The sequence below is a fragment of the Lynx canadensis genome, chromosome D1 (assembly GCF_007474595.2).
Source record: "Lynx canadensis isolate LIC74 chromosome D1, mLynCan4.pri.v2, whole genome shotgun sequence".
Taxonomy (NCBI): Eukaryota; Metazoa; Chordata; class Mammalia; order Carnivora; family Felidae; genus Lynx; species Lynx canadensis.
In genome coordinates this window covers 49897919-49970007 of record NC_044312.2, presented here as the reverse complement: position 1 = coordinate 49970007, position 72089 = coordinate 49897919, and the positions used below count along the sequence as shown (strand labels likewise).

Here is a 72089-nt window from a genome sequence, read left to right as displayed (position 1 = left end):
TTCCATTTAGCCAACAGATAGCAGTGCCTCCTCTTGTCTTCTTCATACCAGCCATGAAGATTTTCAAAGGTAAGTGCAGGTTTGTGTATTTTGCTTTATATTTTATATTTATATTTTATTTCTTATTTCGTATTATATTACAGTACTGTAATCATTTTTATGTGAGTATTTTTGGGCTGTGGAACAAATCATCTGAGTTTCCGCTATTTCTTATGGGGAAATTTGCTTTGATATACAAGTGCTTTGGATTACAAGCATGTTTCCAGAATGAATTATGCTCACAAACCAAAGTTTTACTGTAACATTACCAGTTGTGTGACATTGGACAAATTACATAACCTCTCAACTCTAAAATGAAGATAACAGTAACTTCAGCATAGGTTTATGATATAAAACTAAAGTTTCTAAAGCACTTAGAACAAAGGCCAGGCATACAGAAAACATTACCTAATACAGCTAGCACTTGCCAACAAAAAATTTGGGGGCAGTGGAATTTAAACTGTTGCACATACACATATTTGTATTTGGAAAGTTTATTTGAATTCATGTGAACCTTGATGTGCAGAAACTTGATGGGGAAATCTTTTCACAATTCAAACGTAATCAAATCATAATGATGTATGTTTTAAATATATTACAATTTTATTTGTCAATTATACCACAACAAAGCGGAGGAAAAAAAAAACAAGCATGGGAACAGTACAGGTATACAAGGAGCAGAAACTAGAAGGCAGGGAACTTATTCTTAGTGTTTCCATGATTGAGTTCTGTACGTCTTCCCTGAATCCTTCTGGTTATTCTCTTTTTCTTGACCTGCTTTGAGTAATTTTTGCTTTCATTCATCCTGAAGATCCCTAAAACAGTCTCCTTGGTAAAAAGGTAGACAGAAAGTTAGGAGGGAATAGATACAGCTGAGAAGAAAGCCCGTGTCCCAGCCAGTGAGAACAGGCTCATCCATGTCTTTGGTTAGCCCACAATAGCTCCTTTGACCTCTCTAGCAGACTATTTCACATTTCTCTGGCACTGACATTCAAAATGTTAGCCCAAATTATACAGCATACTCTGAGATCAGAGCCCTTGCTGGTATGTAGACATCTTATGGAGAATATGAGTTGGAAGCCTGAACTGACATGTGGATGGAATTTTTTATTTATAACTAATTGAAGGTGAAAAGAGATAAGAAGCTACATTCACATTTAATTCAGTTTACTGGAATATGGAAGGTTGATTAGAAAATATATTACATATGATCTTTACCCCTCTAAGAATAAGACTGAAAGTCATTCCCAGGCTGCAAAGAAGTAATGAATTTCTAGAGTCCATGGGTTTCTCTCTGTTCAAAGACATATCTTTGGGGATTTTTTGTTTCTTGGGTTTCTTCCATCAGCATCAAGATTTTCTACCTACTTTATTAAAGAATTTATTCAGTCATATTTATTTGAATTCAGTTTCTCCTTGCCACAGTATTTTCTATAGGCTTCCTTATTTAAAAAAAAAAAAAAGAGGGGAGGATTCCAAAAGAGTAGCCACATCCTTCCCTATTATATGTAGTTCTTTCAAACGTAACAGAGTTTTTTCTGTTTCTATCACTAGCACCTAGAAGAGTACATAACACATCATAGGCTCTCAATGAATTTACTTGTTACTGAATCTATGTTACTATAACAATGATAAAATGGAGTTCTCTGATCACTAAATCAAAAAGGCACAGAGGAAGCTTATAGGTTTTGGAACCATAAGAGACAACCTAGCTGTGTTTCCCTAGCTGTTATGAAAAGTAGTAATAAAGTATATGGCTGCACAGTTTAAAGTCACAGCCACCTTTCAATGATTTTTTGTATAAAATTCTCCTAAATTATGTATTGAATCTTTGTCATTATTTGGGACTTTTATTGTGCTTCTTAGCATTTTAATATAACATTCAAATTTTGTTTCTCCTCTAAGAAACTGTTGCTCTGAAATATGATTGAAAGGTAGTATCCACTAAGACACACTATCTGAAGGCAGAAAGAAAAAAAGTGTATGCTGATTCTCCATAAGTCATAAACCCCCAAAATTACAAAATAGAGAGTCTGATGTCAAGAACATCTATACCAGTCTTTTAACTTCTATCATAGAAGAAAGGATCTACAGATCTGTTGACATGAAGATTTAAAATTTTTTGAGTGTCAGTGGCAAATTTTAAAAAGATTATAAAGAAAATAAAATTTTAAGAACTATAATCCAGGGAAATAAGTTTACTATATATAAAAGTCTTATAAAGTAAAATATCACTGACTGTATGTTACAGACTATGAGTCTGGAGTTCTCTCTTGTCCAGCAAGAGAGTGAACACAGAATTGAATACAAGAGAGACTAATGTCAGGAGGAGAGAAAAGCCCCAAACAGTGGTTCATCTCTGTTTTTTTGAGCTTTCAAGATCTTACACACATGGTGAATGTGAAGAAAACAAGATCTTAGAGACGTGAACACGGAGAAAACAATCAGATAGTAACCATTAACTCATGTGATTAAGAAGCAAAGGGTCTGGGTGGCAAGTGGTGTTTGTGATTAAGGTACCTTGGTGTCAGATGGAAAGTAATTTCCTGCATGTGATAAAACAAGTTATTCGTGATTCCATTATAATATCTCAATAGCTAACCTTGGGCGCTTTCACCCTGTGGTGGCAGCTTTCCACCCTAAGCTTTTTTCTAACCCATTTATGGAAGTAGAACCTATTTCCCCACAACTATAAGAGATTAAATAATCAGAGAGCACATTAAATAATTTATGAGAGAAAAAGCAACTCATAACTAATGTATAAAATATAATACTATCCAACTATAGCAATATAGTAATTAACACCTTGTAACAACAATGAGGTAACATCTCTTGTATTATATGTGTTGTTAATGATTTTACATATCACAGGCTGGCGAGCAATAAAACAGTAATTTTTCTATTTAATTGGTAAAATTGTATACCGTTTTAAACCTTTGGGAAACTTTAGATATCAAGAGCTTAAAAACTATTTTATTGACAGCAATTGCATCTCTAGGAATTTAAAATATGGACAAGTCAAATCCAAGTAGAAGTTAATCACAGAATTGCTTATACTTATTTTAAAATGGAAATAAGCAACTTAATTATCATCCCTGAGGAAATGGTGAAGGGAACACTATAAATTTAATGAAGTACTATGCTATCATTAAAATGTTTGATTTTGCAGCATCTTGAAGAGATCTTTGCAGTCCCATGTTCATGGTAGTATTATTCAAAATAGCTAAGATATGAAAACAACCTAATGTTCATCAACAGATGAGTGGATAAAAAAGATGTTGTATATAAAAAAAAAATTTTAGTGCTTATTTATTTTTGAGAGAAAGAGAGAGGGTGAACAGGGAAGGGGCAAAGAGAGACAGAATCTGAAGCAGGCTCCAGGCTCTGTGCTGGTAGCACATGGCTCGAACTAACAAGCCATGAGATCATGACCAGAGCTGAAATCGGATGCTCAACTGACTGAGCCATCCAAGCGCCACTAGATGCTGTATATATAAATAATGGAATATTATTCAGCCACAGAAAAGTAGGAAATCCTGCTGTTTTTGACAACATGGATAACTCTTGAGGGTGTTATGCTAAGTGAAGTTAAGTCAGACACAGAAAGACAATACTATAGGTATCACTTATATGTGAAATCTGAAAAAGGAAACAGAGAGTAGTGGTTACTAGGGACTCAGGGATGGGGGCAATTAAGAGATACTGGTCAATGGGAACAAATTCAGCAATACAATCCCTATCAAAATACCAACAGCATTTTTCACAGAACTAGAACAAATATACTAAAATTTGAATGGAACCACAAAAGACCCCAAATAGCCAAAGTCTTGAAAAAGGAAAACAAAACTGGAGATATCACAACCCCAGATTTTAAGATATACTACAAAGCTGTAGTAATCTAAACAGTAGGTACTGGCACAAAAATAGATCCAGAGATCAGAAAAGACCTATGGAAAAGAACACATAACACATAAACACATATCAAAATTTTCTGAAATGTAATAATAGTAATGGCAATAACAGTAACAATATGAAAATGAAGCTAAGCACATAGAGATCCATTCCATTCAAATTAACACAAGCCCACATCCAAAGAATTATGAAAATATTAACCACTGCAAATAAGATAAATAAGTAAATAAATTCTTCCTTAAACACGTAAGAATTTGAAAACATAGTAAAAGTTGGCTCAATACATCTGCAGCCACAGAAACTTTCTGTGGTAAAATCAGAAAGAATGAGGTGATAGCTCATTGAAGTTTTGATTTGCATTTCCCTGATGGCCATCTGTATGTGTTCTTTGAAATGTCTATTCATGTCTTCTGCACATTTTTAATTGGATTTTCTTTCATTTGGGGGACATTGGTTTTGTAAGTTCTTTATATATTTTAGATACTAACCCTTTACTAGATATGTCATTTGCCAATATCTTCTCCCATTCCATAGGTCACCTTTTAGTTTTGTTGATTGTTTCCTTTGTTGTGCAGAAGATTTTTATTTTGATGTAGTCCCAATAGTTTATTTTTTGCTTTTGTTTCCCTTGCCTCAGGACACAAACCTACAAAGAAGTTGCTATGGCCGATGTCAAAGAGTTTACTGTCTGTGTTCTCCTCCAGGATTTTGATAGTTTCATGTCTCACATTTATGTATGTAATCCATTTTGAATTTGTTTTTGTGTATGGTGTAAGAAAGTGGTCCAGTTTCATTCTTTGCATATTGTTGTCTAGTTCTCCCAACACCATTTGTTGAAGAAACTATCTTTTTTCCCATTGAATATTTTTTCCTGCTTTGTTGAAGATTAAATGACCTATAGTTGTGGGTTTTTTCTGGGTTTTCTATTTTGTTCCATTGATCTATGTGTCTATTTTTGTGCCAGTACCCTACTGTTTTGATACTACAGCTCTGTAATATACTTTGAAGTCCGGAATTGTGATGTCTCCAGCTTTTTCTTTTTCAAGGTTGCTTTGGCTATTCTGGGTCATTTGTAGTTCCACAAAATTTTCAGATGGTTGAAAAATGCTGGTGGTATTTTGATAGGGATTTCATTAAATGTGTAGATTGCTTTGGGTAGCATAGACATTTTAACAATATTTGATCACCTCACACCTGTCAAAATAGCTAAAACCAACAACACAAGAAACATTAGGTGTTGGCAAGAATTTGGGGGAAAAGGAACCCTCTTGCACTGTTGGTAGGAATGCAGACTGGTAGAGCCACTGCACCAGTTTCCTCAAAAACCTAAAAATAGATCTACCCTACAATCTAGCAATTGCACTACTAAGTATTTACCCAAAGAATACAAAAACTAATTCAAAGGGATATATGCACCCCAGTGTTTATAACAGCATTATCTACAATGGCCAAATCATGGAAATTGCCCAAGTGTCCATCAACCGATGAATAAATAAAGAAGTGGCGCGCGCGCACACACACACACACACACATATACACACACACACACACGCACAGGGGAATAATATTCAGCCATAAAAAAGAATGAAATCTTGCCATTTACAACAACATGAATGGAGCTAGAGAGTATTATGCTAAGCGAAATAAGTCAGTCAACAAATGACAAATAACATATGATTTTACTCATATGTGGAATTTAAGAACAAGCAAAGGGAAAAAAAGAGAGAAGGAGAGGGAGAGGGAGAGACAAAGCAGGAAACAGACTCTTAATTACAGAGAAAAATCTGATGGTTACCAGCAGGGAGGGGTGGGAAAATGGGTTAAATAGGTGATGGGAATTAAGGAAAGCACTTGCTGTAATGAGCACTGTGTGCTATATGGAAGTGCTGAATCACTATATTGTACACCTGAAACTAATATTGCACTGTATGCTAACTAACTTGAATTAAAATAGAACACTTAAAAAAATTCAGAAAGAACATGAGGACCATGAAGTAGTTGATTTATGGCAAGAAAAAAAAAGTATAACATGGACTGTCTTTTAAAAGTTTGCCAGAAAAGGATATTTATTACAAATAACCTAGGCTCTGACTCAGTAAACCCACCCAGGTTTTAGTAAGTCCCAGACTCTCATAACAAAGTTAAATTCATCTTTCTACAGTCTGTTAATCTTCATTATTGGCTCTCAGTAAAAGTTATAGTCCTTTATAAACCATAAATGCTATATCATATATAGCATTATATATACAGAAGTTCTTTAATATTATTTAAAACCAAACTTTATTCTGCCCTAAAAGTTTGGATAGGTATATAAATCTATTAATGGAGTACAAAAATACATATCTACCATGGTTCCTTCCAGTTTGATGAATAAGGTAATAAAACCTAAATTTTCTATTTTTTACTACTTCTGTATTACCAAAGATACGACCTAGGGCAGATGACACTTTTTTAGCAGAGTTCCTCAATTAGGTTTTGGTTCTGGAAGTATGCCTGGAAGCAAATAAGGGAATGGAAAATTAAAATTGCTCTCAAAAACTTTATGAAAATTAAGATGTGATTCTTGAAGAGGAAGGAGACACATCAGCCTGGCCAGAAGGCTGGAACTTCCTGAGAAATCTAGTCAGTTCCAGTGGTGGAGTGGTAGAAGAACTTTTAAAAAGGTGATGTCTAGATTTGAAATTTATGGTATTTTCAATTTCTGCAATGAAAAAAAAAATCCCTCTCTCTGCTCTGCTACACATAATGATTTGTGCATGGCTTGACAGGAAATTAGGAAAAGAATACTGTGTTCCTGATTTGATTGATGGCAAGGAAACTAGTAAATAATAAATACAGTGTTATGAAAGTTTACAGAGCTATAAGCTCTGGGATGGCAAGGACACGTCTGTCTTGTTCATCACTGTCTAGAGACTAGTCCATTGACTGAGATCTCCAATAACATGTGCTAAATGAATTAACAAATTATGGCACCAATACAAGATTAAGCACAGTAGTGTGAGAACACATAGAAGGAAGTGCTTAACTATTCCTGGAGATTTTAGGAAAAGATTTCTGGAGTTTAATTGAATGAAGTGCTATTTGAGCAAAATGTTGAGTTCATGAGAAAACAGTGAGTGCATTCTAGCCAATGGGGACAACACATACAGGAGCACAGAGGTGTGAAATGGCCTGGTGTGTCTGGGGATCTGCAGATTGCGTGGTGTGGCTCAGTCTCACCATCTATGTGAGAGAGAGCTGGGAGAAAAACCTCAAAAGGAGCAGAGGCCTAATCGTTCAGACTTGGTGTGATGTACCATAGCATAGAGTTCAGATGTTTCACTTATATGTGTATGCTAATAGGACTGGTATCCTATTTGTTCAGGACACCACACTCTTCTGAATACAAATGACTAAAATAACCTGTGTGGTAAATTTGAAGATGCCCTCTTTTGTCAGTTGAGGAAAGCAGCAATTTACACATTCAAAATGCATTCATTTAGAGGCCCAAAGTTGTGGAGGCATCTCAGCTCACACAACTTTGGACAACACAGTATACCTAATATTGAGGCTGTGAAACACCCCTCTGCCTCTCAGTGCTGTATTGACAAGATCAAATGATCCATGAGGTGAGATGGCATTCCTTCCTATTCATAAATTGATACACATACAATCATAATTGAAATTCTAACACATATGGGAGAAAACCCTAATTAGGATCATCTGAATGTATATTGAAAATAGCACCAAAATAGAAGGAGTTTGGGAAAAGAACCTCCAGGTGTTTTGATTATCATATGTATAAAATCTACATATTCATACTCATCTGGAAAGCTACCATGAGCTGTGTGGTCCTTATGCTGCACATGCAATTGCTATCTTCCTTTCCCCACCCCTTGGCTCTCTCACTAAATAATTGCTTTTTTAAAAAAGGCAAGAAATGGCAAGGATACCAAAGCAGAATTTTATCACTGTATTTTACAGCCTTAAGACAAATTGACAGTTCAAGCTTCCTTCTTCTTACAGATACTGTTAATTTATCCTGATATTAGTGACATTCCATATTTAGACAAAACTATGTGACAGTGAGGAAGATCCACAGGGCAGGTACCAGTGGCCTATTAAAGAGGACAAGCAGAGAGGACAGCTGATAAGAAGTCCTAGAACAGGGTTTTAATCTGGGGTCCACATACCACCAATAAATGACTTCTGAGGTCCATAAACTTGCAGGCAAAAGTATATTGCATATTATTTTCACTTATTTCTTTTTAAAAAAATTTTTGATGTTTATTTTTCAGAGAGAGAGATAGAGCGCAAGTGGGGGAGGGTCAAAAGAGAGAAGGAGACACAGATCTGAACCAGGCTCCAGGCTCTGAATTGTCAGCACAGAGCCTGACACAGGGCTCTAACTCACGAATGGTGAGATCATGACCTGAGCTGAAGTTGGACACTTAACCGACTGAGCCACCAGGCATTCCTATTTTCACTTATTTCTGACTGAAATTCAGTATTTCCTTAACTATGAATGTAAGTAATAAAGCACAGTAATATTAGCAGTGCCCATGACATTGTCACCAGGAGAAACGACAGATATTTTAACATAATGTTATAATTATTACAAATATATCACTTATACATATCACTAATTTGAAATTACAGTACTATTTTCACTTGCCTTAATCACACTTACTCACATCTTCCTATTTACAGATACTGGCCCACTACAGCACTATTCTGTCCTTAGTGGTCATTCAACCTCTAGCATAAAGCTATGAATTCTCACATTGGTAACCAATACAGAGTCATTGCTTTCCATGGCACTTTAAAATTGCTAATTGGTGAATATACTGAAAGGTGTGAGTTATCTAATATTTGTATTCCTTATTTCAGTATAATTGTCATCCTGTAATTTTGTATATTTTATTGTATGCATATAAAACCTTATTCTGAGAATTGGTCTATAAGCTTCACTACAAAAAATTCCATTAAAACCAAAAAGTTTTGATCCCTTGGCCTAGATCACATTGTTTGCTGGAAATTAGGCATCAATTCTTATCTTCCTTCCATTTTTCAACTTGGTGTCAAGTAAAGGGTGGACTCTGGAAAATGGCAGGGGTTGGTGGGGAGTGTAGTTGGCAATCTCCACTATTTAAAATAAAAGCAGCAGGAATCTACTCCTGAAATCATTGTTTCACTATATGCTAACTAATTTGGATGTAAATTTAAAAAATAAGAAATAAAATTTTAAAAACTAAATAAATAAAAATAAAAAATATATAAAATAAAAGCAGCAGGATTTCTAGTTTTCATGTCAGGAAGGACTCAAGTCTGGAAGCCAAACGCTAAGGAATTCCCAAGGTTCTGAACATCTGATCTTTTGCTTCAATTCCTTGCTTAAAATTATTTGCATTCTATAGTAGTAAGCAACTCCTTTAAGTCAGAAAGGCCTTGGGTTTCCCTTCCGAGGCAACTAGGAAGGAAAGCACTAAAATGAGAAAAGACCTCTCACGCCTATGAAAATAGCTAAAATAAAAACCTCAATAAGCAAAGTTGGAAAGGATGTGAAGAACAAGGAGCACAGCCCATGGGTGGGAAATGCAAGCTGGTACAGCCAGTGTGGAAAACAGTATGGAAGTTTCGTCAAAAAATTAAAAATATAAAGACCATATGATCCATAATTTCACTACTGGGTATTTCCCAAAGAAATAAAGAGAGTAATTCAAAGGATAGATGCAGCCCCATGTTTAGTGCAGCATTATTTACAATACCAGATATGGAAGCAACCCAAGTGTCCATCCAGAGATGAATGGATAAAGAACATATGCATATATACACATGGAATGTTACTCAGCCCTAAAAAAAGAAACATAGCTTGCCAGTTGCAACAACATAGATGGTTCTAGAGGGTATAAACGTTAAGTGAAATAAGTCAGAGAAAGACAAATACCATAAGATGTCACTCACATGTGAATTAAGAAACAAAACAAACAACTAAAGAAAGAGAGACAACAAAAAAAAACAAACTCTTAATTATAGAGAACAAACTGGTGGCTCCCAGAGGGAGGTGGATGGGGGTACGGGTGAAATGGTGATGGGGATTAAGAGTACAATTATGTGATGACTGAATAATGTATAGACTGTTGAATCACTAGCCGCATACCTGAAACTAATTTAAAACTATAAGTCAAATATATATATATATATATACATACATATATTATATATAATAAATATATATAATAAGTACATATGTATAATAAAGTAAATTTTATATATATATATAATAAGTACATATGTATATATAAAGTAAATTATATATATGCATCCAAAGAAGAGACTGAAGCAACAGAATAAGTAGTGGAGTACCTTGGGGGAAGAAATTTCCAAAAGGAGAGATATGCACACTGACTTCCTATTACAGGAAGAGAAGAGGGCAGATACCTTGGAGCCATTCTGTGACTAGAGAAAGGGATGCTAAAGTAGAAGCCATCTGTTACTCTCTCAACCTTCTCAAAAAATTTTAAGGACATAGAAAAATTACTGACGAACTATTGTACATAACTGTTAGGAATAAATCTATGTTCTGATGCCAAGATCTGTCAAAGACCCATGCATACAATGGCCACAGTGGCCCCCCACCTTTAATTCTGAAATATGATTATTGACCTTAGAAATCCAAAGCCCCTGGAGTCCTGCCACCACAACATCACCCACTTCCCACTAAGCCCTGTAAAAGTCACAAAGCATTTTCACCCTGGTATAAAATGTCGATTCCCTAGGAAACAGAAATAAGTAAATCCTGTTCTCAAGAATACCGAGTCTAAGAAAAAAGAAGAAGAAGAAGAAGAAGAAGAAGAAGAAGAAGAAGAAGAAGAAGAAGAAGAAAAGAATACTGAGTCTCTCAAGAAAGAAAAGTAGGAGAATCAGAATTTCTTCAGTGCCAGGCCTTGTGCTGGATATTTATTTCACTTAATCCTCAAGGCACTAATTTAAAATAAATAATACTATCCTAATTTTCCAGAAAACTGAAACTCAGAGGGATTAATTAATTTGCTGAAGTTCAAATAAAATAGTCAAGGTTACTTGACTCTAAATGATTATTCTACATCTACCACATTGTGCTATACAGAATCATAAACAAGAGCTCACATTATGGAATCAAATCCAAGCTTCTTCAACTTCATAGCATCATGATTTGGTCAGCTTTCTTTATCTCTCTATGGTACAATTTCTTCATCTATAAAATGTGGATAATAGTGCTACTTCACTCAGCACTATGCACTTGGCACATAATAAGTGGGTGATTAAGGTTATTTTCATTATGGCATAGGCAAAAAAATAAAACTCAGAAAGAGAAAATGGCAAGAAACTAAAGATAGCAAGACATGATCCAGTGTCTCACATGATTTGCACAGCATTGTGATCTCTCCGTTTTAATTCAGGAAACATTTATTGCACACCCAATATATACAAGGGGCAGTATAAAGATGACTTGGAACCATATTCTGTTTTTAAAGATTTATTCTTTTTAAAAAAATGATGGAAATGGTACCGTGAGCTTGACAGAGAAGATATACAATTAAACAAAGCCTGTATTATATTGTATTGTAACTTACTATCTCTATTTGTACTGGGAGCCTTTCAAAAGCAAAAATGTTTAGTCTCCTCTGTCTTCCCAGTATCTACTACAGTGCCTAAAAAACAGAAGTTACGTAATCAACGTTCCAAGAAAGACAGGAGGGAAAAAGAGAAGCAGAGGAACAAGTAAATGGGGGAGAAGGTGGAAGAGCAGGAGTAAATAAGGAGATAGTCTACAACAGACACAATCAGAGAATTGTGGGACTTCAGAGGAAAGTAAATTAATTGGTGGAAATACTGTGGTAGTTGAGATATACTAGGTAACTTAAGGAATTGGTTGGGGACTTAGTCTTGTCTGTTGTGACTGACATGTAGTGGGATCAGTAAGCATTTGTTCATTGAATAAGTTAATGGATGAATAGCCCAGGGAGTTGGAAAAAGTCTTGGAAACCACTGTGGGAATGTGAAACATGCTATTTTACCTTTCCTATCTCAGACTGCTTGCTGGACAAAATCAAGCATGAAATCATGCCCTTTAATTTCTCCTACTAATATTTTCATTCCCAAACTAATTTTCCAGTTTATCTTTTGAAAAATCCAAAATAGAGAACGTTATTCTCCATTCTATGGTGGCTAACCCACATTTTCATAATTCTATGCTTCCCTCTGGCTCCATGTAGAGTTTCCCAACACTAGGGGTGTAAGAGTTGAGGCTCCACAACTTTTACAATATCTGAGACTCATTAACATGTTAAATCAGAGAAATGTATCTAATGCCTTTTAAATGACATATTTTTTTATGTCTCAGGGAATGAGGAAGGTCTGTACAGTAAAAACCAAGAGGCTGACAAGGTACATGAACAAATTTCCTTGATATCTTTTCTAGACTAGTAGCTCAGATGTTCTGCCTCATTAAGTAAACTACTTTCCACTCCTTGTACTATTAAAGAGATAGGTCATAATACCTTTGAACTGAATGATATGTAGAGAGCGCTCTCGCTCTCTCTCTCCTCCTCTCTCTCTCTCCTACAAATGTTGAGCATTGAAACACAGTTTCAAACAAAGATAGTGAGCAGGGGAGAGGGAAAGTTAAGATAGGAAAGAACTATTTAAACAAATCCCTGGCAGAACATCAAGATCATCTAATAATGTTAAGATTTCTTGGGAGGAAAGAGGGTAAAGAGAGGAAGGAATTGAAGTAAGGAGGAAAAAAAAGAATGAAACAATAAGGTAGATCACAGCTTGCAGGTTTTGAAAAGGGTGTGTATATATATATATATATAGAGAGAGAGAGAGAGAGAGAAGAGAGAGAGAGAGAGAGATTCTGTGTGGAATATAGTGTCCGACATTGCAGATAATGAAATGAATGAGGCCCAATGTCTGTCTTTCAGCACCTTGCAGTAGAATTTGAAGACAGGTTTGTAAGCAGATGTTTCCAGTGTTATACAAGGGCCATATCAGAGGCATATCCACTATGGGTTAGGACCCTTTTGGAGCTCTGAGTATGTCAACAGCATGAAGAACAGAAATCATGTGAATTCCACCACTACCTCTTACTGCCTAGGCGATTTGGGGACAAGTTACATAATTTTGGTTTCCTATTTAATAGTAGTACTTAACTCTAAGCACCATTGGGGATGTTAAATGCAATGACATTTTTCTGATGTTTATTTCTTTTTGAGAGAGAGAGGGACGGAGGCAGGGAGGGAGGAGAACGAGTCAGGGAGGGGCACAGAGAGAGGGAGACACAGAATCCTAACAGGCTCCAGGCTCTGAGCTGTCAGCACAAAGCCCAATGTGGGGCTCGAACCCACGAACTGTGAGATCATGACCTGAGCTGAAGTCGGACACTCAACCGACTAAGCCACCCAGGCGCCCCAAGATGACATTTTTATCTCAGTGCAGGAGCCATAGAATGTGTGTTTGCTCTATTATTCAAGAGTATTCAATTCTACTCTAGAAGACAAGAAAAATAAATGGGATGGATGGAACCCTTTAGAAGTATTAAGAATATAAAGGAAGTAAGCAGTAGTCTGTAAAATGTAGGCAGAAGTCACATGGTATCATAAGTATCAATAGTAGAGTAAGGTAGTAACATTTGAGATGTGTTAAAGATGGATATGATAAAGGAATGTATAGAGAATAAACCAAGAGCTCCTGATAAATAGAAAGTGATAAAAGATAAATTCATAAGGTATATTATGCCACCTCTGGTGTGACAAATATGTCATCAAAAATCAGCTACCCACTATAGGCCTATTATGGCCCAGGGTATCCTCTGGCCAAGAAACACAATAAATTCCAAAACAACTCTCAGGCTAATTTTTGAGCTATAGGATATGCCATGTGTACTTGTACTTGCATCTCTATGAAAAACAGGATATGTATTTGGGCCCAGATACCTTCTGTTTATTGGGCCCTTTATTCAAACCTCAATTCTTGTCCTTGCATATACAAGATCAGTAAGGAAGGCTGATGCAACAGAGTTAAAATATATAACATCATGTATTTCAGGTACTATGGTACATGCATCTCGCTTGCATCTTAGCCCAAGTATACTAACCTGATCTCTGTCTCTTTGCATCTCTTCCCCTTTTAAATTGGTTTGATAAACTATACAATTAAAGCACTTTAATCTGCTCTGTAAGTAGGTCTGTCCCATGACCTCTGAGATGACTTACCTATTTATAGGCTGCCATAGCTTCAAAGTGACTTCCTACATGTCAGAAGTTGTGTGTATTAGTTCCTTTTTTTATCTTACAGAAAGATAACAAAAGGATGAATTGCAGTACATTATGGAAAGAGAAAGGCTTGATTATATTTTCTATTTGACCCTACTTGTACAAAATATGTCTTTCATGGCAAGTCCCACTCATAACTCCTTCTGTGTAAACATCAGCCTACACAATGCCACTTCCCTGGCAATAGTTTATTGGACAAGGGATGGATTGATACAATACCAGATAACCATTGGCTGGCCAGTGACCTGAGACTTGCAAGACATGATTCAAAAAAAAATCAGCCAGGCCAGCCAAATAATGATGTTGAGAATTTAGACCTGAGACACTGAAGCTAGCATCAGTTTAAAGAGGGACTAAAGTAGGTAGGTAACGCTATGGCTAAGGGCTGGTATGGAATGTGAGGGAACAGATGAATAGAGCTCCACTAGACACACTCAGGATGATGAGAAAGGAAGATAACACTGGTCTATGGAAAGAAGGAAGAGAAGATACACAGGAAAAAGCAGAGCTATCACTGAAGAGTGACTACAAATTCCCCCAGGAAAAAAAAGGGATGTGAAATTTGCCTTAAGTGAAGCTTTCCATTTCCAGCTTTAGTGGCGCCCAGCTGTTCTGAAGTTTCCCTCCTGGGTCCCACACACCAGTACAGTTTATAATAAACTTCCATTTATCTTGTTCCTATTTCTTGCAGCCAAATCAATAAAATATTTCATTAGAATACTACTTGTTCATTTTAATGTTCCCAAATAACCTCATTTAGAAACCACTTACACATCTTACTTTAAGAGTATATACTGATGATAAAACTATATGATTCAATTAATATGGTGTCACTCATATATTTAAGTGCCACGCTGTTAATGTGTCATAAAAGACACCAGCTGTGCAGACCCTAGTAAATTAGAGTATTTGCTGATGACATTGAAGCCACCAACAGAACACTAGTCCCCTTACACCTATCCTATCTAAAAGAATTAATCCCAGGAAGCTTCACAGTCTATGCTACTGGACAAGTTAATGATAGAGAAAAAAGTAGCATATCTCCAAACTTACCCAATTTATAGAATACCAATAAAAATTGTCATCAATTAGCAAACTGAGTGAGAGAGCAGTAATGTTGTTTCTCCAGAAAACTTACTCCACTTGATAGCTGGATCACATTTGGCCTACATGTAATTATTTCTTGGTGAAAAATTAATTAGCAAAAAACACTGATCTGCTAGTCTTCTGATTTTATGGGAAATGAACTGTCAAGACTGGACAAAGTCACATAAAAATGTTTGTAAGCACATCACAGTAAACCTAAAAATGAATTTCTCAACCAAAGTTTTATTATGCATATATTAACCACTGAACTGATTTCCAGCTCTAAAAATTATTTCTAACTCAAAATATTACCTTAAATGAGAGTTTTAATGTTGCCTTAAACTATACTGCCCCTAACTATATTCCAAGCACTCTGTCAAGGACTTTTGACAAATAGATTGCTACCCCCATATACTTTAAAAGAGGAAACTGAGATTCAGAGAAATATTATTTTTTTCCCAGGGATACAAACCAAGTAAATTACAGGGTTCATATTCTAATTAAACTGTATCTAGCTCCAAACCTAGCTTTTCTATTTCATCATGCTACTTAAACTCAATAAAAATGTGTTAAATTGATGCTATTTAAGCAATAAAATATGTTCTACTTTAATCACTTTTAGAAATTTATCTGGCTGTCTCAAACCTTATTTAAACACAATAAACACTTTAAGCTTTTTCACTCTCTTGGAGAAATCATTAATCAAAATCACTGATACTATCTAAAGTGTAAAAAGGTGCTGGTCTGAGGCTCTTCAACAAGATAGAATTCGTTATCCCTACAAGAAATGGCCTTCAGTCATCACAAAGTCTGCATTTGCTAAAGAAATAAAGGAAAATCCCTCAGGCACCTGAAACTCAGCATCTCCAAAACTAAATTCATTTTCTCTAAGCTTCCCTTTTGTAAAAATACAGTAATAATAAACTTATCTGTCTTGTACTTCTCTACATCAATGAATATGATCACCAACCATCTTGTTTCCTACAGTAGAATTGCAGAAGTCATGCTGACTCCTCCTGTTTCTGGTCCCCTTAATTCAATGTGTTACTGTGCTAGATACCTTCCAGATACCCTCGCTAGACCCACTTTATTCTCATTTCTTCCTTGCTCTGTGTCCATAGTAGTTAGCTACATATGGAGGGCATCAGTGGGCTTACAATCAGCCCATGCACAGCCCAGATGATACAAAAAAGAGGGGAAAAGGCGAGGTCAGTGTATTTATGCCCTTTGCTCCATCTTTACTAGGATCCTATGAGCTAGCTGTGACCTTTAGTCAAAGGTCACAGATCCTGTCAGCCTTTCTGTAGAGTTCTTTCTCACCAGGTTCTGGTAACTACTCTCTCATGCTATTTAAGCCTAGAGCTAGAAATAACTGCCCATTGCATTAATCTTCCTTATAACATACGTACATTCTGCCCTCACCTTAGTAAATACTAAAACTCATCTCAAAATAACTTGTCTCAGTATGCCCTCTATTTCCTGTATTCTAATACTGTAATCTAATCCTGTTTATTCTAGATATTTCTTGAATCTGTCCACTTCTCTTCTCAAAGCCTTCACCTTAATTTGGAACTTCATCTTTTATTTTATGGATTTCTGCAATGCCCTCTTGACTAATCTCTAATTTATTCTCCATATTCTAATTAGTGATACCTTCTTTAAAAAAATATCAGGTCACCATATATCATGGCTTTGTATAAGACCTTTCAATGAATGACTTCCTCATTGTACCAAGATAACTCCAGGCCCTCAGAAAGTCCAACAAGTTCCTTAATTATCTGGACCATGTTCACCTCATTGGATTTACTGTTCAACATGCCCTTGAACTCTATGTTTTATCCATGTTGGTGTGTAGTTCAGCAGGCCTCCATAATGCACTGTGCTCAATCCCCCAATTCCAATCCAATTTTCAATCTTTCCACTCAACTTCCATTGGCTAACTCCTACTTCTCCTCTTCATCACCTCTGAGAAGTCTTTGCTGAGATCTCTTCCCATTCTAGATTATTGTTCTTTGCGTTCCTACGTGCCTATCTTTGTCATGATACTGATCACACTGCTTGCCCCCACTAGACAAAAATTTCTTTCAAGTCTTTTATCTCTGTATCCCTAGCTCCGGGAAAAGTACTTGACACAGAACAGGTACTCAATAAAGTTTTGTTGAATTAATTTAGTCCCCTGAACATTCCTCCCAACAAAAATGCAAACCTTGCGAAACATACTTTTCTTTTATTCTTATCAAGGTGTCTTTGGTACAGAAGTGTTTGTGATGTGCATGTTTATCTGAAATATGAGGTGATATTGATTTGTATGTATATTTATATTTCATGCAGTCACATTATGCTATGCTTTGGTAATAGCTGCATAATTCTCCCACTGGGAGAGCAGTTTCTATAATCGCAGTTGATGATTTCTTTTTATAGACTTTATATTTTATGCACTGCTCTTTATTGTCAGAAATCAAATTAAGAAAGAGAATTCTTCTGAAATGAGGGTTCTGGCTCTGAAAACTATAAATCCAAAGGTAGGAATTTATCTATCCCAATGAAACACCAGGTAAATTACCACAGAGATTACCAACTGCTTGAGAAAACAGTTTTCAATTCACCAACATAAACTAGGATGTAAAATCCAAACAAATACGATGTGGAGAGAAAGACACAGAACCTAGAATCTTGAACTTTGTGGAGTGAATTACTGAGATACTGCAAAGAAATCACACCTACATCTATTACAGATGTCAGTGCTACAGTTAATTTTTTCTCTGCTCTTTTGTTCAGAGGCAGATTCTACAGCTATAGATTAAAGGAAGTAATATGTGGTCTTTCAGTCTTTAGGACAATAAAATACTACTTGTTATAGAGTGAGGCTCTGACATCCTCCCCTTTTCCATGGAAACCATAAACTTCCCATTTTGTGAGAATGTATCTTCCCCACTTGTCAACTACCTACTACTGCACAACATAGTGGTGCAACATACTATACCAGTGGTTGTTTCACTTATTCTATCACAATTCTGGGGGTTGGTAATGTGAGCTGGGTTCAGCTGGGTAATTCTTCTGCTGGACTCCCCCATGTGGTAAGTGGTCAGCAGGTGGGTTATCCAGGGCTAGTTAAATTATGAAGGTCTTCCCTAAGACAGTTGGCATGACTAGAGCCTCTCCTCATGTAATGCCTCATCCTCCAGCAGGCTACCTGATCTAGTTCACATAGTGATCACAGAGTTCCAAGAGCAGAAAGTCTTGAAGAGTAAGCCCCAAAGTGCAAGCACTTTCCAAGCTGCAGCTTATACCATGTTTTCTACTTTTCCCATAACCAAAACAAGGCACATGACCAAACCCAGAGTCAATGTGACAAGAGACAAAAGAAATGTATGGATATAGGAAGGCATGAACAAATTGGGAGCCATTACTACAGTATTCAACCATATCATTCCCAATGTTTCCTTCTGTGTGATGAAGACTCAATTATGTATTACTCCTGGTTTCTCTCTGGCCTTTAACTCACTCACGCCCAGAGAGTAGGAGTGATGTTTTTTTCTTGGAAATTTGGGTAGAATAAAGTAAGCATACTCAGATAGCTCTTCTCTTCTTTCCCACTTGGAGTAGGACTGCCTACAGACAGCATGCATTCTCTGCACTCTAAGAGATGCCTGTGTCTCTTGTATTTAGGGACTGAGTAATAGAAAATTCACTTGTCTACAAATAAAAGTTATATTCTCCAATATCTAGATTTTGCCAATAAACAAAATTAAGACTTGTCAATATACTCTTCTTATTTTTCAATTAGTTCAGAAATCAGCCAAAGAAGACACTACCCTTTCCATCCTAATTAATTCTCTCCAAGTGTGCACAAGCACATGTGCACGTGTGCGCGCGCGCACACACACACACACACACACACACACACACACACACCAGCATTTGAATGAAAAACTGCCAAATGGCAGGTCTCTTAACTGGAAAATAAAAGGATTGATAAGAGGATAATTCCTGGGAAAGACTACAGAATAATGATTACAGAAACTCTATCACTGAACAGTGCAGAACCTGATGAAGCAAAATCTTTGAGAAAGACTTCAGCTGCAAGCATAAACACAATAAAACAAAGTTGAAGAGATCCAGTGCATTACAAAATCCATATAAAAATAATGAACCAGTGCACTGAGTCAGGAAAAAGGCCAAACCCAAGGACTCCAAGTGAGGGTAACTAAGACTGTGTTTATCAAAGCAATTGGCATTGGTAACAAAGATGAAATTAATAAGAGTGGGCTGGCAGCACCACATGTAAATAAACGACGACAGTGGTAAACTAAAGGAAGACATTTTTCCCTTTCTACTTCTATAATCTTAACTAGTTTATATACTTCAGCATTAATCAAAATAACAACCCTAACAATTACATATGATTGGTTTCATTCTATAAGTGGGGGAATAGAGATAAAATGAAATTAAGAGACTTTCCAAGGGCATTGTAAAGAATTTAATATTGCCCAAAAAGAGGTCTGGCCTTTGTCTTGGCCTACTGGGAGGTAGACTATCTGTGCTTGCTTGAGAGTCTTGGGCTAACCACATAATAACAATGTGAGTTAAAATGGGGGCTTTGACTCACATCAAACCATGTGATTTAGGGTGGGAGCTATGGATCACACCTGGAGGGGCTGGAGACTAGAGACTGAGATCAACCATGTGGGAAATTAATCAATCAGTCATGTCTATGTAATGGAGCCCCGCTATGAACACCGAGACTTGGGTGAGCTTCCTTGGTTGACAATACTCCATTCATATACAGTCACACATCATTGCCAGGAGAGTAACACAATTGCCAGGAGAGTAATGATGGAAGTTTCATATTTGGAACATTCCTAGACTCTGCTCTAGGCATCTCTTCCTTTGACTGACCTTAATCCCTGTAATAAACCATAACTGTGAGTACAACAACCTTTCATAAGCTCTGTGAGTTTTTCTAGAAAATTATCTAACCTGAAGGTAGTTTGAGGAACGTTCCCTTCCACTCCCCACCAAACTTCAGTTGGAATGAGAAGTGAGGGCTGTCTTGTGGAGGACTGTATGCTCTCTAACTCCATAGTTGACCCTAACCTCTCACACCAGCATAATTCATAAGCCACTATGTGTGGCTCTGCAGTTTGCACTCTGCGAACTCTAGAATGTAGCATTTATACAGAATACAACTAATATCACCAAGTAAGATGGATCAAAATACTACTCAATAGATATTTTATAGCAAAATATTTTAACTCATTAGAGATTGTAAGACTAATGAAAAATTCAGTATTAATCATTCAGACCATCTAACTCTTGATCTCAGCTCAGATCATGATCTCACAGTTTGCGGGATCAAGCCCTGCACTGCAGGCTCTGCACTGACTGGGATTCTCTCTCCTTCTGTCTCTCTGCCCCTCCCTGGCTTGCATTCTCTCTCTCTCAGAAATAAATAAAAATAAAAACTTTAAAGAAAATCATAAGAAAAAATACATTTATAGTAATATACTATATTTATTTTTTTAAATCTGCATGTAAGTGGACCCATGCTGTTCAAACTTTTGTTGTTAAAGGGCCAACTGTATCATTCAAAATATAAGTATAATATTATGGGTTGCCTGGGTTCAGCTGGTTAAGTGTCTGACTCTTGATTTAGGCTCAGGTCATGATCTATGGTTCATGAGATCGAGCCTCACAATGGGCTCTACACTGACAGCACAGCCTGCTTGGGATTCTCTCTCTCCCTCTCTCTCTGCCCCTCCTCTGCCCTTTCCCTCTCAAAATAAATAAATAAACATTTTTTAAAAATAGATCTTAGTTCGTAAATAAAAGAAGCATAATATTACACAAAGAGGATATCCATAAGTTTGGACTTTAAGAGAACAGTTCTCTGCCAAGAGGATTTTAAACACAATTTCTAAAGAAAAGTCAGAATCCATGTCTTATTGTTTGTTGTTTGCCCAACTTCTAGCCTAGGGATAGGACACAGAACTCAATATAGGATTGTTGGATTTGTGAAATTAATGAAAACAAATGGGAAACAGTACTCTAATCCAGGTCCTGCTTCTTGAAAGACTCTTCTCTCCTGCCCTCTACCATTTATTGGCCAACTGCTTTCAGTCAGGGAAGAGAAGGAAAGGGAAGGGAAGGGAAGGGAAGGGAAGGGAAGGGAAGGGAAGGGAGGAGAGGGGAAGGAAGGGAGGGGAGGGGAAGGGAAGGGGGAAGGAGGGGGAAGGGAGGGGGGAAGGAGTGGGAAGGGAAGGGAATAAAAAAACATACTGGAAAATAATAAAAATAGTAGTGATGTATAATATTCCTTTAGTTCTAGAAACATAATGTTTCTGCTTCTCTATCTTATAAAGTTTATACTACCAAGTGAAACAGATAGAAAATCTCCAAAATAGACTTTTTAAAGTAATTTAGATCCTCATTATTTTTATTATAGATGATGAAAAGAAAAAATTATGAGACATTGGTTAAAAACCACCTTGACATGTTCAACATTAAAATTAGATACTAGTTTTTCTGATCACATAAAAGTCTTATTGGTAATAAGCACCAGGTCAAATACAATCCAGGGGAAGGCAAAGTAAAACTTTGCACCCCATGATCAAGTCTCTTGAGGCAGCTGTGCAAAACTTGACATTTAATTTAAAAAGCATGGAGGCATGATGGAAAAGCATCTCTGTGTAGAGAGTGGAGAGCAGTGGCGCATTTTATTTGACATGGTGGATTTGCTTTCCTTTATTTTCATATTTTAATAAGTTCAACTCATGAAAGCATAATGAAAATAGAAAGATCAGCTATAATCAGGATGCATGGACATTTGGGGATCTTGATTTAAAAAGCAGTTGCCTTCCTAAGTCTTTCAACAAAATGTAAATTAAACAGATGAAATTGCCTAAAACATCACTGATTCCCAAGGGAATGTAATCATGCTTAAATGCCAACACTAAATTAATCAGAGGAACAGAATGTGGAGATGAGAAATTTCATTTTAAGCAGCTTCATGTTTCATTAAAGTAAGTGGACATGGCAGGTCAGGTTAAGACTTTGCAAAGAATGATTTGAAAAGCAAAAGGCAAAGGTTTCCATCTCAAAACTATGCAGCCACAAAGCCTATTCAAATAGAACTGAATGTTAATTCATGTGCATTGTATTCTCCATAGCTGATAATTTTCCCAAGATACTTCTTTTTTCTCAGTGCAGAATTCTGGAGAAAAATGTATTAACATTTGTGTAACTATGTTGTTTTCTTCAGAATAGCTTAGTTATAGTCATATACTATACTTACACTGCTTATAAACAATCATGTTCTTCTACACTAAACTGGTTTACAAAAATAAATTGAGCTGTCAATTGAAACATGGCATGTATTTAACTCAGAAGAAGCAAATAAAAGGATTTGGGTGAGATGTAAATGAACAAAATTTTTGTCAGAATTTATTTATTTGTTCAACAAATCTTTTTTGAATGCCTGTTCTGTACTAGGCACTGTTGGAGATACTTGATATGCACAGTACACACACACACACACACACACACACACAGATCTTTAGATTTTAAAAATTAAATTATGTGATATAGAATATAATAACTAGAATGGAAAAAATTTAGACTCGGGTAAGGAAGAGAGGAGGTACCTGGTCGAGGGAAAGAGACAAGTCAGAGTATCAAAGATGGTTATTAAGGCAGGCCTCACTGTAAGGGGGATTTGAAAGAGATGAGAAGGTTATCCATGGAGATGCTTGTAGGATCATTCCATATAGCAGGAACAGTCAGTTCAAAGGCCCTGAGCTGAGGCATGCATTTTGCCTTCACTTGATATGGTATGTAAAAAAAAGACAAGTCAAAGATGACTTCAACATTTTTGGCATGAGTTTCTAAAAATAAGAAGTTGTCATCAACTGAGATGAAGAGGATTGTGAGTATGAAAAACTTGGGGTTGGGAAGATAAGCTCAGTATTGGACATGTTGAGTTTGAGATGTCAAGTAGTAACCCAAATGTAGATATGAAGAAACTGATTAAACATGTTAGCTTAGAATACAAAAAGATCTGGCCTGAGATATAAATTAGATAGTTCTTTTTTTTTTTTTGCTTTCTATAATTTATTTATTTTTTATAATTTACATCCAAGTTAGTTAGCACATGGTACAACAATAATTTCAAGAGTAGATTCCTTAAGCCCCTTACCAATTTTGTCCATCCCCCCTCCCACAATGCCTACAGCAAACCTCTGTTTGTTCTCTATATTTGAGTCTCATGTTTTCACTCCCTCCCTATTTTTATATTATTTTTGCTTCCCTTCCCTAATGTTCATCTGTTTTTTATCTTACAGTCCTCATATGAGTGAAGTCATATATTTGTCTTTCTCTGACTGACTTATTTTGCTTAGCATAATACCCTCTAATTCCATCCACATTGTTGCAAATGGCAAGATTTCATTCTTTTTGATTGCTGAGTAATACTCCATTGTATGTATGTATGTATGTATGTATGTATGTGTGTGTATACACACACACACACACACACACACACCCCACCTTCTTTATCCATTCATCTGTCAGTGGACATTGGGGCTCTTTCCATACTTTGGCTATTGTGGATAGTGCTGCTATAAACATTGGGGTGCATGTGTCCCTTTGAAACAGCACACCTGTATCCCTTGGATAAATACCTAGTAGTGCAATTGCTAGGTCGTAGGGTAGTTCTACTTTTAATTTTTTGAGGAACCTCCATACTGTTTTCCAGAGTGGCTGCACCGGTTTGCATTCTCACCAGCAGTGCAAAAGAGATCCTCTTTCTCTGCATCCTCGCCAACATCTGTTGTTGGCTGAGTTGTTAATGTTAGCCATTCTGACAGATGTAATGTGGTTTTGATTTGTATTTCCCAGATGATGAGTGATGTTGAGCATTTTTTCATGTATCAGTTGGCCATCTGGATGTCTTCTTTGGAGAAGTGTCTATTCATGTCTTTTGCCCATTTCTTCACTGGATTCTTTGTTTTTTGGGTGTTGAGTTTGGTGTGTTCTCTATAGATTTTGGATACTGACCCTTTATCTAATATGTCATTTGCAAATTAAATTGGGTAATTCCTATCATAGATGATAGATGATAAAGCTCTAACAGAGATCTCTAAGATTAGGACTCACTTAAGACTTGCCAAGAAATATATAATTTTTTAATTTTAAGTCCTTGTCTTTTGCCCTCTTTTTTTTTTAATTTTAATTCCTATATAGTTAACATACAGCATCATATTAGTTTCAAGTTTACAATACAGTGATTCAGCAATTCCATACATTGCTCAGCATTCATCATGATAAGTGCATTCTTAATCCCCTTCACCTATTTCACCCCCATCCCCACCCTCCCCACACACACACACGTCCCCTCTGGTAACCATCAATTTGTTCTCTATAGTTAAGAGTCTATTTCTTGATCTGTCTCTCTCTCTTTTTATTTTTTTCCTTTGCTCATCTGTTTTGTGTCTGAAATTCCACATAAGAGTGAAATCATATGGTATTTGTTTTTCTCTGACTTATTTTGTTTAGCATTATATTCTCTAGCTCCATCCATGTTGGTGCAAATGGCAAGATTTCATTCTTTTTTATGGCTGAATGTGTATGTGTGTGTGTGTGTGTGTGTGTGTGTGTGTGTGTATCACATCTTCTTTATCCATTCATCTATCAGTGAACACTTGGGCTGCTTCCATAATTTGGCTATTGTAAACAATACTGCTATAAACATAGGGGTGGATGGAGGAGGGGAAGATGGCGGCGTAGGAGGACGCTGGGCTCACCGCGCGTCCTGCTGATCACTTAGATTCCACCTACACCTGCCTAAATAACCCAGAAAACCGCCAGAGGATTAGCAGAACGGACTCGCCAGACCCAAGCGCAGACGAGAGGCCCACGGAAGAGGGTAGGAAGGGCGGCGAGGCGGTGCGCGCTCCACGGACTGGCGGGAGGGAGCCGGGGCGGAGGGGTGGCTCGCTGGCCAAGCAGAGTCCCCGAGTCTGGCTAACAAAAGCGGAGGGGCCTGATGGACTGGGTTCCGACAGCAAGCGCGACTTAGCGTCTGGGAGGTCATAAGTTAATAACTCTGCTCGGAAAGCGGGAAGGCTGGAGGACAAAGGGAGGAAGAGCTCCGGAGCCCCCGGACGACAGAGCTCAATTTGGTGGGGAACAAAGGCGCTCGCCAGCGCCATCTCCCCTGCCCATCCCCCAGCCAAAATCCCAAAGGGAACCGGTTCCTGCCAGGGAAATTGCTCCCTCCGCACAAACACCCAACTCTGTGCTTCTGCGGAGCCAAACCTCTGGCATCGGATCTGACTCCCTCCGGCTGCCACAGGGCCCCTCCTGAAGTGGATCACCTAAGGAGAAGCAAGCTAAGCCTGCCCCCCCTGCCGCCGTGCACCTTGCCTACCCACCCCAGCTAATACGCCAGATCCCCAGCATCACAAGCCTGGCAGTGTGCAAGTAGCCCAGACGGGCCACGCCACCCCACAGTGAATCCCGCCCCTAGGAGAGGGGAAGAGAAGGCACACACCAGCCTGACTGTGGCCCCAGCGGTGGGCTGGGGGCAGACATCAGGACTGACTGCGGCCCCGCCCACCAACTCCAGTTATACACCACAGCACAGGGGAAGTGCCCAGCAGGCCCTCACCACACCAGGGACTATCCAAAATGACCAAGCGGAAGAATTCCCCTCAGAAGAATCTCCAGGAAATAACAACAGCTAATGAGCTGATCAAAAAGGATTTAAATAATATAACAGAAAGTGAATTTAGAATAATAGTCATAAAATTAATCGCTGGGATTGAAAACAGTATACAGGACAGCAGAGAATCTCTTGCTACAGAGATCAAGGGACTAAGGAACAGTCACGAGGAGCTGAAAAACGCTTTAAAGGAAATGCAAAACAAAATGGAAACCACCACGGCTCGGATGGAAGAGGCAGAGGAGAGAATAGGTGAACTAGAAGATAAAGTTATGGAAAAAGAGGAAGCTGAGAAAAAGAGAGATAAAAAAATCCAGGAGTATGAGGGGAAAATTAGAGAACTAAGTGATACACTAAAAAGAAATAATATACGCATAATTGGTATCCCAGAGGAGGAAGAGAGAGGGAAAGGTGCTGAAGGGGTACTTGAAGAAATTATAGCTGAGAACTTCCCCGAACTGGGGAAGGAAAAAGGCATTGAAATCCAAGAGGCACAGAGAACTCCCTTCAGACGTAACTTGAATCGATCTTCTGCACGACATATCATAGTGAAACTGGCAAAATACAAGGATAAAGAGAAAATTCTGAAAGCAGCGAGGGGTAAACGTGCCCTCACATATAAAGGGAGACCTATAAGACTCGTGACTGATCTCTCTTTTGAAACTTGGCAGGCCAGAAAGAATTGGCACCAGATTTTCAGGGTGCTAGACAGCAAAAATATGCAGCCGAGAATCCTTTATCCAGCAAGTCTGTCATTTAGAATAGAAGGAGAGATAAAGGTCTTCCCAAACAAACAAAAACTGAAGGAATTTGTCACCACTAAACCAGCCCTACAAGAGATCCTAAGGGGGACCCTGTGAGACAAAGTACCAGAGACATCACTACAAGCATAAAACATACAGACATCACAATGACTCTAAACCCGTATCTTTCTATAATAACACTGAATGTAAATGGATTAAATGCGCCAACCAAAAGACATAGGGTATCAGAATGGATAAAAAAACAAGACCCATCTATTTGCTGTCTACAAGAGACTCATTTTAGACCTGAGGACACCTTTAGATTGAGAGTGAGGGGATGGAGAACTATTTATCATGCTACTGGAAGCCAAAAGAAAGCTGGAGTAGCCATACTTATATCAGACAAACTAGACTTTAAATTAAAGGCTGTAACAAGAGATGAAGAAGGACATTATATAATAGTTACAGGGTCTATCCATCAGGAAGAGCTAACAATTATAAATGTCTATGCGCCGAATACCGGAGCCCCCAAATATATAAAACAATTACTCATAAACAGAAGCAACCTTATTGATAAGAATGTGGTAATTGCAGGGGACTTTAACACCCCACTTACAGAAATGGATAGATCATCTAGACACACGGTCAATAAAGAAACAAGGGCCCTGAATGAGACATTGGATCAGATGGACTTGACAGATATATTTAGAACTCTGCATCCCAAAGCAACAGAATATACTTTCTTCTCGAGTGCACATGGAACATTCTCCAAGATAGATCATATACTGGGTCACAAAACAGCCCTTCATAAGTTTACAAGAATTGAAATTATACCATGCATACTTTCAGACCACAATGCTATGAAGCTTGAAATCAACCACAGGAAAAAGTCTGGAAAGCCTCCAAAAGCATGGAGGTTAAAGAACACCCTACTAACGAATGAGTGGGTCAACCAGGCAATTAGAGAAGAAATCAAAAAATATATGGAAACAAACGAAAATGAAAATACAACAATCCAAACGCTTTGGGACGCAGCGAAGGCAGTCCTGAGAGGAAAATACATTGCAATCCAGGCCTATCTCAAGAAACAAGAAAAATCCCAAATACAAAATCTAACAGCACACCTAAAGGAAATAGAAGCAGAACAGCAAAGGCAGCCTAAACCCAGCAGAAGAAGAGAAATAATAAAGATCAGAGCAGAAATAAACAATATAGAATCTAAAAAAACTGTAGAGCAGATCAACGAACCAAGAGTTGGTTTTTTGAAAAAATAAACAAAATTGACAAACCTCTAGCCAGGCTTCTCAAAAAGAAAAGGGAGATGACCCAAATAGATAAAATCATGAATGAAAATGGAATTATTACAACCAATCCTTCAGAGATACAAACAATTATCAGGGAATACTATGAAAAATTATATGCCAACAAATTGGACAACCTGGAAGAAATGGACAAATTCCTGAACACCCACACTCTTCCAAAACTCAATCAGGAGGAAATAGAAAGCTTGAACAGACCCATAACCAGCAAAGAAATTGAATCGGTTATCAAAAATCTCCCAACAAATAAGAGTCCAGGACCAGATGGCTTCCCAGGGGAGTTCTACCAGACGTTTAAAGCAGAGATAATACCTATCCTTCTCAAGCTATTCCAAGAAATAGAAAGGGAAGGAAAACTTCCAGACTCATTCTATGAAGCCAGTATTACTTTGATTCCTAAACCAGACAGAGACCCAGTCAAAAAAGAGAACTACAGGCCAATATCCCTGATGAATATGGATGCCAAAATTCTCAATAAGATACTAGCAAATCGAATTCAACAGCATATAAAAAGAATTATTCACCATGATCAAGTGGGATTCATTCCTGGGATGCAGGGCTGGTTCAACATTCGCAAATCAATCAACGTGATACATCACATTAACAAAAAAAAGAGAAGAACCATATGATCCTGTCAATCGATGCAGAAAAGGCCTTTGACAAAATCCAGCACCCTTTCTTAATAAAAACCCTTGAGAAAGTCGGGATAGAAGGAACATACTTAAAGATCATAAAAGCCATTTATGAAAAGCCCACAGCTAACATCATCCTCAACGGGGAAAAACTGAGAGCTTTTTCCCTGAGATCAGGAACACGACAGGGATGCCCACTCTCACCGCTGTTGTTTAACATAGTGCTGGAAGTTCTAGCATCAGCCATCAGACAACAAAAGGAAATCAAAGGCATCAAAATTGGCAAAGATGAAGTCAAGCTTTCGCTTTTTGCAGATGACATGATATTATACATGGAAAATCCGATAGACTCCACCAAAAGTCTGCTAGAACTGATACATGAATCCAGCAAAGTTGCAGGATACAAAATCAATGTACAGAAATCAGTTGCATTCTTATACACTAACAACGAAGCAACAGAAAGACAAATATAGAAACTGATCCCATTCACAAATGCACCAAGAAGCATAAAATACCTAGGAATAAATCTAACCAAAGATGTAAAGGATCTGTATGCTGAAAACTATAGAAAGCTTATGAAGGTAATTGAAGAAGATTTAAAGAAATGGAAAGACATTCCCTGCTCATGGATTGGAAAAATAAATATTGTCAAAATGTCAATACTACCCAAAGCTATCTACACATTCAATGCAATCCCAATCAAAATTGCACCAGCATTCTTCTCGAAACTAGAACAAGCAATCCTAAAATTCATATGGAATCACAAAAGGCCCCGAATAGCCAAAGTAATTTTGAAGAAGAAGACCAAAGCGGGAGGCATCACAATCCCAGACTTTAGCCTCTACTACAAAGCTGTCATCATCAAGACAGCATGGTATTGGCACAAAAACAGACACACAGACCAATGGAATAGAATAGAAACCCCAGAACTAGACCCACAAACGTATGGCCAACTCATCTTTGACAAAGCAGGAAAGAACATCCAATGGAAAAAAGACAGCCTCTTTAACAAATGGTGCTGGGAGAACTGGACAGCAACATGCAGAAGGTTGAAACTAGACCACTTTCTCACACCATTTACAAAAATAAACTCAAAATGGATAAAGGACCTAAATGTGAGACAGGAAACCATCAAAACCTTAGAGGAGAAAGCAGGAAAAGATCTCTCTGACCTCAGCCGTAGCAATCTCTTACTCGACACATCCCCAAAGGCAAGGGAATTAAAAGCAAAAGTGAATTACTGGGACCTTATGAAGATAAAAAGCTTCTGCACAGCAAAGGAAACAACCAACAAAACTAAAAGGCAACCAACGGAATGGGAAAAGATATTTGCAAATGACATATCGGACAAAGGGCTGGTATCTAAAATCTATAAAGAGCTCACCAAACTCCACACCCGAAAAACAAATAACCCAGTGAAGAAATGGGCAGAAAACATGAATAGACACTTCTCTAAAGAAGACATCCAGATGGCCAACAGGCACATGAAAAGATGTTCAGCGTCGCTCCTTATCAGGGAAATACAAATCAAAACCACACTCAGGTATCACCTCACGCCAGTCAGAGTGGCCAAAATGAACAAATCAGGAGACTATAGATGCTGGAGAGGATGTGGAGAAACGGGAACCCTCTTGCACTGTTGGTGGGAATGCAAATTGGTGCAGCCGCTCTGGAAAGCAGTGTGGAGGTTCCTCAGAAAATTAAAAATAGACCTACCCTATGACCCAGCAATAGCACTGCTAGGAATTTATCCAAGGGATACAGGAGTACTGATGCATAGGGGCACTTGTACCCCAATGTTCATAGCAGCACTCTCAACAATAGCCAAATTATGGAAAGAGCCTAAATGTCCATCAACTGATGAATGGATAAAGAAATTGTGGTTTATAGGGGCGCCTGGGTGGCGCAGTCGGTTAAGCGTCCAACTTCAGCCAGGTCACGATCTCGCGGTCCGTGAGTTTGAGCCCCGCGTCAGGCTCTGGGCTGATGGCTCAGAGCCTGGAGCCTGTTTCCGATTCTGTGTCTCCCTCTCTCTCTGCCCCTCCCCCGTTCATGCTCTGTCTCTCTCTGTCACAAAAATAAATAAACGTTGAAAAAAAAAAAAAGAAATTGTGGTTATATACACAATGGAATACTACGTGGCAATGAGAAAAAATGAAATATGGCCTTTTGTAGCAACGTGGATGGAACTGGAGAATGTAATGCTAAGTGAAATAAGCCATACAGAGAAAGACAGATACCATATGGTTTCACTCTTATGTGGATCCTGAGAAACTTAACAGGAACCCATGGGGGAGGGGAAGGAAAAGAAAAAAAAAAAAAAAAAAAGAGGTTAGAGTGGGAGAGAGCCAAAGCATAAGAGACTGTTAAAAACTGAGAACAAACTGAGGGTTGATGGGGGGTGGGAGGGAGGGGAGGGTGGGTGATGGGTATTGAGGAGGGCACCTTTTGGGATGAGCACTGGGTGTTGTATGGAAACCAATTTGTCAATAAATTTCATATATATATTAAAAAAAAAAAACCATAGGGGTGCATTATCCCTTTGAAGGAAACATATAACAAAACTAAAAGGCAACCTACTGAATTGGAGAAGATATTTACAAATGACATATCTGATAAAGGGTTAGTATCCAAAATAAAAAATAACTTATAAAACTCAATACCCCAAAAATGAGTAATCTAATTAAAAATGGGCAGAAGACATGAACAGACGTTTTTCTATAGAAGACATACAGATGGCCAACAGACACATTAAAAGATGCTCAATGCCACTTATCATCAGGGAAATGCAAATCAAAACTACAATGAGATACCATCTCACACCTGTCAGAATGGCTAAAATCAAAGACACAAGAAACAACAAGTGTTGGCAAGGATGTAGAGAAATGGAATCCCCTTGCACTGCCGGTGGTAATGCAAACTGATACAGCCACTGTGGAAAACAGCATGGAGTTTCCTCAAAGAATTAAAAATAGAACTACCCTATGATCCAGTAATCACAGTACTGGATTTACCAAAAACAAACAAACAAACAAACAAACAAAAACACACTAGCCCTTTCTCTTTTGATCTTTTCTGTCAACATCACATCCCACCTATAAAAGTCAACTAACTCATCCAGCTCAAATGAAAGCTCCTCTAAGAGGCTTTGCACTACAGTTGACGTTAACATCTATTCTTGTGTCATTTTCATAACTCTTTGTTGGGCCCCCTCTTTCCATTTGCATCATAAGTCTATCTTATCATACAGCCCTATTCCTTACATCTCTCCCACAACCAACATCTCCCCTGCCTGTGAGAAGCTTGAGAACAAAGAATTACTTCAGTCATTGTTATATCTCTATCCCAATGCTTCTCCTAACGCCTAACATAATGCCTAATGTAGTAGGTGTTAATTGAATATATTAGGCCCAACTGGATTACTAAGTCTACAAGTTAACATAGAAAACCGTTTAAATGACAAAAAGAGAAATATCATGTTTTTATCTAGTTTGTGTGCAGCTTGAACTGGAATTGGAGAATTCTAGAGAGAAATTTCTATCATATATGAGCGCATTCCTCAAGTGGGAAACATACAAAATTATTTAGCACTTACTCTGTATGAAGCACTTGAAATACATTATCTCATTTTATTTATTTAATAAGCTCATCTCGTTGACAGATTTAGCTTTATTTTACAAATAAGAAGACTTAACAGTAAATAGAATAACAGGAATTTGAGCCCAGACATATCTGATTCAAGAGCTTATCTTCTTTCCACCATCCCACTGCTGCACCTGAGATTATCAGAGCTCTGTGAGCATCACAGCAAGAGTCCAGGGAAGGCAGGTACATCTTTGGACTTCTGCCAATATGAGACTAAAAAGCAGTGCTCTCTGTTTTCAGATTAAGATATCATCCTCCTCTCTACATCCCATCCCTCACTACATACTTGAAAGCTTCATAGTTTAGGAGGGGCAAGAAAAATTAAACTCAAGAAAGGATGAAACAGGAAACTCAGAAAGCTGGGCGAGCCCTTAGATTTTTCTCATGATTGACTATGTCCCTTGTTCAGGCTGCTGTGGTCCAGGACACCACCAGGCCTCATTACCTAAGGTGCAAAGTTCCAGTTTGAGAAATATTATATCGGATTTTTTATGACCAGTAAAGGAGGTCAATCTTATCTTCACATCAGCCTGTAGTAAGCCAGCCAGCTAGAGGCAATAGTGAATCCAGAGAAGGACCTACAGTCAGATAACCTGGGTTCAAATCCCAGGCCTACCACTTATAGTTGTGGGGCCTCACAGAAATCATTTAAATTCTCTGACCCTAATTTCTACATCAGGAAAAAGAGGGCAGTAACACCTGCCCTGCCTACCTCATAGGACTGAACTGAGAATGGAAGAGATATTGAAGGAAAGGTGGTTCAGAATCTAAGAATATTATTCTAGTTTAATCTCTCTACTTAGGTTTTTGGTGCCCATTTCTGCAGTCTGGTTTGCATAAGTTCTCTGTACAATGAGTAAGAGATGTGAAGAAGGATCTGGGTTTGTGCCCAAGACATCTAGGTATCTGAGATAAGACTCAAAAATGACCCAGAAATGAATAAGAGACTTAATAGAAGTGTTCCTTTAAGCAAAGAATAATTTGATGGACTTCAAATAAATGGAAGGAAAACCTTAAAACAAATAAAACACAAAGGACCCCTATGGTACATTACAAAAAATGCCACAATCATTTGCAGCTTCTCCCATTAAGGGTGGAACATATTTCTCTACCCTTAAATCCGTCTGCACTGGTGATTTGCTTTAGGTAATAGTAATATAAAGTGATCATGATATTATGCAGTTTCTAAGCCTGAGCCACAAAAGGTTTTGAACACTTTTACCTGCTCCCTTGGATCCTTGTGAAAGTCACATTGTATAAGTCTAAGCTTGTCTGATGGATGATGAGAGACCACATGTAATTAAGACAAGCTGTCCCAGTAAGACATCTTGGACCAGTGAGCTCATATCAACACTGCTGACCATATATGCATGAAATAATCCAGCCAAAATCAACAAAATCTGACCCTATGGAACCAATCCCAGCCCAAATTTCTGGCCCACAAAATCATGAGTTCAACAGTCATTTGTAAGCTACTAATTTGGGGGTGACTTATTACATAGAATATGATGACTGTTCTGACAACTGAGATTATAGGAATGGGAACTTGGAGTCACATCTGAGTTTTTCCCATACCTATCATGTCTGTCTTTGTAAAGTTTATATTGGCTCATCATGAAAGTTGGCAGGAGATGGACAAAGGAGTAGAACTCTCCTTTGCCTCTACACAAGTACCCTTGACTTGGTAGCTTGATAATGTGAGCAAAGTTGGGAGGTCCATGTTACCTGGTCTCAACTGAATCTCTAAGAAGGAAAAGAAATAAACCAGTGGGACAAGAATCATCAGGAAGAATGAGCATTAGGCTCTGAGCTGAAAGCCTTCAACTTCCTGGAAAGAAACTCAATAATTCAGACTTCAATATCTCACTTTGTTCACTTGGATGGGGATTCAGCACAAACACTAATCTCACAATGTAATGAGGCAGAGCCCATTTTCTGCCTATCCAGTGGAAAGTGAAATTGCAATCCACCTCTGTTGTAAATCAAAATGCATTTATAACCTTAGTTGTTAATAACAAATGTATATTTCTCATTTCACCACCATCTTTTTAGAATTCACACATTAAAAGACTTATTTCACACAATATTCTGCTTTGCTCAAATTTATTTTCAAGACTTTTCCCAGAGGCTACTGAGCCTCTTGTCTAAATAGGTTTTTCTGTAAGCTAGGAAGTTTAGAGTATTAACCAGCAATCTAGAAAGCGGATGTGTAAACTACCTGGCAAATCCATTTTAATTTTTAAAACACAACATTCACTCAAAGAACATATTATTCGCTTTTTATTTTCCATCAACTCTGATACTAGTAATGACATTCATTTGGTGGCAGAAAAGAAATAGAAAAGAAAATCAAAAGAGCAACTGAAAATATTTTTAAGATAGTGTCATCTTCTTTCAGAAGTTTACAGACTTTGTTCTATTGGTTGCTCTTGAGGCTTAACATAATTGATCCATCTTTTTTTAATTTTTTTAAGTTTATTTATTTATTTTGAGGGAGACAGAGACAGCACGAGTTGGGGAGGGGCAGAGAGAGAGGAGAGAGAGAGAAACAGAGTAAGAGAGAATCCCAAGAGGGTTCAGTGCTGCCAGCACAGGCCCAATGCAGGGTTCAAACTCACAAACCCATGAGATCATGACCTGAGCCGAAACCAAGAGTCGAATGCTTAACCAACTGAGCCACTGAACCACCCCAAATTGATCCATTTTCAACCCAAAATGTATTGGAGGGAACATCCTTATTATCACCTATTCATCCCCAGCCAGGGAACCTCCTGGAATCCAGAAAAAAAAAAAAATCAAAGAATTTCCTCACCAAGAAAAGTATATGGAGGCCATCATCACAAGACTCAAGAGGTGTCATGTGAAATACATGAGTAGTTGAAGATATTACCTCTATCTTCAAAGAGCTTAGAATCCTCTCATGGAGATAATACTGACACACACGAAAACTTCAACAGAATAACTAAATGCCAAACTGAAAGATACAGATGGAAGTGCCATTAGTAGGAGAACTGTCATTTATTAATCTCCTACTTGGTTTCAAGTATTATCTCATCTAATCCTGCCAACAAAAAGAAAAGTATTGTAACTAATAATAAGAAAATAGAGGAGGAGAAAAGTGAGGGAATTTTTACAGGTGAACCAGCTAATGAAGAGTAGAACCAGAATTCAGCCAAGTTTGTCTGACCAAAGATCCCATGACTTTCTTTCTGTATTACATCGTCAAAAGATTAGGGTAGAGAGGAAGCTGCTTTATGCCTCTTCAAGTCTCCCCTAACACTATACTTACATGCATCTTTATTTATGATAGTTACTAATAAGGATGCAGTCAGTATATTGAATTCAGAATAAGCTTTGGAGTCAGAAAGATCTGATTTCAAAATCTCTTCTCAACCTCTGATTAGCTGAAATGATGTAGGCATGTCACTTAACATCTAATAATGCCTACCCAACAGCATTGGTAAGAGAAATAAAATTAATTCATGCACTCAACAAATACTGATTATCTACTATGTTCCAAGCATTATGGATTTTATTCACAACAGTGAGTAAAAGAGATTTTAAAAATCCCTGTTATCTTGGTGCTTACATTGTCAGTAAAAGAGACAGATAAATTAATAAATAGATGGTATAAATTTAAGCAGCTGTAAAATCTATGAAGGAAAATAAAGCAATGTAAGGGGTAAAGGGTACAATGGGTAACTTTATTAAGCATGTAATGGACACTATTTACTGAACTAAATAATGTGGAAACTAATATAAATCTATGTCTGTCTTCAAGAAGTTTGTGCTGATGCAGGTGGAAACATTCGTGGGAAAAAGACCACACATACAGATTGTTGGCTGTAACACCACCTGGTGACCATGCCAGAGAGCTATAGAGTACTTAGGACAACAGAGGACGCCGTAATCAGTTCTGCCAGGAGAGAAGGTGAAGGCTTTTGGTGATAATAATAAAAGGAAGAACACATTGACACAAGAAGCTACCACTGTGTGCCCAGCATTTAAAAAAAAATTAAGTTTTATTTATTTTTGAGAGAGGCAGAGACAGAGCATGAGCAGGGGAGGGGCAGAGAGAGGGAAACACAGAATCCGAAGCAGGCTCCAGGCTCCGAGCTGTCAAGCATAGAGCCCAACACAGGGCTCGAACTCACAAACCACGCGATCATGACCTGAGCTGAAGTTGGAGGCTTAACTGAGCCACCCAGGCACCCCTGTGCCTGGCATTTTAAACACACTTGCCTATTAATTATCTCAGTGTCTTAGAGGTAGGACATTATTATCCCTGTTTAACATGTAAAGAGACTGAGATTCAGAAGGTAAAATATCTTGTTAGCCATCCCACAGCCTGAAAATTAACATTCAAACCCAAGCGTTTGGAGCAAAGCTCTTGATTATTCAAGATCATTTGGTTTGCCCTCCATATAAATCAGTAGGTAAATATCCAGAAATTTTGTGTTGGAAGAGTTGCCCTCAGAATTAGTATCTATAAGATTTCCTTGATATACACAGTAATCTCATGTCTGGCTTTCCAGAACATTCTATTACTCTTCTCACTCACTGGAGCTATGACACATCTTTTCCCAAGGCACTTTCCCACAAACTTCTACATAAGCAGAGTGTTTTCAAATCCACAAAGTGTTTTCACACCCTTTAGAGTATTTGGTTTTTTGGTAACTCTGTGAAGTAGGCAGGAATATGTGTCATACCCATTTAACAAATAAGAGAAATTCAAGCAGTTTAGGTAATTGCCTGATAACCCACAGCTGGTAAGTGGGCTTTGCAAAGTTTTAAATATAATCTTTGATTCTACATCCATTGCCCTTTGAACTACACTACACCCACATAAGGGAAAAAGAGGAGAACAGATTCAGGTAGAGGCCAATTCCTGAGGCTCCCCTTTATCTTAACAGAAAAAAACCAATACAAAAGAAAAAATGGGACACAGAAGGAAAGGACTATGCTGAAAGACCTCTCTATACTTCTTAGAATTCTCCCCAGATCTTTCTGCTTGGTTTTCCAGAACAACTTCTCTCATCACACCTTACAGACATGGACTAGTCCCAATATCCTGAGTTTATGGGAAACACCCATTTGGGCAGGGAATCTATCCAACCTAAAATAAACCTAGAGGCAAAAGTTAAGTAAAAATCTTGGTCTGTGAAAAATCTTAGTACATATAGTTCAGTTACTCCATACTAGACACTGTGCTGGACTCTGGGAACAAAGATAAGATTCAGGGAGAGTCTCTGCCCCGGAGCAAATAACAGGATTGGAGGAAGAATAAGAAGCCCTCTACCAGCAGTAATGCAAGGAAGAATGAGGCAAGGGCTCTAAGGAGATACAGCCCAAGGTCTTCCAGCATTCAAAGCCTGGTGCCACTCATTCTGTGAAGCAGGACCAGGGAAAGCTTGATCTCTGGCTAAGAATTTACATGGAGGGGCCTGATATGCACATTCATTCATACATTAGTGGTTAAAAGTCCAGTTGGCAGGAAGTGAGGGGAGAAAGGGAAGGATGAATAGTCAGAGCATAGAGGATATTTAGGGCAGTGAAACTATTCTGTATGATACTATAATGATATATGTCATTATAAATTTGTCCAAATCCATAGAATGTACAACACCAAGAATGAATCCTTCTATAAACCATGGATTTGGGTGATAACCACATGTCAGTGTAGGTTCATTAATTGTAACAAAGGTACCACACTGGTGGAGAATGTTGATAAAGGGGAAGGTGATACATGCTGGGGGCAGGAGGTATATGGGAAATCTCTGTACCTTCAGCTCAATTTTACTATGAATGTAAAAGTGCTCTAAAAAAATAAAGTCTGAAAAAAAGTCTAATAGGCACCCAACTCTACCACTTTATAATTATGTGAAGATAGCAAGTTACTTTAGCTCTTCATGTCTCAATTTTTCACTCATAAATGGCATAAAAAAACATACTATATACAGATGTTCAGAAGACTAAATAAAAGTAAATGATATCATATTTCATTAAAGTGCTTTAGCAGGGTGTCTGGCTGTGTCAACCCCCCAATAGTTAAGCTTTTTTTTAAGGTCATTCATACAATAGTGAAGAATTGAAGAGAATAGTACAAAGACTGTGAAGCTGAAGCATGAAGTCCAATGGGAAATAGAAGACTAAACAAGAAGTTGATTGCTTCCCAAATAGCTCTGTATGGAGATGCATAGGAGCTATAAAGTCAACGTATCATAAACTGAACTCATTGTCTCTCCCTCTAAACCTGCACTCTCTCCCACAGTCCTTATCTTGGTGAATAATACCACACCCTTCAGTCACCTAAACCAGAAAGCTTTAAGTCAACTCAGATTCTGCTCTCTCCTTAACTCCTAGTCACCAAGTCCTATAGAATCTATCTACTTCCCGGGGCGCCTGGGTGGCGCAGTCGGTTAAGCGTCCGACTTCAGCCAGGTCACGATCTCGCGGTCCGTGAGTTCGAGCCCCGCGTCAGGCTCTGGGCTGATGGCTCGGAGCCTGGAGCCTGTTTCTGATTCTGTGTCTCCCTCTCTCTCTGCCCCTCGCCCGTTCATGCTCTGTCTCTCTCTGTCCCAAAAATAAATAAACTTAAAAAAAAAAAAAAAAGAATCTATCTACTTCCCATCTTCCCTTCCTTTCAGCTCAGTCAGTGAGAATGTGTCATTACTATGTTGGTTTAGCTCTCCATCATCTCTCTTGTGGACTAAGGCAGTAGTGGCCTATCTAGTTGACCTTTCTCCAGGCCTCAGTCCCTCAAAAACAATTTCCACATCAAAGCCAGAGTAATCTTTCTAAAGCATTAAATCTGATCATTTACCCACCCTTTTAAAAATATTTCAATTGGTCACATTGTCTAGGATAAAGTCCATCCTATTTACAGTGCTCTCTGTTATAGGGCCCCTGTTACATCCCCCTCCACACAGCACAACTCCAGTGAACTCCTGATTGGTCCCCAGGTCTGCCAGGCTATTTCATGCCTCTGTGCATTTGCTCATGCCATTTTCTCCATATTTCCCAAAGGACAGTTTGTGAAATACTCAGCCCCAAAGATGCTCTATGAAGTAAGTGACCTCTAGTCAAACAAGTTTTAGAAAAGCTGCACACCTTTTTTTTTTTTTTTCCTTTAAGATACTCTTTAGGCTCTGAGATGTCCTAAATCAGGAAGTCTATTTAACTCCTTATTAAGGCATTTGATAGTAGAAATTTTTTTTTCAAGTAAAATTTTCTGGGACTTACATACCCTAAAGGTAGCATTTTGTAAAACACCTCTTGGGAACTCCATTCCTACACATGAATGGTTATATGTGTGATATTTAGTCAATCCTTCGTCTTGTTGGTTTCTGAGCCTGATAAATATTTATTACTTTTATTTTCAGGAAATAATAGTGGATCTTTGGTTCTAATTTTATTAATTCTGCCTGTCATAGAATTAAATAGATTTTGCAAAATCCAAGAAAAAGCATATCAGATTTGAGTCTTGCTAACCATAAGAGTATGTTCTTAAGATTGATGCATTAATAATTCTTTACATCAGAGAAGCAGTGAAATGTGGAAAAATATGCATTGCTAAGTATGAGCTCAAATTCTCTGCTCCAAATTGAGAATTTACCTACTGTGTCATTTGTTTGAAATAATAACCCCATTAACTTCAATAAAACATTCAAACCGAAATCAAATTAGCTATTACCTGCTGCTTTCCTTCCATCAACCATTTTATCTTTTCTTTGAAGAGTGGTCAGAGCTATAAGTGAGATTGCTAACATTAGCAAAACTCAGAGAAGCCAAGCACTGAGTGTTATAACTGAATTTGTGTCCAAAACAAAATTGAAATATTGAGCTTCTCCAATCCAGGCTTGTTTGCATAGTCAGTACACCTTATTGTGAAGTGAACTCAGAAAGAGCAAATGGAGTACAAAGAAGTCACCCCTCAATGTAGAAAAATGGGGAGAATTTGGTTCAAAATTTAGTTTTAGTCTGTAAACCTAACTTTCTTAGTCTCTCCAAACTCTATTTCATCTATAGAAATGAGGGTAATAAAAAAAAACCCTACCATGTTATTTCAAGGCTTAAATCAGAAAACACATGAAACATGTAGAGTAGTACCTCTTACACACCATGACATCGTAGATGCTCAATAAATATTTGTTTTCTCCCCTCTTTTCTCTCTAATTTACCTACAATTCCCATTGTTACTTGCTCAGATCTTCATTCTGTTATCATAGACATCCCTATATTTGTGTACAAAATACACTTAGTTTTGCTCGAGATCATAAACTATGGATTGGCAAACTATATTATACAGGCTAAATCTGGCTGACTACCCTGTTTTTTGTAAATAAAACTTCATTGGGACATAGCCATATCCATGTGTTTACATCTGTGGCTGGTCTCACCCCCAGTAACAAATGAGAGCAGTTGTGACATAGACCATATGTATTAGTTGTCTGTTGCTGCTGTAACAAAATCAGCACAAACTTAGTGGCATAAAACCACATTTATTATCTTACAATCTTATAGGTTAGAAGCCCAACACAGGTCTCACTTGACTGAGATCAAGGTATCAGTAGGGCTGCATTGCTTTCTGAGCCTCTAGGGACACTCAATTTCCTTGTTTTCTCCAATTTCTAGAGGCTGCCTGCACTCATTGGCTCATGGCCCCCTTCCTCCATCTTCAAAGCCAGAACAGTGAACTGAGGCCTTCCCACGTCTCACATATTATCACTCTGATCTTCTCTTCTGCCTCTCTCTTCCACTTTAAGAACCCTTGTGATTACACTGGGCCCATCCAGACAATCCACAATAACCTCCCTACTGTAAAGTCAGCTGATTGACAACTTTAATTCCATCTGCAACCTTAATTTCACTTTTCCATGTAACACAACATATTCCTAGGTTCCTGGGACTATGGTAGACATCTTTGGAGGACCACTATTCTTTCTACCACACCATATAATCTGCAAAGATTATAATTCCACACCATATAATCTGTAAAATATTTACTGTCAGTCCTTTAGATGAAAAGTTTTCCAACCCCTGTCCTGAACTTTGACTCATGCTTATGAACCTAACTAAACATACAAAGACCATATAGAATTTCTGGGATATGTGCTTAATACAACATAGCTTATTATTATAACAATAAGAATAATTTTTATAAATATGTATTAGCCAGGTGCCTGAAATAAAATTATGACCAATATTCTTGACTCCATTGGCAGATAAATATATAAAAACCTCTTGTAAAAGGCCGTAATGCATAAAAATCAACAGTGAAGACTGGGGAGTGGGAGAAACCTGTATTTAATCACAGATCTTTCACTTACTAGCTGGGTGATCTTTTATAAATTAACCTCTCTGTGCTTGAGTTTCTTTACCTGTTCAAGTATTAACCACTTCATATGGTTGCTGTGAAAATTAAATGCATGTAATGTGCTTAGTATAGTCTCTGGCACATAGTAAATTCTCAATCTTAGTTGTAAATATGATAGAGGTTCTAGGTAGAACTAGGGAAACTGCTCTGTTCTTCAACTTAAAGAGATATTTGAAGAGAGGTCTCAACAAGATCAAAGAATATGGTTAAACTGTTTTCTTAAACCACATATTCTTAACCCCTACTAAAGATGCCAAGCCATGTCGCCACTAGAAACAACCAATTCTTCCTCCTCCATGCTGCCTGGCTACTTATAATAAAAGAGATGTTTTCTCACTTGCTTGGACTAATAAATAAGGGACTGAGGCTTTGGCAGGGAGGGGGGGGCATCCTTCCAGTATTCAGACACTCTAAACTGAAGCCACTGAAGAGGCCAGAACCTAGAGACCTACCTTTAGATTCAGAGGAAAGAGGAGCCCTCGCTCTGGGCTCCAGGGATTGGAAGGCTCTATGTATCACAAACACCAAATCATAAATTCTTTTTCCTTTTAATTTCATAAGAAAGATTTTTCTTTAAATTTCAGTTATCTATAGCACTAACAGGAATTATAGAAAAAGGTCCCACAAACAAAATCCCTTCTCCCTACCGCCGACCAAGACCAGTGTGGGATTGAAAGTGTGGGCAGAAGGAAGAGAAAATCACCACCTCTTGTCTGGGAAACCAAATAAAGAGTAGCTGCTATTGTTTAAATTTGGCTACCCCAAATTCACCCAAAGTGTACATCTAGGGCCAGCTACCCCTGATAACTGCTCTCCTTCATCCTCACTGCTCAGATGGTATAGTTTGGGGAAGTGCTTTGAACAGCCTATTACTCCTTCAAACAGCCTATTATTCCTCAGCTGGAAAAGTAATGTGCTGAAGAGAAACTGCCCCCCCCCAGTCCCTAAAATCAGTCTCCATCCTGGGTTCAATCTAACCCATCACTGCCCAGGAGTCCTAAGCTCTGGCCTAGATTCTGTTCTGCCTTCTCCAGAGACTTGAGGCTTATAGGGGATTGGGCCAGGGAAGAATGTTCAAGTCTCATGAACATAGACCAGAGGCTATAGGGCCCTGGGTGGAAACACAGGGCAGGCTGTGGGCACAGCTTGATTCCCAGCTTTTAAATATTTAGATATATGGTATGTGGGCCTTCATTTATACCCCTGCCCTGAACCTTGCAAGTATTAGGGAGGGTCTGTTCACATGTTACCTCCAAGTCATAGCACCCACCTCTGAGTACCTTTTCTTCACTGCACTACTAGGGATGAACTGTGGACAACCAATAACTATACTTCTGGAAAAAAGAGGAAGCAGTAACTGAGACTATGGTGGCTTTCCCAGGCCAACATGAGCTGCTTTGTTGACACCTATTCCCTCATAACCAGCAACCTATTGGTTAATAGCAATCCATTTCCTCTTGATTAGGCAACAGATTAGGGTTGTTATCTTTGTTTTCAGCAAACCAATAAGAGGAAGTATGAATTCACATCATCTGAAGAGGAGAGAATGAGCTAAATACTAAGATAAAAATATAACTTGAAACAGCCATATCTATGCTGAACAATATGAACAGCTGAATTTCTATGATCAAAACCATGTCACTTTCTTCCTGAATCCAGAAGTTAGTTGAAAAAGAAGTACCAAAGGATACACATATACCAAGCATAGAAACAAATATTTATCCATATATTGAAGGTTGGCAGTAGGGGAAAAAAAGGGGAACAAAAATCAATATGTTTAAAATAAAAAGCGACCTTGCACTTTTAGGTATGTCTTGAGCTATCAATGAATTAATTGCTTGATCAATGCAGCAAGAGCCCTTAAGAAGCTCGTCTCTGCAAAAGGATCCTGCTGACAGAAGGTTAACAACCTTCCAACTGCAGCTGCCTCAGTAGGTTTAGGAAAGGAAACAGACTTGTCAATGAGAAAGAATGAAATACGGCCTTTTGTAGCAACATGGTTGGAACTGGAGAGTGTTATGCTAAGTGAAATAAGTCATACAAAGAAAGACAGATACCATATGTTTTCACTCTTAGGTGGATCCTGAAAAACTTAACAGAAGACCATGGGGGAGGGGAAGGGAAAAAAAAAGTTAGAGAGGGAGAGAGCCAAACCATAAAAGACTCTTAAAAACTGAGAATAAACTGAGGGTTGATGGGGGGTAGGAGGGAGGGGAGGGTGGGTGATGGGCATTGAGGAGGGTACCTGTTGGGATGAGCACTGAGTGTTGTGTGGAAACCAATTTGACAATAAATTTCATATTAAAAATAAAAATAAAACAAAAACAAAAACCAAAAAAAGGAAACAGAGCTGAGCCACATGTGAGGATGTCACAGAAAACTGACATTCAGAAGATTCCAGACAAACATTAAAACAGCTCACTCCTTGGTCCTACTGACAGGTCTGCCAACAAAGAGCACTTTTAGGAAGGAATGGGGATTTGACATATATTTTTCAGAATATTTTCACACTACTGAGACACATTTAATAGCCCCATCGAAAGTTTTTAAAAGATTGTTTTGAATTATGCAATCTATTTTGCTTTGGTTCTGTTCAATTCAGCAAACACCTTTCTGAATACCAATCAAGTGGCTAGTTAAGGTGCTGGATGTTGTGCTTTCAAACATGAAAAACATAAGCCCTATCTGCAAGGAATTCATAGTCAAATAGGAAGTGAAACACAAGTCCACTAATAATTAGAGAGAGAAGGTTATATACCCTAAAGTAAAGTCATCTGACCTAGTCTGGGTTCTTGTCTTATGAACAGAAACCTATCTAGGATTGAGTCCAATACTGTTTGTGTGGAAAGATAAACTGTGCAGCCCCCTCACCCCTCCCACCACAGCCTCACATCTACCAGCTTTTATCAGAAAGAGACTTAGAATAAATAATTAAATCACATCCAGCAAATCCAAGCTGGCACCATCCTCCCCTCCTTTAATGTACCAAAGAGAATACCCATTAGCTGCAAGTAAGAAGGAGCAGGAAGAGCCAAGAGATTCTCAGCCCAGTAACTAGAGAGTCTATCTTTCATAAGATCAAGGACAAAATCCTGCTGACAGGAGAAATAGCCTTTCTTCAGTATAGGATTGTACTGCATAATCTCTGGGGAAAAATAAGATTTGTATGTACAAAGGTCAGCTTACTTCAAGATGACATAATAAAGAGAACAGTCAGGTCAAGGTTTCCAATGGTTCAAAGACTAAGGGGGACCCATATTAGCCTTATTCAGGAGACCAGATCTCACCTCTTTTCTGGATCTCTTCTTGCATCCAGCTGTAGTTTATGATATTGTTCAAATTTTTAAGCTACAATAAAATACAAATCTGCAAGATTTAAGGTGTTACACCTCATCCTCTGTATAGGATAAGCAGAGTTTTCTGAGTGAGGAGGGTGGGATTACAAACCTGAGAAACTTGAAAAGTGGCTTAATAAGAAAAAGATCCCCTAAGATTAGAGTTAGTTCAGGCATATCCAGTGGGAATATGCTTACCAAAGCTTACATCCAATAGAATGAATGACTATGTTATCTGGAATTTCAAGCTTTATTCTCCTTCACTGTGATGCATTATGAGATCTGCCTCATTCTTTACTAAGAAAACTTATGTGTGTGCCTTGAACCCCTGTGTGCTCGAGATGATGAAAGTAAATAGGGCAAGTTGGCCTATAAAGGAGATGGGGCCCAAACACCCCATTGTCTTGAGAGGTTGCTGGAGCAGGACCTTGAAGGGCATTAAGTTCTTTGGTTAAATTAGAGATTGGCATCGTTTGAGTCACCACAGTAGCAAAGACACCTGGGTAGAACGGAAAATCCTCAAGATGCCCCAGACAGAAAGACCAGAATTTATCTGAAGAATGCCTCTTCATAACTTAAAAAGTGAGGAAATCTTGATTCATCAATGCTATGTTTAGATTTATGCAAAAGTATAAATTTAACAAATACTAACAAAAATCTTTTTTCACACTCCATGTACCCAAAGTTATGGGATCCTATACTAACAAGATAGCTCGTGTTGTGATAAGCAGTCAGTATTGAATGTTAAGTGTTCAATCACTAAATTCTACACCTGAAACTAATATTACACTGTATGTTAACTAATTGGAATTTAAATAAAAAAGAGGGATAGCCCTATCCAAGAACACCCTAGGTTTGATCTCAGTAAATCAGTTCATAATCAGAGACAAGCTGAGGGATGGCCAGTTATCTGAATATATCTGCTGAGCACCTTCAAGATTCCGTCCACCCATCACCATCTTATGCAGTCTTTCCATTTCATCCCAAGCTAGGATCTAGGCCAGTCTGTCTGTTCCCAAAGCATCTTGGAACATTCTCAATTATAAAATACTTCGCATTATTCTGTGACTATTTTCTAGTCTGCCCTGGACTCAGGGCTTTGGTCTCCTTCAGGAAATGATTTTGCTCTTTTTGTATCCCCAATATAATAGTTAATGAAACTTCTGAGGACCTTGAATAGTAACTGAATAGGTCACTACAGGTGACAAGAATCACTGTTTTGTTCACACTTTTTGGACTTGTTTTGTTTGTTTTGAATTCCAAGGCCTTTAATTGGTAGCCAGCACCTCACCCTAGCTCCTCTGTGTTGCCATGCCCCACCCCATGCCAGCACCTCCCACTCCCTTCCCACACCCCCCTCATGCTGCCCTCACGTCTCCTCTACAGCTGGGCCCTCCTCCCGGCCTAAGTGGGAGCAGGCAGGGGTGCCGCCACAGTCCCCACCACCCCCAGCATCAGCATGGCCAGGGCCTTGAGCCCCATGGTGTGGATCTTCTCATGCCGGTGCAGGTTGGAGCACTGGCCGAAGCTCCTGCCACCGAGTGGGCAGGAGGAGGGCTGGACGCAGTGGTGGATGCGCTGGTGGGCGGTGAGGTGTGAGCTGTGGCTGAAGCTCTTGCCACAGTCGAGGTAGTGGTAGGGCTTGTGGCCCGTGTACGTGCAATTGTGGGTGACGAGGTTGGAGTGCTGGCTGAAGCACTTGCCGCACTCGGGGCACATGTAGGGCTTGACCCCAGTGTGGGCGCACCGGTGGGTGACCAGGGCCGAGCTCTGCATGAAGCACCGGCTGCAGATGGGGCACTTAGGGGGCTTGGCGCCCTGTGGGGGTGCCCTGGTGGGTGACCAGGTCCAAGTGGAGGGTGAAGCACTTGGCACAGCGATGGCACACATAGGACTTCTGGCCCGTGTGGATGCCCTCGTGCTGGATCAGGGTGTTGTGCTGGCTGAAGCTCTTCCAGCAAGAGGGGCAGGTGGAGGGCTTCTCGCCCGGGGGCATGATCTGGTGCCGGAAAAGGTGCCAGCTGCCGCCAAGCTCTTGCCACAGCCGGTGCAGGCGTAGGACTTCTTGACTGTGTGCATGCGCCTGGTGGGTCACCAGGTGGGAGTGCCAGCTGAAGCCCTTGCCACAGAAAACATTCCGTAGGGATGCTGCCAGTCCCTATTACCCGCCAGGATCCACAGCTAGTCCCAAACAAGAGCACTCAGAGCTAATCCACAACAAATGTTAGTACCTGCTGTCCACCCCCAATGAGGATGTACCTAAGTTGGCTGATCCATTTTCAGCATTTGGCAGATCCTATGCCATCTCAGCTCAGAAAGCTTAAACTGTGAGCTCCTTGAGGACAAAGATTTGCTTTTTATCTCTCCATCCCTACACTTTAACAAAGTTAAATTGAGTGGGCATTCAATAAATATTTGTTAGCTGAATTAGCATACTTGGTGCTGTTCTAGCTTATTTTTAGTTGCAGTACTATATATCTATAGAACATACTACTTCAGAAAGTTAAACTAACTTGCCCCTGCAGCCAGTAGGCTGCAGTGCAGTGACAAAATCTTACGTCTTCCTGAGCCAGAGACCATATGACCCCACTGTTGCACCACATTGCTTTTCACAGAACACTTAAATGAACCAGATCCTTTCACATTTCATCACAAAGGAATAATAGAAAATTTGGAATTACATGCAAAAGACAGTTAATAAGGAAAAAATGTTTGGTTACAAGAACTTTCCCTGGAACTTCTCCCATAACAGCAAGTTTACTACCTTCCATGTTGAGCTAACTCTATTCTGGATACCATAAGTATCCTGTTTATCAACCTATCTAATACTCATAGGAGAGAGACTGGTTCTACTATTCCTATTTTATGGCTATGGAAACTAAAGTTAAAAAGCCAAAGGCACAGGCTTTGACAGTTGATAGAACTGAGAACTGAAAACCAGGACTCTCTGGCTCTAAATTTACAGCCTAAGTACACGCCTAATTCACTTCTCCGGAATAAGTACAAAGTTTCATGTTATTATGATCTACTCCAATGATCAGTGAGAATCAACATTAAATGCTAGATTAAGGACATTTAAAGTGCTAGATTTGGGGTGCCTGGGTGGTTCAGTAGGTTAGGCATCCAACTTCAGCTCAGGTCATGATGTCACCAATCGTGATTTCAAGCCCAGGGTCAGGCTCTGTGCTGACAGCTCAGAGCCTGGAGCCTGGTTCAGATTCTTTGTCTACCTCTCTCTCTGTCCCTGCCCTGTTTGTGTTCTCTCTCTCTCTCAAAAATAAATATTTAAAAATAAATAAAGTGCTAGATTTGTCCTAACTAGTAAAATGCCAACAAACTCACTAGACACAGTAACAAATGAACTACTTAAAGTCTAAAAGGTGTTCCAGACTAGGAGGATACAAAATGAAATTTGCATTTCAAAAACATTACCCTAAATCATGCTCAAAAAACAACTTGTAAAGGGGCAAAAATGGGCAAGAACGAATACAAGTAGTCCAGGTGGAAGGCCATTGCCATAATCCCAGTAAGAGTTAACAATTCTTACTGAACTAGGGTGTTAAGTTTGGATTTTGTATATCGGCCTCTATATTAACAGCCCATCACTGCCCTATCCTGGGAAAGGTCTGGTAGAAGATACTATGCGCAAACAAATGTTTTCTCTTTCCAATGTTTTCTTGAAGAAAAAAGAAAAAAACCTGAAGGAACAGATCATTCAAAACTCTGTAGCATCGGGGCATGCTCTGGACTCCATTTAAAGAGAAACTCCCCAAATCATCAATCCATGGCAGCACAGAAGCACTAAGAAGAATATCTGCTAGGGAGGTCTTAACAGGTTAATGAAAGACAAGCAGGAGTTACCTGTGGCACAAATATGCTACACTGAGAACTAAATCTGAGAACCATGAAAAAGACTATAGACATTAAAATACCAAAAAATGGCAGCCCCCTGCAATAAACTGTGAGAACATATTTTGTTTGTATGAGAACAAAGTGAATACAACCATACACCTGGGAACAACTCAGAGTCAATGAGAATGAACCTACACAAGTGAAAACAAAGTTAATGAGCAGAAGAAAAAATAATGTACTTCTAGTTCTGTTTTTCAATTAATAGCTAGGAGGCAGTAGCCATTAGTCACATTTATCTTACACCAAGCATTTTCCCCACAAAATAACATAGGAATAGTTAAGAGGAACTTCAGTCTTAAGTTTATTTTGAATTAAATTCAAGAATCTATTAAGAACCCACTGTGTTCTAGGAAATCTGGATGCAAAAATGAGTAAAATATGATTCTGACCCTCCAAGCACTCACAATAGAAAGAGAAAGCTGGGATATAACTTTTAATTATGATAAAAGCAGCTATAATTTTTTCAAGCAGCTAACATATGTCAGACACTGTGCCGGGTGCATCCATATATTATTAATCCTTAAGCAACTCTGACATGGAAGGTATAATTATTCCCATTTTTATGATTGAGAAAGTTTAGACTCAAAGAGGTTATACAGATTTCCCAACAACATACACTCAGATGACAATAAAGCCTCCTTTACTATGAGGCTCATGTTCTCCCCATTCTACCACATAGTCTTTCCAGATGTATAGGCTAGAGGAGGGAAATAGACTACATCCAGGAGCAAGATATGCAGTGATATCCTGAGGCAGTCTGGGGCACCAGCTTAAATAGGAAAAAAAAAAAAAAAACAAAAAAAAAACACTTCCAAGCCTGATCCTTCTGAGAACTAATGCAAAATGGTCAAAAACTGAAAGACTGTGGCTGAGTCATTGCATAAGGATTGCCAAGAATCAAAGCTAAAAGCCAAATTCTGTCCCCAAGCAACCATGGCACCAAGACTGATAAACAAAGCAAAAAGGGGAAGTATCAGCAGACAGTGAGGATGGAGCACAAAGACAAACCACTGAACATCTTCTATGCATAGATTCCTTCCTTGAAAAATGGAGGCACCACCTCCTAATGGGGTTGTTGTGGAACTCAACCAAACTAATAAATGCAAACAAGCATCATAGTAAAGTTCTGTATAAACAGTAAAAATCAAGATTATCATGAGGGACTGCTGTGAAGACCTTTGGCAGATGTAATTAATTAGTAATTAAGCTTGCTAATCAGCTGACTTTAAGATAGGAACATTATCTTTATTATCCAAGTATATCCAATATAATGACATGGGCTCTTAAAAGCAGAAGAGGAATTAGAGAGTTGCCATGGAAGAAGGCAGGAGAGATGAGGAAGGAAATGTTCAAAGAGATTCAAAGGATGAGAAACACTAGGTCTACCATTGCCAGCTTTGAAGATGGGGGAAGTGAGCCACAAGCCAAGGAATATAAGCAGCCTCTAGAAGTGCAGAACCCCTGGCCAACATCCAGTAAAGAAATGGGGACCTCAGTCCTACAACTACACAGAACTGACTCCACCAGCACTCTGAATGAGCATGGAAGCAGATTCACCCTCAGAGCCTCCACAAAGGAGTGATGCCGTGCCAACACCTAAATTGTGGCCTTGGGAAATGCTGAGCAGGGAAGCAACTGAGCCCTGTTGTACCTGGACTTTTGACCTATAGAAACTAAGAGAATATATTTGGGTTGTTTTAACCTGCTTTGTCTGTGATAGTTTGTTATAGCAGCAATAGAAAACCAATATACACTTGCCGATTATTATTTAACCATCTAATTAACTCTTTATCTAGGTAATGTCTCGTAATCATCTTACCCACATTTTTCCCTAGTCAATTCTAACTTCAAGAGTCCCAAAATTAGAGCCTAAAGACATTCAAACTTTCATCTGCCAATTTGTACAGACAGGTCTAGACATAAACATGTGAATTGTGAGACTGATTCTTTACATTGGCAAATAGGTGGACACTGAATACTACAATTGCAAATAACCATGTTTATTTTTAAAATATTAACAAGAATTAATTATACTTTCAAAAAATTAAATTAAAAATTCCACCATTATTAAGAGTACACTTGGGGCGCCTGGGTGGCGCAGTCAGTTGGGCGGCCGACTTCAGCTCAGGTCACGATCTCGCGGTCCGTGAGTTCGAGCCCCGCGTCAGGCTCTGGGCTGATGGCTCAGAGCCTGGAGCCTGTTTCCGATTCTGTGTCTCCCTCTCTCTCTGCCCCTCCCCCCTTCATGCTCTGTCTCTCTCTGTCTCAAAAATAAATAAACATTAAAAAAAAAAAAATTAAAAAAAAAAAAAAAAAAGAACACTTACCTTGATGAGCACTGAAAAATATATGGAACTGTTGAATCACTATATCGTGCACCTGAAACTAATATAACACTGTATGTTAACTACACCAGAAATAATTTTTTTAAACCCATCTTAAATAATTTTGATTAATACCCCCTAATATTGTTCAACGTCTATGTACAGCTCTTATGTTTATCATGCTGATTCATGAAAACCTCTGGAACTACATATTGAAACACAAAGAGAAACATTTCCTATTGGAGGCTGGGCAGTGCTAGAATAACACATTGTTAAGCAAAATCTATTACAGTCATGCTACCTAAGAGGAGAGATTCAACAAGATGATAATTTTGCCTTCTCTCTTTATCTAAAGCTTCTGCTATTCAAATCTTCCCTGTATTCATGATATGAATGGGCAAACCCACAGAACTTCAAGTATTCAGATACAGTTGTCTTTATTCTGAGAATATAGGGCAAGAGATATGAAAAGGTATTTCCCTGGGGTCTGAATGGTGGTACTTATGTGAGCTAATATTTGGGAAATGGGTTACAATATACCAGCGCTAAGCACCAGATTCTAAGTGAGAGAGCTATCCATAAGCTCTTAAGTAAGTTTTATTTTGGTGTTTGTCATCTGCATGGCCCAATAAAGCACAGGGCCCTTTACAGGGTCCAACTTTTAAGGGTGATGCCATACCTTAAGGTGTTAGCCTGAAACCAAAGGTGCTACTTCTTTTGATTATGCCCTTTGAACAGCATACTATTGTGAAGGTTAGATAGGTATCTCTGCAATGATACACAACAGAAAATTAAATTTGTGCTCCAAAAGCCACATGCATACATACCTACACACAAACACATACACATAAATACACACATACACACACATACTTCTATGCATATTCTGAAGCCAGTAAAGGGTGCTTCCTTACAATAAAAGTGTGTTCATTGGTTTTCTCTAATTTAATCAAAGTTTGCATTATTTTGTGAGTTAAGAGGTGGATGCTCTATTGATCAATGAAGGCCAATTGCAATATTATTCCTGGTGCCACCACTACATAATTAGAATCATCCTAATTACAAATAGAAGTTGGAAGCACTATGTGGCTAGAAAAAACTCTTAAATTCACAACAGAAACATAAAACTTGAGTAAAAGATCCATTAGAAAAATGTGCCTTCAGAGTGATGATAAATGCTTCACTCATCACTTTTACTGCCAGATTCGAATGATTACCAGATGGTTTTAGTAATTAATTTGCATTCAGCACACAAGTATTGAGCAGTTAACATGCATTCAGTGGGTTTTTCTCTGTTACTTTCTCAGTAAAACAAATGTGGGTTTAAATAATCTATGCTCTGTTTTTCTTCCAAGATCATAGCCCCAAAATCCCTACTCTATAAGTTAATCTTTCTCTTTGTTATACTTTCCTTCTTCTCCTGCTTCTTCTCTTCCTCCTATTTCTTTCTTGAAATGAATGTTTGAGATGGTAGCTTCCATTCAAAATCCCTTTGGCCTGTCCACCAGCACAGAGGAGTGAGGTATGAAAATTTATGGTATAGTATTTTATATAGGACATGTCAGAGGCTATATATACACATATATTAGAAACAGTAATATTCCTCGAATGTAGATATTCAAATTCATACCCAAGTTCAAATAGAATGAAACAGGGCACTATGGAGAGGACATGAACTTCAGAAACAGCCTTGAGATGGAATCCCAGTTCTTCCACTTGCTAATTATATGACACTGAAGAGCTTAATTAAATTATCTGAAACTTAGGGCTTCCTTGGTAAGATATGGATAAACCTTAAGCTATTTTAAGGTTTAAAAAAGACAAAGTTTATAAATCACATAGCACAAGGCCTTACTCACGGTAAAAAAAAAAAAAAAAAAAAAATGTTGGTTCCTTTCCCTAACAATTACTGAACTGTTACCACATATCAGATACTCTGTTATACAGTTTCAACTGTGTATTTCACTGAATGCGTGTTTCATAAATCCTGTGTGCAGAGGGTTCCAGAGGGAGCCTGATATCGGTATTAAGTATGTTAGTGGGAAATTGGTGGGGAGGGGCAGGGGGCCAGCTCAGGTTCTGCTTGCTGTATATTGGTATGTATTTGACCTCAACCTTGAGACTGAAATCCATAATCCAGTATAGGGAACAAAATCCTCCTATGTCTCAGAGAAAATCTCAGACAATAGATTTGTCCTGAAATAGGAAATATGGAAAGTGGTTAGAGTCAGGACAGAGATATTAGCTAAGTATAAATGAAAAGGGACTATTTAGACTAGAAGGCCATATGATGTCACTAACATCTTACCACTGGTCCTAGAGAGAATTTGTTTCTAGTTCCTTATTGTCTTAGGGGCTGCTATAACCAAATTACCGTAGACTGTTTGGCTTATAAACAACAGTAATTCATTTCTCATGGGTCTAGAGGCTGAGCAATCCAGGATCAAGATGCAGGCAGATTCACTATCTGGTGAGAGCCCACCTCCTGGTTCACAGATGGCTGTCTTCATATGCCATCATCATATCCTCATGTGGTGGGGCTCTCTAGGGTCCCATTCATGAGACCACAGGGAGCCCTTCAATCTAATCACCTCCCAAAGACCTTCTAATACCAATATATTGGGCACATACAAATTTGGGGGGAAGGGACACAAGCATTTGGACAATATCACTGATATGTGTAATTCTTTTTAAAAAATACAGAAACAATAAAAACTTAATCAAATAAAAGTAGAGGCACTAACCAAAGAAAGGGTCAACACAGAGAGGGTCATTTCCTGGTCTCAGTAAAAGCAAGTATTAGAGCAAGGAAGTGGAGAAAATCACATGGGCCCAGGAGAAATGATGACAAATTGACAAATATAGACTGGAAGAACAGCCTAGCCCCACAGATGGAACAGTGCCATCTCAGCTATCATTTGAGCCACACAGAAGCAGCAATGAGAGACCCAGCCAAGATCAGGAGGAGACCTTACCAGCAAGTGGACATAAAAGGCCACCTAGGCATTACTAGGAGAAAGGAGGAACTCCAGCAAGCTCACTAACAGACTTCACCATATCCCCATCTCTCTCACTAGTTATCTTCACCCAGATGTTTGGTTGGAGATGAAGGGACAGACAGCATCAGTTTCAAGAGAATAAAATACTACACATATTACTATAGTAGACAATTCCTATTTAACAAAATAAAGATTCGTTGGATAGCTACTACGTATCAAGCATCCTGCTAGGTGAAAAGGATACCAAAATAGATATATAGACAATAATCTATGACAAAATAAAGCAGCAAATAAAAGTTACCACTTAAAGAGGAGATGGAGAATAGTGAGTTTCAAATTTCCAAATATAACTCTGCTGTTATCTACTGCACATATTTTGGAAGAATAAAACATTTGCATTTCTATTTGATAATCTGCTAAATATTTTTCTTCTCCTGTGGACTCCATATACATACTAAGTGTTGACACGTTTTAATTAAGAGTCTGTTACCCCAACACAGTATGCAGAACTCTAGAAGCCAAGCTTATGCCACTATATTGGATGAAGTGGTGTGCCACCCAGATGTCTCTTCAGTACTGTAATGCTCAAGGTCCTCCAGAGAAACAGAATTGATTGGCGATTAGATGCATATAGATAGATACATGATAAAGACATAGAATATAGATAGTTTTATTATAAGAATTGACTCACACTATTCTGAAGACCAAGAAATCTCATAACCATTTGCCATCTACAAGCTGGAGAACCAGGAAAGCTGCTGGTATGATTCAGTCTGAGTCAAAAGCCTTGAGAACCAGGAAAACTGACAGTGTAAATTTCTGTCCAAGTCTAAAGGCCTGAAAACCAGAATCACTGATGTCTGAGGGAAGGAGAAGATGAATATCCTATCTCAGGCCAAGAGAACAAATTCTCCCTTCCTCCACCTTTTTGTTCTATTCAGGCATTCAGCAGATTGGATGATGTCCACCTGCATCTTCATTATTCAGTCTACCAATTCAAATATCAATCTTTCCCAGAAACACTCTAACAGACATACACAGAAATAATGTTTTACCAGCTATCTAGGCATTCCTTATCCCAATCAAGTTGACACATAAAACTGACCATCTCAAAGACCAAAGATTCCCCCCAGGTTCCAGAAGTACTGACAGCAGACAATTCTTAGCTGTCAGTCCTATTCAGGAAATGTCTCAACTGAAGAATTCCCAAGGCCATGGCTCCTGTCAGGGACAACTACATCCAATGACTGACCAATATGAGGGTATAAAGTTGGAGCCCCTGCTCATACCCATGCAGAAAATTTAGAAGGGCCATCACAGGATCAGAGCTCCCATGGGGTCGGCTAAGGCCTTCACTGAGAATACATCATAGCCCAAATTCTCTTTTGCACAATCCTGCTTTTTTCTCTTCACTTACATAAGTGTTGACCCCAATGGTATTCCCTAATAAACTTCTTGCATGCTAATCTCTGCTTCCCAGGGAACCCAAACTATAATACCTTTGATGCAAGAGATGAGATATTCTTCTAGGGAATCTGACCAGCTTAAGGAAAAAGACTTCAAAGTAGTGATATCAAGGGCTCCCCAGTGAAAGTTTTCAGCCAGGTTTCTGTGAGGTAAAGCCCACAGTTGGCCAGAAAACCCACTCATGTTGAAAAGAAGTCCTACCGATGTACATACAGCTCATAATTAAGTTTTTTATACACCACTCTTAAATATAAAATGGTCAACAATAATCACCAGCTACTTGAGAAAAATGTTTTAAAATGAAAGACAAAGGCCAAAATAAACAGAAGCTAGTAATTTAATAAGTAAATAGACTACACATGGAGATATAATCATAAAAAATAATCAATAGTTGAATCTAGGAAGATGGCAGTGGAGTAGGAGGACCGTAGCCTTGTCTTGTCCCATGAATGCAACTAGATGACTATCAAATTATCCTAAATAAACCAGAAATTCAGCTGAAGACTGGCAGAACAAACTCTACAACTAATGGTTGAGAAGAGGCCACATTGAAGAAGGTGGGAGGTGTGGAGATGTGATTTGGGAGAGAAAGGGATCATGGCCACTGTAGTAGAGAGGGAACCACTGTCAGAGAGAAGGGTTAGAGACAGACTAACACACAGGGGAGTGCACAGGGAAAATGAATCTCCATAGCAATTGGCTTGGAAAGCAAGAGGGACTGAATTTCATGATTTCTGACCAGCAGGGCATAAAGCCTGGAATTTTAAAGGTCAGTGGCCTTGGCTGGGATGGAGCCCAGAAGGTATTGTGCTGCTCTTAGAGAAAAGGCAGGTAAACAAACCACAGACACACAGTGTAGAAACGGTGATCTGAAGAGCATCTGAGGCACACAGTGGGGAAGTTCATGAAGAGAACCCTGCAGGAACAAAGGAACTGGCTGGCACCATTTCCCTCCCCACCACTCAGCATAAGCACAGGGCCACCTGCAGGAACCAGCACAGTTCCCACACTTGCTATCTAATTTGCTGACACCAAGCCCCACCCCACCATGCTCTAGTGGAAGTGCCCTGCTCAGTCACATTTACCCCAGTCCCAGCATGGTGGGCACCATCCCTCAGAAGACCAGCCCAAACCCCTACCAACACCATGTCTCCTGACACCAGAGTTTTGCAGAACTTTGGCTCAGATGGCAGTGGCAACAGGTCTCATTTCACAAACAGACCAAAGCACACCTAGTTAAAATGCAGCACATTCAGTCCAAGGACCAAACATTGCCCATGACAGATAGAAGTCATTTCAGATGATGGGCATAAAGGATAAAGCAGCCAGGACAAAACAGTAGAGGGCACACAGCACACACTGGAGACACTCTCAGAAGGATGAAGCCCTTGGGGCACCTGGGTGGCTCAGTGGGTTAAGCATCTGACTTCAGCTCAGGTCATGATCTCACTGCTCTGAGTTTGAGCCCCAAGTCAGGCTCTGCGCTGACAGCTCAGAGCCTGGAGCCTGCTTCGTATTCTGTGCACGTATTCTGTGTTTCAGATTCTGTGTCTCCCTCTATCTCTGCCCCTCCCCAACTCTTGCGCGCGCTCTCTCTCTCTCTCTCTCTCTCTCTCTCTTTCACACAAAAATAAATAAAACATTTAAATTTTTTTAAAAAAAACGAAGGACGAGACCCTGAGGAACAGAGAACACAACACAGCAGGGCACTACAGGACTTCTTCACAACACCATTATCCTTAAGAAAAGAAGACAGAGCTGAGTTTCCTAACACAAAGAAATAGGCATGGAGACTTAGACAAAATGAGAAGACAGAGAAATTTATCCCAAATGAAAGGACAGGACAAGGCCATGACCAGAGATCTAAACAAAACAGATATAAGTCACATGCTTGATACAGGACTTAAAGTAATGATCATTAGGATATTCATTGGACTTGAGAAAAGAGTGAAAGACATGAATGATACCCTTAACACAGAGAAAAGAAATAACATGACAGAGATAAAGGATACAATAAATTAAATGAGAAACACACTTGAGGGCATGAACAGTAGGATGGAAGAAGCGGAAAAAAATGAATTAGTGACCTAGAAGACAGAGCAATGGAAAGTAATCAAGCTGAACAAAATAGAAAAAAAAAGAATTTCGCAAAATGACAATAGCCTTAGGGAACACAGTGACTCCATCAAATGTAATAGCATTCATATTATAGGAGTTCCAGAAGAAGAGAGAGCAAAGGGAGCAGAAAATTTATTTGAAGAACAATAGTTGAAAACTTCCCTAATCTGGGGAAGGAAATAGGCATCCAGATCCAGGAAGCACAGAGAACTCCCATCAAAATCAACAAAGGCAGACCTACACCAAGACATATTGAAATTAAATTGGAAAAATATAGTGATAAAAAATTTTATTTCATTTTTTAATGTTTATTTATTTTTGAGAAAGAGAGACAGAGAGACAGAGAGAGACACAGTGGGAGCAGGAGAGGAGCAGAGAGAGAGGGAGACACAGAATCTGAAACAGGCTCCAGGCTCTGAGTTGTCAGCACAGAGCCCAACACAGGGCTCTAACCCACGAACTGTGAGATCATGACCTGAGCTGAAGTCCAGTGCTTAACTGACTGAGCCACCCAGGCGCCCCAAGAAAAAATTTTAAAAGCAACAAGAGAAGGAGGGGGAAGAGGAGGAGGAGGAAGAGGAGGCGGAGGAGGAGGAGGAGAAGGAGGAGGAGTAGGGGGAGGAAGAGGAGGAGTTACTAACATAGGAAAACCCATAAGGCTACCAGGAGATTTCTTAGTAGGAACTTTCCAAGACAGAAAGGAGTGGCATGAAATATTCAAAGTACTGACAGGAAGATCTGCAGCCAAGAATACTCTACCCAACAAAGTTATCATTCAGAATAGAAGATATAAAGAGTTTCCCAGAAAACCAAAAGCTAAAAGAGTTCATGGCCACTAAACCAGCCCATCAAGAAATAGTAAAAGGTAGTTTTACAGTGGAAAAGAGACGAAAAGGGACAGTATAAAGGTAGGAAACACAAAAACATTAAAAAATAGTATTTCTGTAAAAAAATTAGTCAAGGAAGTCACAAACTAAAAGGATGTAATATATAATAAAATATACCTTAAATGTGGGAAGGAGAGGAGTAAAAAATGGGTTCAAACTTAAAAAAACATCAATTTAATATAGAGTGTTATATGCAGAAGAGGTTATATACAAACCTAACGGTACCACATATCAAACCACTAATAAATATGCAAAGATATCACTAAAGAAAATCAACAAACTATGAAAGACAAGAAAAATAAGATAAAATAATCAGAAACAACCACAAAACCAATAATAAAATAACAATAAATACATATCTATCAATAATTACTTTGAATGTAAATGGACTAAGCACTCCAAAGTACTTACTTTGAAAGTAAGGGAATGGAGAAATATCTATCATGAAAATGGATGTCAGAAGAAAGCCAGAGTAGCAATACTTATATTGGACAAAATAGACCTTTTTTTTCAAATTTTTATTTAAATTCTAGTTAGTTAACACACAATTCAATATTGGTTTCAGGAATAGAATTCAGTGAATCATCACTTACATACAATACCCAGTGCTCATCATAACAAGTGTCTTTCTTAATACGTATTCCCCATCTAACCCCCTCCCTCCATCAATCTTCAGTTTGTTGTCTACCTTTAAGAGTCTCTCGGGGCGCCTGGGTGGCTCAGTCGGTTAAGCGTCCGACTTCAGCTCAGGTCATGATCTCGCGGTCTGTGAGTTCAAGCCCCGCATCAGGCTCTGTGCTGACTGCTCAGAGCCTGGAGCCTGTTTCAGATTCTGTGTCTCCCTCTCTCTCTGACCCTCCCCCGTTCATGCCCTGTCTCTCTCTGTCTCAAAAATAAATAAACGTTAAAAAAAAAAAAAAGAGTCTCTCATGGTTTGTTTCACTGTTTAGCTCACTGAGGTCAATCAGTGCTGGTGGGCTAATGCTGAAAATGCCTTCACCCTGCTGTCTACTCTCCAGAGTGGGAAGTTCACACCCTCACAGTTATGCCTTCACAGATGCACAATCACCCCTCCCATGCCCCTGGCTTCTGTCAGCTCCCCACCCTTCACCATCTGTGTCTAAGCTGTCCACCCTCCTGGGTTTTATCTCAGGAGCAGCTGTATTTCAAAACCCCATACATCAGACACCCCCACAGCTTGTACCCACACTAATCCCCTGGGAGAGGGTCTTGCCATGCTGTGGCCAGTACCAGCTTGTCTGAGAAAACCGCTGCAAGACTGCATAGTGGCAGTGGCATGGAGTTCATGGTAAATCTTGATACACAGCCAGCACCAGGTTTTGCTGCCCTCAGCTGGTGTCTGTGTTCCTATACCAGTGAACGGGCAGCTGTATGGCACCTGCAGGGTCTTTTGCCAGTGGAGAAGCCATATTGCCACTACAAACTGCACTCTGAGCAGAGGAACCACTTCTCCCCATGTGACCCAGGGGATCCTCAGACTGCTGCCTGCTCCCAGGGCTCAATCCTGCTTCCTCACAGAAGCACCACCAGGCGCTGAGCTACAAAACTTCAGACACTGTACTCCGCTGTTTATAAAAAACTGGCAGTGTTGAAACCCTGTCCTTTTTCCCCACCAATGATTTTGTGGAATAGTTTTCTTGTGCAGTCCCCTGTGCATGTTTTCACTCTTTCTCTCCCTCCTTCTTTCTAGCTACTTTCAGGGGAATGCTTTTCTTGTGTAAACACTGCAGCTCTTCCCTCTCCCAACTCACCTCTCTGCATCAGGTGTCTCCCACATTCTCCCCCTCAAATTATGCACTTTGTTCTCTTAATTCTCAGATCCATTTCCTAGGGGTTCAAAATGATTTGATGTTGATCTACCTGTGTTCAAGGGATGAGACAAGCCCAGGGTTCCCTTACTAATCCACCATCTTAACTCCTCCCCCAGGACAAAATAGACTTTAAAACAAAGATGGTGACAAGAGACAAAGAAGGGCACTATATAATAATATAGGGGCAATACAACAAGAAGATAAAACAAATATAAATATTTATACACCCAATATAGAAGCACCCAAATATATAAAACAGTTAACAACAAACATAAAGGAACTGATGAATAGTAAAACAATAATAGTAGGGGATTTTAACACCCCACTTACATCAATGAACAGATCATTTAAACAGAAAATCAACAAGAAAACAATGGCTTTGAATGATGCACTGGACCAGATGGATTTAACATACATATTCAGAACATTCCATCCTAAAAAAGCAGAATACACATTATTTTCACTTGCACAATGAACATTCTCCAGAAAAGATCACATATTAGGCCATAAAATAAGCCTCAACAAATTCAAGAAGGTCAAAGTATACTATGCATATTTTATAACCATAAAGCTATAAAAACAGAAGTTAAACACAAGAAAAAATCTGGAAAGACCACAATACATGGAGGTCAAATAACATGCTACTACTGGGATTCCTGGGTGGCTTAGTTGGTTAAGTGTTCGACTTTGGCTCAGGTCATGATCTCATGGTTCATGGGTTCAAGCCCCACATTGGGCTCTGTGCTGACAGTGCTGAGCCCAGCAGGCGAAGTGGAGCCTGCTTCGGATTCTATGTCTGCCACCTCCTCTGCCCTTCCCCCACTCATGTTCTCTCCCTGTCTCTCTCTGTCTCTCAAAATATAAAATAAACATAAAAAAATAATAATAACAAGCTACTAAACAATGAACTGGTCAACCAGGAGATCAAAGAAGAAATAAAATAGTATATGGAAGCAAATGAAAATGAAAACACAACAGTCCAAAACCTTTAGGATGCAGCAAAAGCAGTTCTAAGAGGGAAGTTTATAGCAATACAGGCCTACCTCAAGAAGCAAGAAAAATCTCAAATAAACAAACAAACCTTACACCCAAAGGAGCTAGAAAAAGAACAAACAAAAACCAAAACCAGTAGAAGAAAGTAAATAATAAAGATTAGAACAGATCATAATGAAAAACAATAGAACAGATCAATTAAACCAGGAGTTAGTTCTTTGAAAAAAAAATCAGTAAGTTGATAAATGTCTAGCCAGACATATCAAGAAAAAAAGAGAAAGGACTCATAAATAAAATCACAAATGAGAGAGGAAAAATAACAACCAACACTACAGATATACAATTATATGAGAATATTGTACAAAAAAAAACTATATGCCAACAAATTGGACAACCTAGAAGAAATGAATAAATTCCTAGAAACATATAAACTACCAAAACTGAAATAGGAAGAAATATAAATTTTAAATAGACTGATAACCAGCAAAGAAATTGAATCACTAATCAAAACACTCCCAACAAACAAAAGTACAGGATCAGGTGGCTTCACAGGTGAATTCTACCAAACATTTCAAGAAGAATTAATACCTCTCCTTCTCAAACTAATCCAAAAAAGAGAAGAGAAAGGAGAACAGCCAAATTAATTCTAAGAGGTCAGAATTACCTTGATACCAAAACCAGATAAAGATACCACTAAAAAAGAGAAGTATAGGCCAATACCTCTAATGAATACAGATGCAAAAATCCTCAACAAAATATTCACAAACCAAACCCAACAATGCACTTAAAAAATGATTCATCACAATCAAATAGGATTCATTCCTGGTTTGCAAGGTTGGCTCAATATTTGCAAATCAACCAACAATAAGAGAGAGGATAAGAATGAGCAGAAAAAGCAATTGACAAAGTACAACATCTCTTCATAATAAAAACCCTCAACAAAGTAGACTTAGAGGGAACATACCCTCAACATAATAAAGGTCCCCTATGAAAAACCCACAGTTAACCTCATCTTAAATGGGAAAAAGCTCTAAGCTTTTCCCAGGAACAAGACAAGAATGTCCTCTCTCACCACTTTTATTCAACATAGTACTGAAAGTCCTAGTCACAGCAATCAGACAACAAAGAAATAAAAGACATCCAAATAGCTAAGGAAGAAGTAAAATTTTCACTATTTGCAGATGACATGTTACTATATATAGAAAACCGAAAGACTCCACTAAAAAACAGCTAGAGCTGAAAAATTCAGTAAAGTCGCAGAATTCAAAATCACTATACAGAAATCTATCCCATTTCTATTCACCAACAATGAAGAAGCAGAAAGGGAAAGAAAACAATCCTATTTACAACTGCACATAAGATGATTACATACCTAGGAATAAGCCTAACTAAAGAGGTGAAAGATCTGTACTCTGAAAACTCTAAACCACTGATGAAAGAAATTGAAGAGGACACAAAGAAATAGAAAATCATTCCATGCTTGTGGATTAGAAGAAAAAATATCTTTAAAATGTCTATACTACCCAAAGCAATCTACACATTTAATGCAACCCCTATCAAAATACCAACAGCATTTTTCACAGAACTAGAACAAACAATTCTAAAATTTGCATGGAACCACAAAAGACCCCAACTAGCCAAAGAAATCTTGAATAAGAAAAGCAAAACTGGAGGCATTACAATTCTGGACTTCAAGTTATATTACCAAGCTGTAGTGATTAAAACAGTATGGTACCAGTACAAAAACAGACACATAGATCAATGTAGCACAATAGAAAACCCAGATAAACCCACAACGATATGGTCAACTAATCTTCAACAAAGAAAGAAAGAATACTCAATGGAAAACAGCAGTTTTTTTGACTCAAGAATAATTTATTAAGCATAATTTAAAATGAAGTATTTACCACAATTGTTGAACCCTTATTATAAATCTTCCCCCAAACCCAGTACTCTTTGACAATGCATTTCTTGCATCCAGCATCCCTGCCTCTCTCATCGATAGTGTGTGAAAGGACAGTGGTAATCTGACCAAAAGCTCCCTGAAAATGCATCTTTTGTTTTTATTTTTTAATATGAAATTTATTGTCAAATTGGTTTCCTGATGAATGGATAAAGAAATTGTGGTATATATACACAATGAAATACTACTTGGCAATGAGAAATAATGAAATATGGCCTTTTGTAGCAACGTGGATGGAACTGGACAGTGTAATGCTAAGTGAAATAAGTCACACAGAGAAAGACAGATACCATATGTTTTCACACTTAGATGGATCCTGAGAAACTTAACAGAAGACCATGGGGGAGGGGAAGGAAAATAAAAAGAGAGGGAGGGAGCCAAAACATAAGAGACTCTTAAAAACTGAGAATAAAGTGGGAGTGGTGGGGGATGGCAGGGAGGGGAAAGTGGGTGATGGGCACTGAGGAGGGCACCTGTTGGGATGAGCACTGGATGTTGTACAGTCTTTTCAACAAATGGTGTTTGAAAAACTGGACAGCAACATGCAAAAGAATGAAACCGGACCACTTTCTCTCACCATACATAAAAATAAATTCAAAATGGATTAAAGGCTTAAATGTGACTCAGAAAACCATCAAAATCCTAGAGGAGAACATACCCAGTAACTTCTTTGACATTGGCCAAAAAGAACTTTTTTCTAGGTATGTCTCCTGAGGCAAGGAAAACAAAAGCAAAAATAAACTACTGGGACTACATCAAAATAAAAAGTTCTGCACAACAAAAGAAACAATCAACAAAACTAAAAGGCAATCAATAGAATGGGAGAAGATATTTGAAAATCACCTATCCAATAAGGTTAGTACCCACAGTATATAAAAAACTTATAAAACCCCAAAACCCCAAAAATGAATAATCCATTAAAAAATTCAGCAGGGGAGGAACCACGATGGCGGAACAGCATGGAACTTTTTGTGTGTCTTGCATCCATGAAATACAGCCAGACCAACACTAAACCATCCTGCACACCTAGAAAATTGACTGGAGGATTCACACAACTATATGCACAACCCGAACCACAGAATTCAGCAGGTACACAACAAGGAGAGGTGAACTTGGGGAGCGGGAAGAGAGGTGCTTTTGAGGGCAGAGAGAGGAGGGAGACGGGGCAGGGCAGGGGGGGAGAATATGGGAAAAGCACCCCTCCCCAAAAGCAGCTGGAGAGAAAGTGGAAAATTGGAAACAGCCACAGGGACTAAACTAAAAAGGGAGAAAGGATAAAGGAGAAGGTTTAAATTCCATTAAGACTGTAAACAAGGGGAGCACAAAGTCTGCAACTCCGCAGCTCGATACCTGGCGGTGCTCTGGTGGGAAGGGTGAATCCCCAGGAGCAGAGTGGGGTCCAGGAGGTTCTTGGGCCACATGGGGAGAAACAGTTCCACTGCAGGAATGACATTTGGTAGACACTGTTGAAGCCACCTGGTCCCAGCAGACCCCAGAAAACTGCCACATTCGCTGGTGCTGGAACAAGGTTGTTAAGGGTGAAGCCTGGTGCCAGATGTGTGTTGTGATTTTCCATAATCCCTGAAACGCTGCTGCTACACTATTTCGCAAACTTTTTCTGGGGTGGGCTGGCACCTGGCTGCAGTCTCAGGACACCAGCAGCAGCAGGGTCCAGCAGGTGTTCCTAGGTGCTGCAGGCATTCGGCCATTGCTCAGTGAGACCATCCCGCAGAGGGGCAGAACAGGTCAAAGCCGCAGTCCTTCCGAAGTAAGGGGAGGGGGAAAACAGCTGCATCTCAGACAAAACTCGGGAGAGAGGTACTGCCTGGGGCTTGGTCATGGACAGTGAAAAAACGGAGAGTAGACGAAAGCTGAAGACAGAGGACAGGTACATGATTGTTGATCAGGGAGAACAGAGTTCTGATACTACAGACTGGGTAGCTGGGTGACGCCATTTTCACTGCTCCCGCACATGCACATACGCACCTATGAGCGCTGCAACAATCCACCCCAGTAGCCTAGCAGTACCATCTTGTGGCGAACAGAGCTGTTACACTGAGCCCCACCCAAATGGGACAACCTTGCTCTTCAAGAACACAAATCTCACCACCTGCTTAGGTTATGGACTATAAAGTGCTTCATAGTCTGACTGCTAGGGGAAAATGTAGTAATTTCAGTCATATTTCAATCTGTTAGCAGGTCCATCTATTCAACTTTCTTTCTTTTTGTCGTTTTCACTTCTTTTCATTTTCTTGAATACAAAAGAGAAAAAATTCATTTTTATTTCCAATTTTTATTAAAAATATTTTTAATTGTTCTAATATATTTTTTACTTTTGTGTAATTTTTTTTCAAATTCTATTTTATTTCCATCATTTTATTTTAGTCTACTTCAGTGTATGCACTTTTTCAAATTTTCAAACGATTTCCTTTTTTCTAATTTTTTATTTTTCTTTTTTCTCTTTTTCATTTCTTTTCTTTTTCTTGAATGCAGAAAGAGAAAAAATTCATTTTTACTTTCAATTTCTGTTAAAAATATTTTTCTAATTTTCTCACTACATTTTTTCCTTTTATGTAAATTTTTTCAAATTCTATTTTACTTCCATCATTTTATTTTAGTCTACTACAGTCTATTCACTTTTTCAACTTTTCAAATGATTTCTTTCCTTTTTTTCCTCTTTTTTCTTTTTCATTTCCTTTCTTTTTCTTCAATATAGAAAGAGTTCATCTTTATTTTTAATTTTTATTAAAAATATTTTCTTTAATTTTTTTTCTACTATATTCTTTACTTTTGTGTAAATTTTTTCAAATTCTATTTTACTCCCATCATCTCATTTTAGCCTACTTCAGTATATTCATTTTTTCAAATTCTCAAACGATTTCCTTCCCCCCCCCATCTTTTTTTTCTATAACCTGTCAAACCACTTTCAACACCCAGACCAAAACACACCTAAGATCTACCATCACTTATTCGATTTTTTGTGTGTATGTATTTTTAATTTTAATGTTTTTAATTTTACTTTTTTTATTTTAATTTTTCTACTTTATTAGTTCCTCTTCTCCCTTCAAAATGATGAAACAAAGGAATTCACCCCAAAAGAAAGAGCATGAAGAAACAACAACCAGGGATTTAACCAACACAGATAGAAGCAAGATGTCTGAATCAGAATTTAGAATCACGATACTAAAAATATTAGCTGGAGTCGAAAATAGATTAGAATACCTTTCTGCAGAGATAAAAGAAGTAAAAAACAGAATGAAATTTAAAATGCTATAACTGAGCTGCATTCATGGATGGATGCTGTGGCAGCAAGAATGGATGAGGCAGAAGAGAGAACCAGCTATAGGATCAACAAACTTATGGAGAATAATGAAGTAGAAAAAAAGTGGGAGATTAAGGCAAAAGAGCACTATTTAAGAATTAGAGAGAGAAATCAGTGATTCATTAAAAAGGAACATCAGATCATAGGGGTCACAGAAAGGGAAGAGAGAGAAATAGGGGTAGAAGGGTTATGTGAGCAAATCATAGCGGAAAATGTTCCTCACCTGGGGAAAGACACAGACATCAAAATCCAGGAAGCACAGAGGACCTCCCTTAGATTCAACAAAAACTGACCATCAACAAGGCATATCATAGTCAAATTCACAAACTACTCAGGCAAGGAGAGAATCATGAAAGCAGCAAGGGAAAAAAAAGTCCCTAACCTACAAGGGAAGACAGATCAGGTTTGCAGCAGAACTATCCACAGAAACCTGGCAGGCCAGAAAGGAGTGGCAGGATATATTCAACGTGCTGAATCAAAATATATGCAGCCAAGAATTCTCTACCCAGCAAGGCTGTCATTCAAAATAGAAGGAGAGATAAAAAGTTTCCCAGACAAACAAAAATTAAAGGAGTCTGTGACCACTAAACCAGCCCTGCAAGAAATTTTAAGGGGGGAGAAAAGATGAAAAAAAAGTTATATATATATGTATCAAAAGCAACAAAGATTAGAAAGGACCAGAGAACACCACCAGAAAATCCAACTCTACAAGCATCATGGTAATAAATTCATATCTTTCAGTACTCACTCTCAACATCAATGGACTCAATGCTCCAATAAAAAGACATAGGGTAACAGAATGAATAAGAAAACAAGATCCACCTATATGCTGTTTACAAGAGACCCACTATTTTTTTTATAAATTTTTTTAATGTTTTTATTTATTTTTGAGACTGAGAGAGACAGAGCATGAGCAGGGGAGGGGAAGAGAGAGGAGGAGACAAAGAATCTGAAGCAGGCTCCAGGCTCCAAGCTGTCAGCACAGAGCCTGACGTGGGGCTTGAACTCACAGAGTGTGAGATCATGACCTGAACTCGGACGCTCTTTAGACCTAAAGACACCTTCAGATTGAAAGTAAGGGGATGGAGAACCATCTATCATGGTAATGGTCAACAAAAGAAAGCCAGAGTAGCCATACTTATATCAGACAATCTAGACTTTAAAATAAAGACTCTATCAAGAGATGCAGAAGGGCATTCTATCACAATCAAGGGGTCTATCCACCAAGAAGACCTAACAATTGTAAACATTTAGGGGCCAAATGTGGGAGAACCCAAATATATAAATTAATCATAAACATAAAGAAACTCATCGATAGTAATACTATAATAGTAGGAGACTCAACACCCAACTCACAGCAATGGACAGATCCTCTAATCAAGAAATCAACAAGGACGGGGCGCCTGGGTGGCGCAGTCGGTTAAGCGTCCGACTTCAGCCAGGTCACGATCTCGCGGTCCGTGAGTTCGAGCCCCGCGTCAGGCTCTGGGCTGATGGCTCAGAGCCTGGAGCCTGTTTCCGATTCTGTGTCTCCCTCTCTCTCTGCCCCTCCCCCGTTCATGCTCTGTCTCTCTCTGTCCCAAAAATAAATAAACGTTGAAAAAAAAAATTTAAAAAAAAAAAAAAAAAAAAAAAAAAAAAAAGAAATCAACAAGGAAACAATGGCTTTGAATGACACACTGGACCAGATGGACTTAACAGATATAGTCAGAACATTTCATCCTAAAGCAGCAGAATAATACATTCTTCTCCAGTGCACATGGAATGTTCTCAAGAATAGACCATATACTGGGACACAAATCAGACCTAAGTAAGTACAAAAAGATCGAGGTCATACCATGCATATTTTCAGACCAAATTGCCATGAAACTCAAAATCAACCACAAGAAAAAATTTGGAAAGGTAACAAATACTTGGAGACTGAAGAACACCCTACTAAAGAATGAATGGGCTAAGCAAGCAGTTACAGAGGAAATTAAAAAGTATACGGGAGCCAATGAAAATGATAACACCACAACCCAAAATCTCTGGGACACAGCAAAGGTTGTTGTCATAGGAGGAAAGTATATAGCAATTCAGGCCTTCCTAAAGAAGGAAGAAAGAGATATGGAGATTGGGAAGATGGCGGCGAAGGAGGACGCTGGGCTCACCACGTCCTGCTGATCACTTAGATTCCACCCACATCTGCCTAATTTACCCCGATAACCACCAGAAGACTAGCAAAACAGACTCTCCAGAGCCAAGCGAAGACGAGAGGCCCACGGAAGAGGGTAGGAAGGGTGGCGAAGTGGTGCGTGCTACGTGGACTGACGGGAGGGAGCCGGGGCAGTGGAGGGGCAGCCTGCCCAGCAAGGCAGAGCCCCTGAGTCTGACTTGCAAAAGTGGAGGGGCCGGATGGAGTGTGTTCTGACAGACAGTGGGACTTAACATCTGGAATGTTATAAGTCAACAGCTCTGCTTGGAGAGTGGGAGGGAGAGTTGTTAAGCCCCGGAGGACAGAGCTCAGCTTGGTGGGGAACAAAGGTGCTAGGAAGCACCGTCTCCCTCACCCATCCCCCAGCCAAAATCCCAAAGGGAGCCAGTTCCCATCACGGAAGTTGCTTGCACTGCGCAAACACCCAACGCTGTGCTTCTGTGGATCCATTCCTCCGACGGGTCTGCCTCCCTCCCGATGCCGCAGGGCCCCTCCCGAAGTGGACCACCAAAGGCAAAACGAGCTGAGCCGCCCCTCCCGCCCCTGTGCACCTTGCGGGTCCACCCCGGCTAATACGCCAGATCCCATCGAAGCAGCGCCACAAGCCTGATAGTGTGCAAGTAGCCCAGAGAGAGGCCACACCACTCCACAGTGAGTCCTGCCCTTGGGAGAGGGGAAGATAAGGTACACACCAGTCTGACTGTGGCCCCAGCAGCAGGATGGGGGCAGACATCAGGTCTGACTGCAGCCCCGCCCACCAACGCAAGTTACTCCAGACAGCACAGAGGAAGAGCCCTGCAGTTCCATGCCACTCCAGGGACTATCCAAAATGATGAAATAGAGGAATTCTCCTCAAAAGAAATTCCAGGAAGTAGCGACGGCTAACAAACTGATCAAAAACGATTTAAACAATATAGCAGAAAATGAATTTAAAATAATAGTCATAAAATTAATCACTGGGCTTGAAAAGAGTATAGCGGACAGCAGAGAATCTATTACTACAGAGATCAAGGGACTAAGAAACAGGAGGCGCTAAAAAAAAAGTGCTATAAATGAGTTGCAAAATAAAATGGAGGCAACCACAGCTCAGATGGAAGAGCAGAGGAGAGAATAGGTGAATTAGAAGATAAAATTACGGAAAAAGAAGACGCTGAGAAAAAGAGATAAAAAAATCCAGGACTATGACAGAAAACTTAGAGAACTAAGTGACATAATTAAGCGAAATAATGTATGCATAGTTGGGATTCCAGAGGAGGAAGAGAGAGGGAAAGGTGCTGAAGGTGTACTTGAAGAAATCATAACTGAGAACTTCCCCAAACTGGGGAAGGAAAAAGGCATTGAAATCCAAGAGGCACAGAGAACTCCCTTCAGACGTAACTTGAATCGATCTTCTGCACGACATGTCATAGTGAAACTGGCAAAATACAAGGATAAAGAGAGAATTCTGAAAGCAGCTAAGGATAAACATGCTCTAACATATAAAGGGAGACTGGTAAGACTCGTGACGGATCTCTCTACTGAAACTTAGCAGGCCAGAAAGGAATGGCAGGAAATCTTCAATGTGATGCACAGAAAAAAATATGCAGCCGAGAATCCTTTATCCAGCAAGTCTGTCATTTAGAAAACAAGGAGAGATAAAGGTCTTCCCAAACAAACAAAAACTGAAGGAATTCATCACCACTACACCAGCCCTACAATAGATCCTAAGGGAGATCCTGTGAAACAAAGTACCAGAGACATCACTGCAAGCATGAAACCTACAGACATCACAACGACTCTAAACCCATATCTTCCAATAATAACACTGAATATAAATGGACTAAATGCTCCAACCAAAAGACATAGGGTATCAGAATGGGAAAAAAAAAACAAGACTTATCTATTTGCTGTCTACAAGAGACTCATTTTAGACCTGAGGACACCTTCAGATTGAAAGTGAGGGGATGGAGAACTATCTATCATGCTACTGGAACTCAAAAGAAACCTGGAGTAGCCATACTTATATCAGACAAACTAGACTTCAAATGGTAACAATTGTAACTTCTTCTTGTTGTAACAAGAGAAGAAGAAGGGCACTATATAATCATTACAAGGTCTATCCATTAGGAAGAGCTAACAATTATAAATGTCTATGTGCCGAATACAGAAGCCCCAAAATATATAAAACAATTACTCACAAACATAAGCAACCTCATTGATAAGAATGTGGTAATTGCAGGGGACTTTAATACTCCACTTACAACATTGGATAGATCATCTACACACAGGATCAAAAGAAACAAGGGCCCTGAATGATACACTGGATCAGATGGACTTGATAGATATATTTATAACTCTGCATCCCAAAGCAACAGAATATACTTTCTTCTCGAGTGCACATGGAACATTCTCCAAGATAGATCACATACTGGGTCACAAAACAGCCCTTCATAAGTATACAAGAATTGAAATTATACCATGCATACTTTCAGACCACAATGCTATGAAGCTTGAAATCAACCACAGGAAAAAGTCTGGAAAACCTCCAAAAGCATGGAGGTTAAAGAACACCCTACTAACGAATGAGTGGGTCAACCAGGCAACTAGAGAAGAAATTTAAAAATATATGGAAACAAATTAAGATGAAAATACAACAACCCAAATGCTTTGGGATGCAGCAAAGGCAATCCTGAGAGGAAAATACATTGCAATCCAGGCCTATCTCAAGAAACAAGAAAAATCCCAAATACAAAATCTAACAGCACACCTAAAGGAAATAGAAGCAGAACAGCAAAGACAGCCTAAACCCAGCAGAGAAGAGAAATAATAAAGATCAGAGCACAAATAAACAATATAGAATCTAAAAAAACTGTAGAGCACATCAACGAAACCAAGAGTTGGTTTTTTGAAAAACTAAACAAAATTGACAAACCTCTAGCCAGGCTTCTCAAAAAGAAAAGGGAGATGACCCAAATAGATAAAATCATGAATGAA

General features: G+C 38.9%; 1 protein-coding gene across 1 annotated transcript; it reads right to left on the bottom strand.

Moving 5' to 3' along the window:
* Positions 1-46509: 46509 nt before the first annotated feature.
* On the bottom strand, positions 46510-60097 carry LOC115526234 (zinc finger protein 205-like). The gene is given in 5 exon segments (XM_030333702.1): positions 46510-46923; positions 46925-47139; positions 47142-47190; positions 47192-47263; positions 59993-60097. Coding segments are annotated over 5 exon segments (855 nt in total).
* Positions 60098-72089: the final 11992 nt, after the last annotated feature.